This window comes from Uloborus diversus, chromosome 3 (genome assembly GCF_026930045.1).
Source record: "Uloborus diversus isolate 005 chromosome 3, Udiv.v.3.1, whole genome shotgun sequence".
NCBI classification, from domain to species: Eukaryota; Metazoa; Arthropoda; class Arachnida; order Araneae; family Uloboridae; genus Uloborus; species Uloborus diversus.
Genome location: NC_072733.1, coordinates 103,990,299 through 104,062,387, shown reverse-complemented (window position 1 = coordinate 104,062,387; position 72,089 = coordinate 103,990,299). Strand labels below are relative to the sequence as shown.

General features: G+C 33.1%; 2 long non-coding RNA genes across 2 annotated transcripts; one reads left to right on the top strand and one right to left on the bottom strand.

The window, feature by feature from the left end:
* Window positions 1-27,544: 27,544 nt before the first annotated feature.
* Window positions 27,545-32,159, bottom strand: LOC129219200 (uncharacterized). The gene is made up of 3 exons (XR_008580376.1): window positions 32,079-32,159; window positions 29,277-29,435; window positions 27,545-27,738 (listed from the first exon to the last, which is right to left on the bottom strand). It is a non-coding gene; the product is annotated as an uncharacterized LOC129219200 (long non-coding RNA).
* Window positions 32,160-45,006: 12,847 nt separating this feature from the next.
* On the top strand, window positions 45,007-51,804 carry LOC129218701 (uncharacterized). Its single transcript, XR_008580364.1, has 3 exons — window positions 45,007-46,103; window positions 49,278-49,502; window positions 51,640-51,804. It is a non-coding gene; the product is annotated as an uncharacterized LOC129218701 (long non-coding RNA).
* Window positions 51,805-72,089: the final 20,285 nt, after the last annotated feature.

Below are 72,089 nucleotides of genomic sequence, written 5' to 3'. Positions count from 1 at the left end.
TATCAGCCCCCTTTTGATCCAGATATGTTAGACGATGGTACGTTAAACAACTGAAACAATAATTTAATAAAATAATAGCAAACTTCGAAACTATGTATAAAGTAACAACGAATAGAAAATAATTGTGGTAATAAAAACAGTTAAATCGAACATTTGTGAACACAAAACTATTGTCCGTCGGTTTCAAATATCACTGACTGAAAAAGTGAGTCAGCACCCCGCAGTGTCAGCTCTCAACACCCCTTCAGTGAATAGAAAGAGAAACGCCCCCTTGGTCAGCGGCTGTCCCTCACGAAATTTGGAACAGGGGAAAGCACAGTCAGAATTTTACGTCGCTGCCGTTTTTAGAGTAGCTTTCAGGTGGCAGAATTTTACGCCGCAGCCGTTCTCGAAGCAGAATTTTCATGGCGAAATTTTCCGACACGGCCGCTCTTCGATACATCGCTGGGTGAAGGAATTTTACGTCACGGCCGCTTTAAGGGCTAGTTATTTCCTTTACATGCTACTCTTTCTTTATCACCTGAAGAATAAAGTGCATGCCCCGCTTCAGGTTAGTAAAAATTTATATTTTTATTGAGAAAATGATTTTTAAATAATTATGGCCATGATTGAAACATAATTAAGTTTTAACAAGTGTTGAATTACCTTTGAGATCAGGACCGCTATCATGGGTTTTTGAGATTGTAAAAGTCCTCCCAGCCACAGCTCTTGTTTGTCAGAAATTAGGTACATTTAAAGTTTTGCGGGTTGAAATATCAATACTTTTATGATAAAATGCTGAATCAAAGATTTTTTAAATGAAACTTTTTATGCGAGGGCTTTGAAGTTATGATCCAACCTTTTTGTGTGCCGAAAAGTGGTGGGGATAAGCAATGTCGGTTAGAAGGAAAGCAATGGCTTGCTTGCCTTCAGGTATTGGAGAAAAGTGAGACATTACAGTATTCTCGCTTCCCTTCTCATTTTGTATGGTTGCATGTACTGCGTTCAGGCAGCGCGGAGATCAATATGTACATTTGTAATTACTTACTTTAGTTGTCGCAAACAGATCATTTCTCTTCTTAAGAAGGAAGAAGATGATCATTATCAGTGGACACATGTATATAATTTTATGTAAAAATATGAATAAGAAACACAATCTGTTCAAAAGTGTTTGATGAATTGTTAAAATGTTTCACGTCTATCGTGTGTCATTATGACCTCTTTCTTGGAATAAAACTTTAGAAGAATTCTACTCTTCTAGATCAGCAGAAAAATAAAGTACATAAAGCTCTCACCCCACATCAAGTTCGTAAAAATTTCGATAAATTTGGAAAATTATTTTTAAATAATCCTATCTCGATTAATGTGGAGTTAAATTTTAACTAGTGTGGAATTGCATTTTAAAATAAAGGCTGTCATCGTGGGGTTTGAGATTATCTGTAAAGATCAGGGTTCGAAAATATCCGATATTTTGATATACAGTCGAGTCCCGACTTACGCGAGGGATGCGTTCCAAGACCCCTCGCGTAAGTCAAAATTTCGCGTTGTGGAAAAAGGTATGTGTAAAAACTTTTATAAACATAACCAATCATTTTAGACACGTGTAAACACAACCTTAAACAGTTAAAAACCTTTTCTTAACCATACCTTACTGTTTCTTACATAAAGAACTGAATTTTTATTTGTATTTAAAAAAAAGCCAGTTTATTCAACATAAAATACTGCTATGATGCACAAAAACAATGATCAATGGGAAAGAAAGACATAAAATAAACCAGTACTGTACGTACGGCATGTAGTAAGGAGAACAAATGCCCTATAGTTGTACTGTACAGTTGATTCAGTAATGATATTTGTAACTTGAAAAAAAGTGAAAATGATGATTTATGCTGCAGTTATTCTAATATATTTTTAAATACAGTCGCTTCATTGGTTCTTTTATAAAGTTTCCATCTATGGCATTACCCCTCTTCCTGGTTTCTTTAATTTACAATAAAAAACAGCTTCCATTTTCATAATTTTTGCATTTTGCTTGGATACTATTACTCGGTGAACTGTTATGGATTTCCTTTTCTTGACTTTTAATTGTACGTATGGAAGATTCCCTCATACCGTCATACCTAATTGTTTTGCTACCCTTCGAAGAATTTTTTTGGTTCAGCTTCAGCTTTTCAAGAAGCTTTACCTTTTCTTTAATTGTCAGAAACGTTCTCTTTTTCTTTCTATCTTCACCAACTTTAGGTAAAGTAGCGCTCCTAGGTGTCGTTATTTTTCGTTAACTTTCGCATTTAGAATGAAAAAAAATGATGGAAAATGAGAAGTAGTTATTTATATAAGCGATAAAAGACTAGTACAGTGTGGGTACTTCTACTCTCGGTGATTCTAAAGGGATGAAAGTCCGTTCACGAAAACAACTTAGTCACCGCGGTTCCTTTCCGAAAATTTTCATGTTGCGGGCGAGGAATTCGCGCTAGCTCAAAAATTCTTTACTGTTGAAAAAATCGCGTTATAGCAATTTCGCGTAAGTCGGATCGCTTTGTAGCGGGATTCGACTGTATATTGGATATTTTGATATTTATCCAATGTTTTCAACCGATGCAGAAAAAAGTGTTTAGTAACTGCTTCCTTAAATCAGAGTTATTTATTTTCTTATGTTATTATTATAATGCATCAACTTTAAAAGTAATTTTTCTTTCATTATTTATATTCATTTATTACATGTTCATGATTTTGCCTCACCCACTCAAAAAGTAATTCAATTGCATCCGAGTTCATTTCAACCACTCATAAAAATAAATATATAAATAAATCAATATTCAATTTATCAGAGCTTATCTTAATTTGTTGAAGTCTTTAGAAAATCAATACTTTTATCAGGAAATAGAACATTGAAATAAAGGGGAATTCAAATGCTCTAAAACAGTGGTGCCCAACATATGGCTTTCAAAACTGATTCATGTGACCAGCTGAAATATCAGGTATAGATAAATGAATTTACTAAAAAATGTGGCTTTATTTTAAAGAATTTAAATTCAAGCATCAGTATATTGCATTCTCTATATTTTTACTTCACTTAAATTTATATATTAAAAACAAACAAAAACAGTTTATAATTAATTTCTTTAGTATGCACTCACATTTTTTCAATCACAATCACAAGTAAGTGCTTTGATGAGGTAGTAGCATTCACGTAAAAGTTTAAGACAGGAGTTCAATTTTTTTTCCCGTAATCTTGACTAAAACCATTAAAAAAATTAATTCATAGTTTTCTGAAAAGTACTCAGGACTGCTGAAATAACACTTTCTGGAGTAAAATTTGTTCAATATAACTGTACCATGTGATTTCATTATAGGATTTGTAGGACCATAGGAGCTATTTGTTGGTCAAAAAATAAAATAAAAAATATTAATATTATTCAAATAATTGGAACCCGTACAACATGCCCCACTGTCCAACGTGCCCCACCTCCCCCTACAATTTTGTTGTGGATATTCCTAAGTGAGGTGCAGAAAAAACAAGCAAGTTTCCTCACGGTTCCTAAAAAATTTAGAATCACGAACGTTCATTACTTATTTTAGTCATCATAAACTGATGATTTCTCTTCTTAAGAGCAAAGATGATGCGCAGTAACAAATATGTACATAATTAAATGAAAAACAATCTATGCTAGTCAAAAGAGATTGATGAATTAGGTAAAATATTCCCCTGTAATATGTGTTTTACTTTTTCAAGTGTTTTTAAAACACATCCTGTTATTTGAAATTAAATTTTACAACACACTTAATGCAAAGTAGTTGAAATACAGCTCTATTTCAATTAAAGTGTGTTTATTTATTTTCCATTTATAATTTTATGAACTAGTTTTAAAAAACATTCCTGCCAATTGTGTTCAGCTGTATTGATGATTTAGCACATTTGAAGAGTTTTACTTCTGCTTTGAAATTTATTTGCCCTTAATGTTTTTAAGTTTCTTCTAGATATTCTGCAACTTGAAGAAAGCTCAACTACTAGCTGAATTATTGCCCTGATGCAGATGTTCTAGAAAACTCATGATAGTATTGTACTGTTCGCATAAAGAATTGTATAATAGAATGATCTCCAATATTTAGTTTACAAGGATGTCCAGAAATCATTTTCCAAGTTTTCTTAGCTTGACAGCTTTATCAAAACTAATGAAGTTGTTTAAAAAAATAATGAACTTCCATACATAATATGCCATTCATGTTTGTTATGTTTCTTATTATGCTGATGACTTCAGGAAATTTGTTGCTGAAATGGTCTTTGGACTTTCAACAATGACATACAAACCAACAAAAATTCTGTGTTTGAATGCTAAATAGTGTAATTAAATGAAATTTTGATCTTCTTCATACAAACAGTGCTGTATTTCCGATTTGTCACGCTTATTATCATATTTATTATCATTCATTTGTATAATAATATTGAAATGTAAAGAGGTAAAACAAACAATAATTTTGCAACAGAAATTGAGAATTAGCTGGAATTCTGTTTTGATTCTCTAAATTTAGAGTTTTGAATTTGTTTTGTAAAACAAATGCTTTAAGGTTTATGCTTGTTTGTCATGTAAAAATATTGTTTTCAATTTAGATTTTTAATAAATTTTTCAGTATTCAATGCAAGGCTAAAAAATTTAGGTATACATAAAATTATGAAAGATATATTTAGGTTTGTTTATTTCAGCATTAAATGAACAGTTCATTGATGCTTATTCTCTTTGTGTAGTTATCCAGAAATCCCCCCCTCTCAAGAAGAGATTTTTCTCCCCACTTAAATTACAGGACAGGATTTGAATGACTGCAAATAACTCCAATTTTGGAAGGGATACGTAGCAACTGTTATCTTAGTCCACTTCCGACTGTCAATGCACCTTCTCTGTTTCTGACTAAATTCTGGAAGCATTTTTCAGGATGTTGGAATATAGGTCATGTTCATCCATCCATGATACAGGGTAATGAATGGAATTGCAATCTATATGAAAAAATCTGAACAAAAAATTCAATTTATTTCAATCAAGGGTTTTTTTTTTTTTTTTCACAAACATTCACTTCACAAATAGTATAAAAGAAAATAAATTACAAGCATCAGTATATTTTGCCCTGTCTAATCGAAACTCCTTAATTGAGTAGATGGGAGAAAAGCCTATAACAAAATTTATTTTCTTTATGCTTATAAGTGACTGAAATTTTTGATTAAACTTGTGCTTTCATCCATAGTTATTAGTTTTAGGAAATGATAGTTTGGAGTAAAGAATTTTTAAAAATTTGATAATAATAACCACATTTTGAACATGTGAATATTTTAAAGTTACGTTGCATTTCAGAAAACACAAAGATTAATCTTTGCTTATTTTGTTTCTTAAGCAGTTATTGACAATAATAGTTTGCTCCAAAATCTATAAAAACTACAAATTCTGTTTTGGTACCCTGAATTTGATTTTAATTGCCTCATTGAGAAAAATGTCTTTGTTTTCTCTTTTTTTTGGTGTAAAAATGTTAGAAATTCTATGTTTGAAATAAAGTTTACAGATGTAACAACACCAAAAAATAAATTGAACATTAAAGACTTTTGTTGTAATCTTTATGTGGTAATGACCTGAACTGTTAGTATGGAATGAATGAGTTTTCTTCATGCTAAGTTGTATTTAAAATCTCTGTCAAAATTAAATGTAAACATTGCTTTTCTAAGAACATTGAAAATAAGTACAAGTCCTCTACTGGTGCTGGGAATGATTTTTTTCTTCGTTTCATTAAGAAAGTGTCTACTTTCTTTTCTTTATAATATTGTTTTGATTTGAAAATATTGTTCAAAATGTAAGTAATAGATGCATGATGTGATGCAGAGAAATAAATAAATAACAATAGATACATTTGTTTCTTATTCAATATCAGTTGCAAATAAGTAATGTTTCAAATTACACCCCCTCAACTTCTCAATTTATTTCTGAATATTTCTATCTACATCAAATTAAAGTAATAATTTTCAACTTTATTCAAATTAATATTTTAACCAAGAGTGCCTACTGAACCACTAAAATATTTAGAGGTTCTTGGTATTCTTTTTTTTTTGGGGGGGGGGAGGGGTTACCTCGTTTTGACCATCTACCTATTTCTAGTATTGAACTTTCAAATTTTCCTTTGCATATTTATCTTTCAAATTTTTAATTTAATGTTTAACTTAATCACATTTAAATCAGAAAGTTGTACAGGGTAAACTTAAACATGCAATTTTAATTAGCATTTTTTTAATAACAAACCATTTTAATTAGTGATATTGCTTTTTAGATGGTTACAAGAAATATTTTTAGATTTGAAACTCTTTACAACGTTTGCCTTTCCGAAACAAAAACAAGCAATTTCTAATGTGCATTATCTGTCGTTCATTTATTTATTTTCATTTTCTTACCTTTTTTTTTATCTCTTTATTTATTTTGAATCAATTAAATTCTAACACATGGAGGTGAGAATTCACATGCTGCGAACCAAAAAAAAGAAAAATTATTACAAAAAAAAAAACTGTTGGCAGATTTAAATGGATATATTTTTGCTGAAATTAAAAAATAATAAATTATTCCTTAGTTTTAACTGTAAAAGGCATCTGACAGCAAAGTTGCACTTTTTGAAGATTAGCCCATTAGTGACTGAAGTTTTTAATTAAACTAATGTTTTCTTTTTCGGATGAAAATGCTTAAAATTTTGTGTTTTAAATAAAGTTTATAGATACAATAACACCAAAAAGTAAATTGAACAACAGAGATCTATGTTTTTACAACAACAACAAGATTACAACAATAAGATCATGCTATTGATCTGAAAACTTAGCATGAAATAAATGAGTTTTCCTCATGCTAAATTGTTTTCAATTTTTAGTTTTTGCTTTGTCATAAAAATTCAAAATAAGTACAAGTCCTTTTTTGGTGCTCTAAATTGTTTTAATTTTGTTTCATTAAAAAAATGTCTACTATCTAACTACCTTGCATTCTAGTATTGTTTTGGTATAAAAATGTTGTTGAAATTTTTAAATAATAGATAGTGTACTTTCAAGAAATAAATATATAATAATGGAGACACCTGTTTCTTTTGCATATAACAATGTTGAAAAAATATAATGTGTCAAAATACACCCTCCCCCCCCCCCTCCTTAACTTCCCAATTTATTTCTGAATATTTCTATCTGCATCTAGTTTCAAATAAAAATGACCTCTGATTAATATAATTTCAGTTTTCAACTTTATATAAATTAATCTATTAACTAGGTGTGCCCACTAAACCATTAAAATATTCAGAGGTTCTTAATCTCTTTTTCTTTTTTTTTTTTTTTTTTTTTGAGCAATCACGATTGCTTATTGTTCTCATTTGACTGTTTTTGGCGTTACGCTGATTTTTCCCACCGCCACCCTCCGCACCATCACCGTGGACCGGCTGGCTCCTCACGATGCTGCTCCTATAGCAATAACCGTCTCCAGGTTGCATCCATGTCCTACACACGCGCATACATACGCAACTACACACCCATACGCACACACACACACAAACACATACACACACATACACACACGCATACATACAGACACCCACACATACACACACACACATACACAACTACCCACACATTCATGCATGCACACAGACACCCACACATACACACACACACACACATACACAACTACCCACACATTCATGCATGCACACAGACACAAACACATATGCCTACACACACATACACATACCCCCCCACACACATTCATACACACACATACACATAACCTGTACACACAAACACACACGCCTACATACACACACTCGTGATTGCGAAAAACATAATTTGAATTCAAGATGTCAAAATTCAAATTAAATTTTTTTTTTTTTTGGAGTGGGTTGGGGCGAGATAGGATCCCCGCAGTGTGGGGTGCCCCACGTCTTAAGAGGTCCAACGGCCTCTGAAAATAAAGAAAAAAAAATTGAAAAAACCTAGCACTAAGACTTATTTAACGTTACAAATATACACTGATGGCCTCTGGGGAGGGGCTATACAGATTTTGTTGCAGGGGGGCCTAAAATGTATAGATCCTGGCCTGGATAGGATACCTTGTTTTAAGCTTCTACATATTTCTAGTATTACTCTTTCAAACTTTCCTTTGCATATACATGGGTGCCACACCCCTAACAACACCCCCCCCCCCCGTAGGTGGGCATCCCAGGCATATATTTCCTTTCGGAATTTTTAAGCTAATGCTAAACTTTGTTCCATTTAAATCAGAAAATTGTATATTTTTCCTTTTATAGAAAAAAAATAAATAAGTAATGCTTTTGATATCAATATAAGAAATATTTCTATGTTCAAAAATCTTTATAAAGCTTAATTTAATGTAGCAAAAACAAGCAATTTTTTATGTTCGTTATTTGTTGCTTATTTATTTTCATTTTCTTAATCAGTCTTTATTCTTTCATTTATTTTGAATCAATTAAAATTATAATATAATTTTCGTTGTCTCGGAAGCTTTTCATTAATTTAAAATTGATCGTATTAAAGAGAATAAGGTTTAAGAAAAAAAAATCTGCTAACACACGGCCATTTTGTCTTTTTTTAATGTTTGAATCAAAATCGAGCGTTTCTCTTATTAAACAGCACGCATTTTCGAATACGCGTGCTTACATCCTTCAGGTATGCCTTGAGAACCCGTTTCAGCCACTCTTTCCGCTCCCGTTTGCGACTATTTTTTTAAATGAAACTCGAAAGCGAACAAGAAGCCAATCTTGCAGCTCGGAGGCAACCCTATCTTCCCCCTGCAACCGGTTACGCTTTCCGAGCGTAGCTGTTGTCGCAACTCTGAAAACTACGTTTTCATATAGGGACTCTAGTTTAACCTAGAGTCCCTGTTTAACCGGGATGGAGAATAGAGTACCGAGTTTTAATCGGAGTGGAGAATACCGGTATTAATTTCACGATTTACTGTTTTTTGCGTTGTGAAATATTTCCGTTTTCGTAGGGTTTCTTCTGAATCTTAATTTACATCTGTATTGTAGTTATGTTTGGAAAATTCTACTTGCTGTAAACATTCGCAATAAACTCACATTGAAAGAGACGCAGAACAGATTTTAACATGGTAGATAATACATGCTGCTTCAAAATGAGTTTCTTTGACTGTTGATTTTTTTTTTTTATATTCTTGAGAATAGTAACTGAAATACGATCTGAGTGCTTCTCTTATGTTGTTGATGTTTTAATTTATTGGTTTTCTCTGAACAATATGTTGAAGATTTTGGTTAGTTCATAAAGTTTTTTAACAATAAAAATGTCGTGAGAAAATCTGTAAAAAATACTACTATTTAATGATCTAAGAAATACATTTTATCTCAGGAAAGAATATAATCCTTTTCATTTAATTTGTATTTTCACCTTCATCTGTCTCAGTTTTTAGTTTTATAAAAAAAAATAAAAAGGGGAAAGGATGGGTGGGAAGATGTTGAGTCCTTGCTCCTATGCTCTGTGGGGCTCGTGAGAATTTGAGCGACCTGTGTCAGCCTTTGCACACTCCCCCCCCCCTCCCATTTCCTAGAAAAAACTGAAATGATACGTTTGGCTACCACCAACTACTCGCAATCAGTAGTCATTGGCCCCAGGAACTGTAAGCTGTTCCATTTCGATTGTTTTATGCTCCGAGCTTGTGTCACTCCTTAACTGTACTAAATCATTATAGTCTAATAGGTGTGGGTTCATTTGTATGCTAATGATAATAATATATTCAGAGCTGTAAAAAATTTTTTTTTTTTTTTTGGCCTTGTTAATTTTGCCTGAATGAACTGATAATTGATAACAATTTGCAGATTGCACAAAAATCTTAATTATATTAAAATGTTCCCTATCAAAGGAGTTTACAGCAAATATTGTATAATTGACTTTGAATTCATAGCACCTGTGATAGTTAAGTTAGAGGGGGGAGGGGAGCCAAAGTGAGTGCCCTTGGCTAGTGCATTCTTGCACCCTTTGAACTTGTTCATTTCCGTTTTTTTCCCTTACATTCATGGCATGTGAAGCAATCCGGAAAACTTGCAAAAGGGGTTGCTATTCATATTGTATTGTAATTAACTCTGAATTTGGAGCACTTCAGAAGTGATTGGTAGTCGGGGGAAAGGGGGGGTGCAGATGTCATCTCATTGAAGCTAAGAGTGCCAACAAACCGGTAACTAAATTTAATTGAGCAAATCACAAGGGTTCACAGCAGTGGTGTGCTTCAACTAAACAATCGAAGGCAATGCATGGGTATAAAGCAGAAAGTTACTGTCCTTAGGACTGGGCTAGGACAGAACTACATGTAATATACTGACATCCCAGTCATGATATATAGAGACTGCAGTTTCATCCTTGTTATGGGCTCATCAGTCTGAAATATTCAAGAACCGAGCTTGAGAGGCAGATACGAGACTCATTCAGCTTGAATGAGATGATTTCCATATGTTGCCTGTAGTTCTACCTTAGCCCTGGCTAAAAGGTGGTAAACTGCTTTATACCCATGCTTTGCTTTCAATTGACGAGTTGAACTGCACCATTGCTGGGGACTCTCGCTGGTGTGTTAATTTTAATTTAGCTACCAGTCTGTTGGCACTCTAAGCATCAATGAGATGACATCTGCCTCCAGCTTAGTTATTGACTGTTCCAGACTGATGAGTCCATAACAATGATGAAACTGTAGTCTCTGGATGTCATAACCAGGCTCTCGGTATATTGCATATCTACCTTAGCCCTAGATAACTTTCTGCTGAATTGTTCCATACATGTTTTTCTACAACAATGTAATTTTCTTTAAAAGTTGGGAGTCACTGTAGACCCCTTGTCAGCTAGGGCTTGCCAGCCCTCCATAAATATATCACTTGGATTCCAAGCTAGGCCCACTATAGTTGGGGCAAACCTAACCTGGGAATATTGTGAAGGCTACGCAAATCCTAATCACAGCATTACAGAGCTGCCGGTTAGGTTTACAACAGGCAGACATGGCCTCTTGTTGACCCCGTCGAAATTTAAACTTCCTATAAGCAGGCCTGTCATTTAGGAGGGTCAATTGCCTCACCCCTAGCTTTGAGAAATTAATGTTACATATAAGGGGTTGTAGTTCCTGCAATAAAATTTGCATTGAGTAAACACCCTCTCCCACCCCTCAAACCCTGGAAAAATTCGAAATGACAAGCCTGCTTATACGAAGTATTAGCAGTTCAGGAATACTAAGAAATTAAGAATTTCTGTACTTATTCATGTCTTAAGCAAACCAATGTGATTTTAGCCAATTGTAATAATAGGGAAGTTGCAACCTATTAAATGTTCATATTTTGGCTATTAGATATTGTTAATTGACCCTCAATACTAAAAAATTCACCATCGCCGAATTTTAAAACACCGTGGTTGATTTTTAATGATTTTTTAAGAATCCACGCGCAAAAGTGCGCTCTTCTGAAACGTCACGAGCCTACGTCACAGGGCGCGAATGGGCAGCCTTCCGCCGATGATCCCTTGTTTTCGCTACGGACATTTTGAGCGCGCTGATATTTTTATTTTTTAGAAATTCAATAATCCTTTTGAACACACTATAGAGGTCGGATTCGTTAAAGCACAATCTTAATAATCTTCCTCAAATAATATCAATGATGATATTCGAATATTTCCGAGAGGATGAGAGGTTTAATGTTCCAGAAACGCGAGGAGTTTAATGTGAGGAGATATGCCTTTTACGTTTCGTCTTCGAAGTCGAATGCACGTTCTTCGGTTTCTCCCATGACATGGGAACCGGTTCGTTAGCGTTTCTCTCCTATCTGAAGAGCACATGACGTCACTTCCTATGCCATTTGACGTCACAAGGGCTTGAACTTTAAAAATTAATTTAAAAAAAACTACTTATCGTATCGCAAAAATTTTTTCACCAATGATGTTCATACATGTTACTCTATCATATAAAAATAAAATTGAAAAATCGAAAACTTCCCCATTATTGTGAATAAGAAACAATTACCTTTTCACAGATTATAGGTAGTTCAAGTGTTTGGTAAATATTCACTTCAAATTACTTCAGAGTTACCAGAAGATTAGTTTTCAGTGGCTGATTTATGGGTTTAAGAGGCCTATTGAAATATATTTTTGGGGACCCCTTTGTCTGTAATTATCATCATAATTGGCTGCATAGCCCATTGCGAGCCTTGGCATATTTCAGGAGATCCCGCCAGGCTGTCCTCCTCTTTGTCGTTGACCTCCAGTTTTTGATTTTAATGAAATCAAAATCAGAGTTCACACAGTCGACCTATCTTGTTTTTGATCTACCTATTCAGAGCCGTGTCCAAGGGGAGGGTTTTAGGGGTTAAACCCCTCCCATTGGGGAAACAAATATATGTCAAATGAAGAAAGTGATTGACTTAAATTAACTTTAATTTTAAAGTCTCCGTTTAGCGCTTTTTTTTTCCCCTTTCTCTCTGAAGTTTTTCTGTAATTTAACTCAGTAATTCTGTATTTTTTTTTTCTCTTATTCAACTCAGTTGGACCTAAACGCTTACATTTCTTTCTTCTTTTTTAACTTGAAAAGTTTTACATTCCATTCAAATGTTATGTAATTTACTTGTTAAAGCTTTACCGACTGAAATAATATTTTCGAAACACTGTGGTGGTAGAACCGCTGAATGAGCTACCAATACAAAGCATTAATATTGCTTATTGTAAGGAGGTAATGATGAATTTGGCATATGCTGAGCTATGAAAATGTATTGGCGATTGTGTTTAGTAACGTAATTTCCATCTACAAAAAGCTCGTTCTTGTTTAGTTTACAAGTAAGAACGTATTAAAGCATTATTTCAGAACATAAAATCTGATGTACAGTAGACCTTCGTTTTACGCGGGCGTTGCGTTCCACGGAAATGCCGCGTTAATTGAGACCTAATACTAGTGTTAAAATAGGGGTTTGGTTCGCTAGATAACAAAATACTTCATTCTAGTGATGACTAATTATATAATAAGTTTAATGTATACTTATATCGACTTTTATACACAACATGCATAATTAATTTCGTGTCCTGTTTGTAAAGATGAGCTGGCTATGATTTTTTTTGGCAATCATCAAGAATTTTTCTCTGTAATTCTTTGCAGAGCATTAACGCATCCATGATCACTTGCGTCATTTCCAAGATAGAATTTTCTTTCACTAAACAATCAGAAAGATCGATTTACGCGGGGGGTTAGGTTCCACGGAAATGTCGCGTAAATCGAAACCGCGTAAATTGAGACCTAATAGTAGTGTTAAAAAAGGGGTTAGGTCCCGTGGATAAAAAAAACTTCATTCTAGTGATGACTAGTTGTATAATAAGTTTAATGTGAACTTATATAGATTTCTATGCACAACATGCATAAAGAAAACAAATAAATTTCGTGTCCTGTTTCTAAAGAGAAGCTGGCTATGATAGTCTTTTGGCAGCCATTAAGACTTTTCTCCCTTATTATTCTTTGCAGAGCATTAACATATCCATGATCACTTGCGTCATTTCCATGGTAGCATCTTGCTTCACTAACAAATCAAATAGATCTATTGTCTAGGAATGGCTCAAAAAATTCATTGTGAACGTTTTTGGTTATGTGTCACCGACGTCGGTATCCTGGTTGATTTTGACCTACTTTTTCACTCCTGAAAGCTCTTCTTCCAGTGAGTTCTGAACTGTGTGAGTTTAATAACTTTACTTCTGGAAAGAGCTCTGGAACCAATCGTATAAAATGTCTCCAATGGCCCAAGCTCGATTATTAGCACGCCAAAATGCAGTTGATTACGCGTAATCTGCAATGTTTAGGAGTTTGGATTTTGAAAGAGGAAAAAATTTTATCTGTTTGCATTGCCGCATCCGCGTAAAACCGAAACTCATCCGCGTAAAATAAAGTAAAGGTGTCAAATCTTAAACCGTGTATAACCGAAACCGCGTAAAATAAACCCGCGTAAAACGAGGGTCTACTGTACATTCTACATTATAAAAATAATTTGTGGAGAGTTTTTAATTCTTGTTGCAATAAACCGCATAGTAAACAGGTTTAATTCAAAAGAAACAAACAAGGTTTGGTTAAAGTGAACCTGTAAAATGAAGGAATACTTTGGTTACCTGCCAGAATTATCCTTCTAGGGGAAGGGGAGGGGGCAGCAATACTTACAGGTGTATAAACGCCATACTGGGATTGACAATTTGTCGTAAAACTAAAGGTTGTGAGGGGTTGAATTCCCCCCCCCCCCACACACACAGGTAAGATTAAAACCCCTCCCTTTATGAAAATCTGGACACGGGCCTGTACCTATTGGTCGCTGTTCAAATGGGACCGCACGAAAGACCGTCAACGCAGCTCTGTCATTTTCCATTCTTGAGAAATGACCAGCCCATCTCATTGTTTAGTTTGGTAAATTTCAAAATATTGATATTTCTAAAAAGTTTATTAAGTCTTTGTCTATCATAGAACTAAGTAAAAAAAATTTAAAAAAAAGACTGCAATTTTGAATCATCTTTATAGCCTTATGGTCCTGGGAGCCCCTTACAATTGCAACATGATCTGCCATTCCATCTTTAGAATTTTTTTTTTTTTACTTGTCTTGATGCTGTCCTAGATATTTTGGTCTAAACTCGGATTTTTTTAATGCAAAACCAAAATACATCATAGCTTCAGAACAACAGTAACATACCTAATCAGCTAATCACAGATATAATACTAAGATATCTTACTGTTGCTTTGAGGGGACAATATAGGTTTTTTTTAAAGAAACACAACCGAGATTTTATTAGTATTTAAAATGAATTGATATGATATTCCGTTATCATTCTTTATTTACAGCTTTAACTTTTTAATCACCAGTAGGATTGCAGGAAAGGTAGGAAAAATTCTTAATATTTTTTACTGTTCCACAACCTAACTAGTTTTTAACTCATAAGTAAAATGCATTTTAATATTTTTCGGAAAATATAAAAGGAATATCGTCTGCAATTTGAATTATGCGTAACTTCAACACACAGAAGAATCAAACTGAAGTATATTTACGAATTAAAATACATTGAATCATTACTGAATCAAAAGAAATGTCAAATATGTACTAAAAAATTCATATATTTTTTACATTATATTAGTCAACAATATAACAACTTTTTAGTAACGCTAACAAAATTCGTGGTTGTTTCACAAAATAAGATTGTATGTGACAAAACATAAGTTTCAAGGATTTTAAATATAATAAGAGTTAAAATATGAAAGCCATAACGTATGAAGATGAAGCCAAGCTTTCACGACTGCACAAGTAGCATTTGTAAACAAAATTTATAAGTCTCAATACAAAATTTAACTAGCGTAATATCCATACACGACTTGCAACATTTAAAAACTTGATGCATATTGTGTTCAAATAATTGTTTAATTAGACCAAGAATATCGTTCAGAGTTTTAAAAATACAGAACTTTATGACAATCGCGACTATTACAATGAACTTTGTTTTCAAACACAGGTTGCAAGCAGAGGCGCTTGAGCAGAGCATAAGCAGCATTGCGCTCCGCAAAGAGCAGCACTGCGAAATTCTCGCCAACCATTTTGGCAGCGGTTTCAAAATTCGCTTGCCGGCGCCCAAAGTTCCCGGCGCCTAAAATGCTCGGCGCCCAAAGTTCCCGGCGCCCAAAACGCTCGGCGCCCAAAGTTCCCGGCGCCCAAAGTGCTCGGCGCCCAAAGTTCCCGGCGCCCAAAGTGCTCGGCGCCCAATGTTCCCGGCGCCCAATAGTCGGCACCCAATCTTCCCATTTCGAGCGCTTTCTGTAGATCTGAATCATATTGAAAATGTTTGGGATGCTTTGGGGAGCAGTCTTGCAGGTCGACAACGCCCTCCAACAAGCAAGGACACCCTTAGCGTGACTGACAGAAGAATGGGATAAACTACCCCAACAGTTGCTGGATAATGTTGTGTAAAGATCTTTGTTTCCGGATACACCCAAACTGAAACATTTGACGTCATTGAAAACTGTTCATATGGCCAACAGGTCATCTATGACGTTTTCTGTTACTATGACGTCATTTAAAATTATCCAATCGCATTTAGGAGCTTTCTTATATTAGTTTAGAGGGAAACATTTTTAAATTGGGAACCCTGATTGGATCCGACTTGCGAGTTGCGAACAGCAAAATCCTGGCGATTTTTACAGGGAAATTTACGGCAACCTTGACATTTGGCGACGCAATGGTTTGGCGCGAGAACAAACGGTAGATACACGAGAACGTCCGTTAAATACAGCAAAATCCAGCCGCCCTATTTGAAAAAGGTTGCTAGATTCTTTTGTTTATCGCCCTATTTGGCGATAAGCAAAATAAAGCAATTCTTTTGATACAATCGTTACGGATCAAGTTAAGTTACTTCATTAATGGTGTACAGTTAAGAAAAAAAACATTTAACAAAAACAATTTTTTATTTTTAATGATTTAAATATATTAGTTTATAATTGAACTTAAGAACCATTCCTAAATTGTGTTTTATTCATCCAATTCGTTTTAATTAATTTAAAAATATTTTTAATGTCACATAAGAGGCAAATATGAAAAATTATTTTTAAAAATCGAATTGTACCACGTTTGAAAAGCAAGCACTAATAAGCCACAAACAAACAAACAGTTACACAGTTTAAATGCAGTTACTTGTTTTATTATAACTTCACCGTGAAATTTGGTTATATGTTAGTTGATTAATATACTTATGGTAGTGTCATATAGGGTCATAAACTTTTCATACAGGGACTCTAATAACTCATTGGAGCTATCTGTACAAAGTCCCTCCCCCCCCCAAAAAAAAAGAGACACCATAAATGAAAGAAAAAAGACTTCTTTAAATGCTCCTCAACCCCCCGAAAAAAAATCAGCGGCAAAGTTTGTTCCATGATCTGCAGGGGTGCCCTTTCCTTCAAGAGTGTGATACCCCTCCCCCCCAAGAACGAAACCAAAATACCTGTAAAGAAAATTTTAATGGCAGCGCAGTTCTGTCCCATGAACCCCCCCCCCCCCCCCAACACATACAACCATGCCCGTCATATGGGTGATCAGGGATTCAATTGCCCTTTCCCCCTGGATTTTTGAAATGTTTCTGAAATTGGGCATTTTTGTACTAATTTGGTGGTTTTTTTTTTTAATTAAATGCATTGCGCACAATCTGACTGATTCGAGCACTTATACTGTAAGTTTCTAGAATGGAGGGGGGGACATTATCCCCCTCCCTCCATTCCAGAAAATTTGAAATGGCGGGCCTTTGGGACAAAAGACACATTGCTACAAACTTACATACATGCTTACATAATAAAGTGCTCGAATCAGTCAGAGCATGCATAAATCAAGGGCGGATCCAACTTCTGCTTTTTTTAGAGGGGGTTATTCAGAAAAGGGGGGAGGGGTCGTGTCTTATATTGCTCTTCTTGAGCTCAAATGGGGGGGTACCTGTCCCCATCTGGAGCCGTTCCTTAATAAAATTTGCAATGGATAGCAAATTTGCGTATTCTATACTTTGTTTAATATAAATTTCTCATTTCAGTACGAAGATAAATTTTTTGTTTTAATCAGATCAGTTTTTTTTTTTTGGTGCATTTATTTCTTTGTTTTTTCGCAGCCCAATGCAAATGAAATGCTAGAAAAAATTTTCGTTAGTAAACTCCTAAAATCCCATAGTTAAATAAAAAAAGAAAAAAAATCGCAAAACAAAATTTTGAACAGGCATCTCGTTTACAGGACCAATCTGTGAGCTCAAGGCCAAATTGCAACTGTTATTCCCTCCCCCGCCCCCCCTCCTCGACTGCCTGCATACATAGACATTTGTATGTGTAAATTTGCGGAGTAACTAAGAAAATATTTCCATTTTAAATTAGTAATAAAAAAGAAAGCTTCGATTATTATGAAAGGGCGTTTATTAAATACCTTCAATAAAGCATTGACATTTTTTCTGGTGGCTGGGCAGCTTAATTTTAAATATAGTCAAATTTTGCCCAATATTTACTAACGAAAATAATTGCAGGTATATAAATTAGTATCAAAGTCTCAAAAATCATATTCATCATACCAACATAAAGGTAGTGTTTGTTGAAAAAATTTCATCATTCTCTTCAAATTTTCTAACTTTCTGGTTTTGTCTCCACTTATTTAACAGATGCTCTTAACATGTGAAATCTACATTTTTAAATTAAAATGTAGCTTTTTTTCTTTTTCATATATTCAAAACTAGGGAATAGAAACGCGGACCATCGTTTTCCGAAAAGTTTCACTTTTGGTTTCGATTCTATCCCATAGCGCAGGTGTTCCCAAACTTTTTCGATTCGCGGCAGCCTTAGAAGAAATATAATTTTTCGAGGCATCCCAGTCTTTATTGATCATATATGTGTACGAATGTTACCGTGGGCACTTCGTGGCATCTTTTCGCGGATTAATCGGTAAAAATCGGCTGAAAAAAATTGTTAAAGTGGCCGCTGACCGATATGCTAATACATTGTCGCATCTCTACTCCGCACCAGGAAAAAAATGACGTTGATATTCCATTTAAATTCTTCAGTCACTAGAAAAAAATAAATAAATAAAAACTTATATTTAAAATTTTTTCTCTCCATAAGGGAGAAAATAAATAAAATACACGACATATAAATCCCCAAAATAGGGGAGGAAATCAATAAAATATTTGTTAACTAATTAGTCTCTTTCATTTCTATTTAACTATATTATACTTTATCCTTTATTTTGCGGCCTCTTGACAGAATGTACTACACCGATCCCTTCCATTTTGGTGGAACTTAGAAATATCAATCATGAATTTTAATCTCTTTTTGATATTTTCAATTTGGCCCAGGTTCCATAGTTGTGGTACGCCCTTTGTTAGCACAGCCATAAAAATATATTACTTTTTTCAATTTTTCAGAAAATTTTAAGTGATAAACAAATGTTACCAACAGTTTTTAATTTTAATCTATACATTGTATTTATCAATAAAAGTATTAATTTGAAATTAAACCCTGCCAATGTTTGGAAAATAAACAAAATCTGGAAAACTAAGAAATTACAACAGAGAAAGCGAAAATGAGTGAGCTCTATTTACAATTCGTGTATTGATTTAAAAAAGGGAAAAGCATATCCTCTCTAATATATAAATAAGCATGTCCTTGATGAACATTGCCTGACTGAGACAATTTCTCCCACTCATCAATTAGTCAGAAACTAATGCTTAGTTTCTCTAATTAATATTTCATTATACCTTTTATTAGTGTTCACATAGTAGAGAAACATATCCTCTGTAATATATAAATATACAAACAATTGATGAACTGTATGTCTGAGACAATTTCTTCTACTCATATTTAATCAAACATAACTGAACTAATGCTTATCTGCTACATTAGCAACCAGACTTCACCTGATTAAAATGGTCCCTCCCCTTTCTGGCTTCTTGTTTATGGCAAAAATAAAGTTTATAAATTGATGTAACTTTATCACACTTGTAAGATATCACACAGAAGTAGCAAATTTGAGGGTTTGCAAAAATATAACTATTTAGTCGAAAAAACTAAATATACAGACACATAGACTTGGATATAAGAATTTTATTTATAGCTACAAAAAATATAGGCACCATTTCAAAATATGTAATCTTTACTTTGTGATTAATGAAACAGAAATTTGATACATGGTTATAAACAAAACTCTTTTAATAAAGTTGATTTAATCTTGCTAAGCAGGTGGTGCAGTTGTTGATGCCATTATTTTTTTCAAAAGCATCTTTACTTTTAACATGAAGCCTTAGGACAACCATATAGCAATACAAAAATCTTCGGTTTTCCCTTTGGCCCAGATCAGGGATTATGTGGGTTAATGACATCAGCTTTGATTACTAGACTACATGGAATGCAGCTGAGTCCCTGACCCTAGAGGCACCCTTGGGTAAGATATCAGGACATGAAAAAAATAGCAATGAGGTATCAAGGAAAAGGGATTACTTGTGATGATGACTCACTGAGCAAAGCATGGGATGTTCAAAGAAGCTCCCACACCTGGAGTAAAATTGCTTTATACATTTCTATAAAGGTTGTGTAAAGTGAGAGAGAGAGGTTTTTAAAGAAGTGATATGAGAAAAAAAAAAAAAAACCTTTATTTATAAAAAAAAAAAAAAAAAAAAAACACACACACACACATACAAAAAAAAGTTTAGTTGTGCCAGTCATTGGAAATTAAGGGGTTCAATGACACTAATTCCCCACACTTTTGGTTACACTTCATTATGTTTAGTGAAAATATATAATACATTCAAATCTCAGACTGGTTCAAACTTCAAGTTATGGGAAGTTACCACAGCCCCTCAAGGAATATTTGAGATATTGAGAGTTGATTGTATAACACAAATAAAAAAAATGTGTTCCGGAATTTATTCCAGACGATTGAAGACCTCAGTGATCGTTAGTGGTGACCAGGGCTTGTTAAATATATCCATGGTTAAAGTACAAGTTCCCATGCCAAACTGATATACTTTTGGGACTGCTGAATCAGGGGTTGCTTGGCTCCTGGCCTGAATCAAAAAACCAGAACTGTCTTCAAGGCCTCATCCAACTGGTTAATCTCCATGTTGTAGTAAGTATGGGTACCCTGGAATGTTGAGAGAGAGAGAATCTCATTCTTCAGTTGATTCAGTAGCTACTCTTCAGGCTCGGAAAAAACCGAAAAGCACAAGCAGAGTTAATGGCAGCAAATGAAGCCAATTCCCTCTACAATGTGCCATTCAGTCGGGAATTTCCAGCCTCTGCAACTGGACACCTGAAATAGTTCTTGGACTCTAGGAAGAAAAAACAATTTAATTTAAAAGCAACAATATTATACAATGCTAATGGACACAATACTGTTTTTCATCCTGTTCAGAAAAATAATATATTTTATTTCTCAACATGTTTGTAATTAAAATATTTCGTCAGTAGGTACAATGGTAAAATAGCTGTTATCAATAGCTTATTTGCTATTACTTTTTTTGTCATCTATTACACCAAGGTGTAACCATGTATTATATAAAAAATTTACTTAGCTATGATTGCTTCATAATAGAGATTATATCAAGAATAGAAGCAAGACACATTCATACGAAAGATTATTCAAGAATTAAATGCATTGCCTGTGTATTACAAGAAAATTCTCTAAATATAGTATGGCACAAAACCAATTCAAGTTGAGAATCAAGTTTTATAACAGTTTGGGAGTAACCCAAGTTTCCAATTACACAGATTAACAATAGAGAATAGCATCCATAAGAAAGTAACAATTTTAAAGATCAAACATACCCACACTTCCGTTGATTCAGTAATTACTCTTCAAGCTTGGAAAAAACCGAAAAGCATAAGCAGAGGAAACGGCAGCAAATGAAACCAATTCCCTCTTCTATGTGCCATTCAGTCAGGAATTTTCAGCCTCTGTAACTGGACACCAGAAACAGTTTTTAGACTCTGGGGAGGAAAAACTTAATTTAAAATTTGAATGCAACACTATAACAATGCTAATGGAATAGCATACAATAGTTCTAAATAGGTATCCATCCTATTCAGAAAATAATTAATATATTTTGCTTCTCAACATGTTATTAATTAAAATATTCTTCAACAGGTACAATAGTAAACTAGCTGTTATCAATAGCTTACTCTCTTTAACTCTTTTTTTGTTGTCTATTACACTAAGGTGTGACCATCTATTATAAAAAAAATACTTCAGCTATGATTGCTTCATAATATTACATCAATAATAGAAGTAAGACAAATTCATAAAAAGTATTATTCAAGAATTGAATGCAAGACCTGCTTATTACAGGAAAATTCTCAAATTATAGTATGATACAAAACCAATTCAAGTTGAGGATCAAGTTTCATAACAGCCTAGGAATAATTACACAGATAAACAATATTTTTGTTATTTCAACGAATATTTATTCAAAAACTGCCTAATGTCTTACAAAATGGTTTCGCTCGATCTTGCGTGTCATAAATGTGATTTGATGTCAATAACATGTTACAATGTATTTTATATTGAGCTATTGAGATGAAATGATTAATTTATGTATTTCTCTTTCTTCAAAGTGATCTCGTAATGGTTTGGCGCTCATGAAAATGAGAACAAAGAGGATTTTGCTTTGATTCATAAAAGAAACAAAACAATGGTACAATTTTATTCATATTTTAATTAAAGCATAAGTAAACTTAGATAACGGCTTGTAATTCATTGTAGATTTCATATTAAATCAACTAATTTCTAAAGAAATGCATCTTAATAGTATCTTACAAAACGGTTTCGCTCAATGATGAACGTCGTTATTTTGGATATGAAGTAAATAAGGATTTGATTTCAATAATTTCTTGCTATGGACTTAATACTTTGCTCGTTAGACGAAATGTGATTTCTCTGTTAACTAATAACTATTTCTGCAATAGTTATTATATTTACCTTTGAATTTATTTCTTCCTATATTGTGTGTATTTGTTTCATTTGAGTAAAATTACAAAGTTACAGACAGGAGCAAAATATGGTATTCTCTAAAAGAAAATTTATGCATTTTTCTTTTTCAAAATGCAGGTACTAATTGACCAAATTATGTTTTTAAACAGGAGTATATTCATCAGATGCGGATTCTTACCTTTTTGAATTATAAAACAGTTATCAAGCAATAATTTTTTTCCTTCTAGCTTCTGCTATTTAATAGAATTCTGTGTAACGGAAATCTCAAATTAAATAATTCAATCATGATCCTTTAAAAGATCTGTCAATCATGCTTTTATTGCTGAATTGCTTCATGACTTTCAGAAAAATAACATGCAGATTTGATTTTCTTGCCAGTTCCAGATATTGTCACATGCTTAAGGATAAATACTGAAGTATTTAAATCAAAGTATCATGTGGGGGTGCAGTAGCTGTGAGCAGCAACAAACGCTCCAGGTTAAAGTGCTTATATGTTGAGGATTTTTACTGCTTGATATTTGTTTTTATTCTTGAGATTTTTTCTCCATACGCAGAAAGATGTCCAATCTATTTTAATTTATTACAGTTCTACTTTTTGTAACTATTCTATATTGTTTATCTGTGTAATTATTCCTAGACTGTTATGAAACTTGATCCTCAACTTGAATTGGTTTTGTATCATACTATAATTTGAGAATTTTCCTGTAATAAGCAGGTCGTGCATTCACTTCTTGAATAATACTTTTTATGAATGTGTCTTACTTCTATTCGTGATGTAATATTATGAAGCAATCATAGCTGAAGTATTTTTTTTTTTTGTAATAGATGGTCACACCTTAGTGTAATAGACAACAAAAAAAAAGTTAAAGAGAATAAGCTATTGATAACAGCTAGTTTACTATTGTACCTGTTGAAGAATATTTTAATTAATAACATGTTGAGAAGCAAAATATATTAATTATTTTCTGAATAGGATGGATACCTATTTAGAACTATTGTATGCTATTCCATTAGCATTGTTATAGTGTTGCATTCAAATTTTAAATTAAGTTTTTCCTCCCCAGAGTCTAAAAACTGTTTCTGGTGTCCAGTTACAGAGGCTGAAAATTCCTGACTGAATGGCACATAGAAGAGGGAATTGGTTTCATTTGCTGCCGTTTCCTCTGCTTATGCTTTTCGTTTTTTTCCGAGCTTGAAGAGTAATTACTGAATCAACGGAAGTGTGAGTATGTTTGATCTTTAAAATTGTTACTTTCTTATGGATGCTATTCTCTATTGTTAATCTGTGTAATTGGAAACTTGGGTTACTCGTTATAAAACTTGATTCTCAACTTGAATTGGTTTTGTGCCATACTATATTTAGAGAATTTTCTTGTAATACACAGGCAATGCATTTAATTCTTGAATAATCTTTCGTATGAATGTGTCTTGCTTCTATTCTTGATATAATCTCTATTATGAAGCAAACATAGCTAAGTAAATTTTTTGTATAATATACATGGTTACACCTTGGTGTAATAGATGACAAAAAACGTAATAGCAAATAAGCTATTGATAACAGCTATTTTACTATTGTACCTATTGACGAAATATTTTAATTACAAACATGTTGAGAAATAAAATATATTATTTTTCTGAACAGGATGAAAAACAGTATTGTGTCCATTAGCATTGTATAACATTGTCGCTTTTAAATTAAGTTGTTTTTTCTTCCCAGAGTCCAAGAACTATTTCAGGTGTCCAGTTGCAGGGACTGGAAATTCCCGACTGAATGGCACATTGTAGAGGGAATTGGCTTCATTTGCTGCCATTAACTCTGCTTGTGCTTTTCGGTTTTTTCCGAGCCTGAAGAGTAGCTGCTGAATCAACTGAAGAATGGGATTCCCTCTCTCTCAACACTCCAGGGTCCCCATACTTACTACAAAATGGAGATTAACCAGTTGGATGAGTCCTTGAAGACAGTTCTGGTTTTTTGATTCAGACCAGGAGCCAAGCAACCCCTGATCCAGCAGTCCCAAAAGTATCAATTTGGCATAACCTCCCGGAATCGAATATTTTCCCTTAAATGCAATGTTAACAATCACCACTTAGTCGAATAATGATTTTCAAATAATATTCATCAGTTTTCGCAAAGATTTTTGCCAATATATTTGAAGGAAGGTTACGACCCCCCCCCCCCCTTCCTCCTCTGAATCCACACTCGTCGTTTGCATTTTCTGTGGTCTCCTTTGAGAGAAAGGTTACCATATTTGGTTATCTATCAAATTCTTTTGCTATCTGGTTTTGAGCTTTAATTTTACCACAATTGTCATTAGTGTGTGTTAAAATATATATTTGATCCTGCAGTTATAATTATTTCCCTCGTGTTACCTTTACCAGTTTGTGTCACAGACCCGCTCCGTATTTGTCAAGAAGTATGCGCGCAAAAATGTTTTAATCACATTTTTCCTCCCAGACCGTTTCTTAATCTCGGCCTAGCAGTATACCCTAGCTCCTATATGGGGGATATAACTAGCTAGATGCATGGTATATGAATTTGGTTAGCAAATAGGGATGTACCAAATATTTGTTGGTATTCGGTTTACTGAACTACTTGACTCGCAAAACAAACCATATATTAGGTTTACCTGAATAACTTAGCAACTGTAAATAATTGGACAATTTGTTAATAAACCCATATTTATGTATACAATGAATTAATGTTATAGTATACAGATTGTTACTTACTAATATTGTCACATTCAAACTAATTTTATTGTTAACACTTAGATATAACATTTAAATTTCGTTCTTTTCAGTGTTCTTTCTTCTTCTAAGTTTATATGACGTATGACATTAACATAAACTGAGGCAAAGGATAGAAAGTGCCAATTCAAATAAGTATTCTTCTGAACAAGAGAGTGTACTATTCTAGCCATTAGTGTTAATATTTTTTCTGTTTATCACTGTTGGTTTTAAAAAATTTTTTGAATATTTTTACTCAAAATAGCTCAATTTCCTAACAATTTTATTATTATTTTTTTAGTTTCCTGCTGGATTCTCAGATGGAAGAACATTTCCAAATTGACAAATATCCTTATTTTTACAGCTTTATTGCATGCATCTAATGTAAAATTTCCTCAAAAGTTAAAACTATCTCTTAAAAGTTCTTGCTTAATATATTCTTATTTTCAAGACCAAACTCCACAGAATGGAGTAACAACCCTCTTTTTTAAACCTTTCATACTCAAAAAGGATTTTTGTGCAGCATTTTTTCCTTCTAGGTCATCACAACTGGAGTGTCTGGAGTCAGATTCATTGGTCTAGCAATAAGTTTTTTATTTGGACTGATATTCGCTTACAGCTTAAGGTGTTAGTATTGATTATGTACATATTATAAATGTATGTGAAAAATAAAAAGTTTTTTGTAAAAAAAAAATGATTATTTTTTTACACAAAATGTCTAACATTCAAAAGAGTAATTCTTATTTAAAATATGTAAGTATAGTACAGTCGAACCTCCATATATCGAACTTCCACATCTATATATCGAAATCCCAGCAAAGTTCTATGTTCATTACATAGAAAAATTGTTTCTATACATTGAAAAAATCTCTATATATCGAAAAAAATTTCGAGCCATTCTTAGATTTTGATTCAACTTCAGGCTGTTTGTCTCATGAAAAATGAAAATTAGGAGAGAAAATTGTTTACCAAACTCAAGGAATCTGGGGTTGAGGGCTGTGTAAATAGGTCATTGTTCCGTTCCGGAGTTCTTGAATTCCCACAAGTTTATTTCAATTCTATGTTGTAACCAGTAACACTAAAATCAGTTTCAAGTTATTCCTATTTTCTGTTGATTTGTCTCTTTAGCTTTAGTAAAAATCATTCAAGTTAAGTAGATTGATTTTTTACTTTTCTCTCGATTACAATGTCGAAACAAAACAACCCAAATGTTGCGAATCTAGTTAATTGCCGAAGAATGAAGATGTATGATGGCACAAAAGTATAATTTTTGTTAATTTTTTAATCATCAACTTTCATTTAATCCGATGCTCGAATAAATTAGAAAATTGGGTTTCATAACATGAAAATTAGCTTTAATTTTAGTGTTTTAGGAGATTTGTACGATAAAATAAGATTGTTTCTATATATTGAAATTTCTGTACATCAATTTTTCTTCCGGCAATTTGCCACTTCGATATATGGAGGTCCAACTGTATATATTTGTCTTACTTTTTATGCCTTTCTTTTTCAACGGGTATTTAATTAAGAAATGTCAGAGAAGTAACAAATATTCATTTCCTGGAGAGGCATTTATCCTCAAAGTGAATTATTTAAACATAAAATTTTTCCGAAACTCTCTTTTGAAGAACAAAAGTAAATGGGATGGGCTTTTTAAAAAAAACTCTTCACTACTGTTTTTTAATTAATTTTATTGTGTTGATTCAATATTTTTTCCCTATCATGAATGTTTACACAATTATGAGTAATCTAATGATGCAAAGTTGTTTTGGTTTATGCTGTCCCTGCAATGTAGCAGATGTAGATACATTGTTTATCCAATGTTGTTTAAGAGTACTTTCCTGACTAGTTTTCGCTAGCTTCCAATATTGTTAAGATTTCAATATAGGCTTCTCGTACAGGAGGGGAAACTGCTCCCTCAATTCAAAATGTAAAGATGCCTTGCACACTCACTTCTTAGAGCTAAATATTAATGATGGATTGAAAAGTGATTTTTACAGGGTGGATTAATATATATTTCATAAAAACAAAATTTACAAATAAATCTATTTTTCTCATATTTCATGAGAATAGAACCGTTAATTGGAAATGGGTAGTTTATAATTGCCATTCAATGAAATTTTTCATGATATATTTCATATTTATAGAGGTTCTTTTAACCAGTAATGTTGAAAACTAATAATATAGCCCAATTTTACAGTACAAGTTCAGCTTTGGAGACACCGAAGCCCTCTCACTTCTTTTAAACCCCACTTTTGTGGTGTACCAGCTGCCTATGATTTTCAGGAATCCCTTAAAAGATATCAAAGGTTCATATAAATTTGCATTGCGGTAAGCCGCTGCATTTATTTACATTTATTACAGTTTTTTTGTCTACATTCTGTTTTCGGCCGGATGTCATCAATAAGCTCATTTCTTTTGCATTGAAGAAAAGGGCTCCTCATAACCATGAAATGCTGTATCTGATGTATCAAATGTAGCTGAGGCTTGTTTCTGTAGTCAGGTGTGACAAATCAAACCATTTAACAATGCCATCTGAAAAAGGAACTAATATATATATATATATATATATTCATATTTTATACTAACAACCAAAAATTTATACACAAAAGATATTATGATAATAAGAATTGTAGAAATATGGGAAACAAAGAAGACATAAGGATTTATTTTCAGTTAATAAATCTACTACAACCATATCAAGTAATTTAAAGAAAAAATCATGATATGGAACTGAGATTTTGGAAATTTAAACCATGGTGATGCAGTTGTTGTGAATGATACAGATAAAAATTTGCTGTTTTTCTAAATGTAACAGATAATGAATACTACTGATTCCAATGATCACTCATTCCAAGGATATTTTAAGAATTTGGAATCTGTACCTAACATTTTTTTCTTAATTTGAAAAGTTGTACCAATCTTCCAAAAAAGAGAAAAAGGTAACAGTAGGGATATTTAAACTATTTCGCTATTTTCATTCAAGAAAAATCTACAAGAAAAAAAAAAAAAACTATCTAATGTATAAATATATCATACAGTGGATTTTAAAGTGTAAATAAAAAACGTCTTGTAAAGTACATACAGACGACTCTCAAACCCACTGACCTGAAATCCGCAATTGAAGCAGTGAGAAGCAAAGGGATGTAAGTGCCAAAGTTAAAAATTTGGAGCTAACTAGAGGACAAAAGGTAGGTAAACCTCTCCTGTGTTTTGGGGCAAGAGATATTACTAGTAGCAGGGGGGTGGAGAAAGGACACCTGTTGGTTCAAGCCTGAAGGGGGGCCTAAGATTTTTCAAAGGGGTAAAATATGTAAAGAGATGTAGTTGTAAACAATTTGGAGGGGGCTTGTAAAAGTCATTTGTGATGGGCCCCAAACCGGTTAATAAAGGCCTAAGACTGCAACTTCTAACGCTTTTTACTCCAAACTTGAAAGTGTCCATTTACATCCCTTTGCTTCTCACTGTTTTAATTATCTAAAATTTGCACAATATTTCAGATCAAAACAATGAAATTTACACAATAAAATATAGAGTTGGAATCGGAAATATAAATAATATTTAAAATTAATGATAAAAAAAGTTAAATGTTTAAAAAGTTAAATAGCTTTGTGTTTTAAGATTAAATTCCAACACATTGTTTGAATAATAAGTCTATAATAAATATTTTATCCTAGGATTTGTACTGACTGATAGACTTCACTACTTCAAGTTTTCTTTCTGGTGGTTTTTAAAATGTAAGGTATTAAACTCTTACAATTTCATTTAATACATAAAGCAGTTACTTTCAATTAAGTGTCATTGATTGAAAAGGGAAAAAATCAATATGTGAGGAAATAAAATAAGTATACAAGTTCTAGAGCACTGAATAATAAAAAATAAATAGACGTAGCATTATAGGTTTAATTTTGTTTGACCTAGGCTAACTTTTTTCCTTAAAAATAGCTCAGAAAATGACAGAAGTAAAATTAATGATCAGTATGAACTGTAAATAATCGAAAATAAATTTAAAATGCTGCAAGAGAGAAAAATTTAAATTTATTGTTCCAAAAGCTTTTCTAAAGTTTCATTACCTATACACTGTACAACTTTTCTTTCATGCTTGCATGAACATTCCCCAAAATATCTAAACCATCAGCATCATAAAAGAAGGACATATGATTTCGAAATTCTGGAGAGTTTACTTCTTTCTCTCACCAGCACTTTTCTTGAGATTTGAAAAAAGCCAAGTCCTGAAATTAAAATTGAAAAAAATTCATAACTTTTCCACAAATTCAACATTACAACACAACATTTAACAAACATTAAATAACAATTTAAATCTGTATTATGATATTTTGTGACATATTAAAAACTTGTAAACGGTACGAAAACAAGGTACATTTTGAAATGTCTGGCTAGTGCCACCACTCACAAAATTAATTGCACACAATTTTTTAAGTTTTAATAACTACTTAATTTTTGACAGTTGCTTTGTTAAATGTTGAATACAGAATACAAAATCATAAATATTTTACATATAATCAGATATGAAATAAAAATCCAAAAGTATTCAATATATGATAATGGCAGTGCTAGAAATCCTTAGAAAAAGTAACTAGTCCGTTAACAGAATGACTGGCCGACTAAACACCAAATGTAATTCAACTAGAAATGTGTTCCTACATCACATTGTAACCTTTTACTTAAATTTTAATTTTTTGTAAAATCTTCAAAATTTAGTTATAATGGGCTTTAATTAAAAATTCATCTGAAAAAAATTTACCTCAATTTAATCAAACAAAATTACTGCAAATTTAAAAATAAAATTTTAAAGCTGTAAATAATATGATATTTTTGAATTAGGGATGATCATCAACTACTTTTGTTAGAGCAAGCCTAACCCGACAGCATCACAATGCTGTGGTTAGGATCTGCGTTGATTTCATAATACTGCCTTGTTAGTTTTGCTCCGAAGTTAGTCTCAGGGACTTAACTGTATTTCATGGTGGTCGGACCAGGGACCAGGACCCCAGATTAAGACATCAGCGGGCCCTAGGCTGTCGGGGCTCCTCTGTAGTCTATCCTTACAATTTTAACCATTAGCCAAAATAGTTATGGGCATTTTGGGATCCTAGGCCACAGTGTAGTTTGCTAATTCGATAATCAGGGCTTGGATTCGACAGTTTTCACTGGTCTTGGACTAGCGGACTTCCAGTGATTTCTATCACTGCTCATAGGGGAAAAAAATTATTAGCATACTTGCCAACTTTTGGAAACTGGTATCAGCAAAACTTTTATGTGAACGTCTTCCATCCAATTTAAAGTTTTCTTAAATTAAATTAAGAGGAGTTAATCTAGAACAGTGGTTTTCAACCTCTCTGAATTCATGTACTGCTCTTGCGTATCATTAACTACGCATAGCTCACTTTTTCTTCATTGAAATTTATTAAGCATCTCAATTTAAAATTTTACATGCTATGAGCTTGAACAAGTCACACATGATTTTTGAGCCCTGGCTTTAACTTTTTTCAAGATTAGAATTAATATCTAAAAATACTATAAATCACAGCAGAAAATTAGATGGTGAATGTAATAACACAGGGCAGGCAGATATCGGCTGTACAAATGCAAACACTTGTCTTCCTCTCAAAAAACAAAAGCAGTACATGAAATGAATGAAATGCAGTTCATTTTGTTGACTCTGGCTGATCTATTACCAATGCAAATGGTTTTTAATGTAAGGAAAATCTGCAGTGGTTAGTGAACAGTGAAAATTGATGCGTAACAACACAGAACATAGGTGTTTCAGTGAACATAGACAATAGCTTGCATTTGTTTTTTCAACTTATAGTGAACCATTAGAATAAAATTAAAGAATAATAAATTCCAGGAAGAATTTAATATCAGTAGAATAAACGGTACCAGCATAGAATATAACATAGAAGAATTTAGGTACCATGAATGTAAACAAACATTTATCTTGAAATACACTGCCAGCTCAGTCATTTCCAGCCGAGGACTGCAGTTTCGTGCTTATTTCACGTATTTCTGCCTTAGCCCTGGCTATAGGGTGGTAACTTACTGAAAACATTTATCTTATTTAAAAAAAAACAAACATAAAATTAGGGAACCACGATTTACTTAATCTCATGTGAATAGCTTTTAATTCATGAAAAATGTGTAACGAATGTATTTAGCGAGAAAAATAATAGTAGCAACAGAACGTGAAACATGGTGGTTCATTCAGGGGTTATAAACAAAATTTTATGATATACGCATTGCATATGATGCTTCAACACACAATGAAATGCCATAAAAAGCTTCATAACTAAGTTGAAATATGCAGAATTCTTAAAAAATGAGGCAGAATTAACACCAACATTACACCTTAACGAATGTAAACAAACATTTATGTCATTCTAAAAAAACCGAAAAAAAAAGAAAACCCATAAATTTCGAGAAATACGGATTTTTTGGCGACTTTTATTCATCTAATATGGAAATAGTTTCATCAATTCAAGTAGTTTTTGATGGAAGGAAAATGTGCGACAATAACAGAACAACACATGCGGAATGGTGGCTCAATGGTTTACTACGCGAACGTAAACAAAACTTTATCTAATTCTCAAATAAAACCTGTACCTAAAATGAACATAAGACTGATTGTATTTGATACTTCAACTTACCTGGTATTGAAATAAGTGCTTTTTGAACCGAAGAAATCGATAAAACCTTTCCTAATTCCACATATATTAGACCTCACTTAGCTCCTCGTAGAATGGGTTCAGCTAAGTAGATCAGTCAGCAAACGCAAACAAAACTTTATTTAATTCTCAAAAAAAAAAAACAGAACCGAAAATGACATAAAACTTGCATTTAATACTTCAACTTACCTGGAATCCAAATAAGTGCTTTTCAATGCCAAGAAATTTGAATGATATATTCTAATTTGGCAAAAAATAGACCTCACTCAGCTTCTCCGTAGGAATAACATAGTAATGAAATCAAAGAGGATGACGTCACTGTACTTCTGGTACAAACAAGAGAAAAAAGAAGGCGGAGCTAAAATGACGTCACTTCCTTCGATCCTTCAGCCGAGGTGGACGATACATCACCATCGGCTGAAGGATCGAAGGAAGTGACGTAACGAGCTTTCCACCAGAGAAGTATCCGGAAGTATCCCTTTGGAAGGCTTACACCCCGCCCCCGCTTGTGGAGGAAATGAAGGCCAGCAACCCCCCCCCCCCTAGAGGAAACGCCCCTACCCCACCCGAGCGGACACTCTTAACCATGGAGTCCTACGGAATTTTGCTCGACTTTAAATGCGGGCAGAACGTTTATTTTAATCTTTTCGAAAGTTACAAACGCAATAAGTGATTAAAAATTCTTCATTTTCTGAGCTACCAGGATTGATTTTTTTCTGTGGCCAACGAATTCTTTTTAGTACTTTACAAAACGTAGCTCAATCTTGAAGATATTTTTGTCGCCAAGTTTTGTTTCTTCGTTTGCCGCGTCGCGAAGAGCGAAATTAAGTTTCGTTTTTCTTTTTTTGTTGAAAATAGACTATGAAAAACAATTTTCTGTAACCTGTTACAACATAACGTATCGATTAAATATTTTTTAATGACATAACGGATATACTTTTTTTTAATGACATAGGTATAACATTCTTTTCATATACGAATATCATGAAAGTTGATTTTTTTAATAAAATTAGTATTATCACGCATTTCGATTTATATATATTTTGATGTATTTTTGTCACGCATTTTGCAAGTGATTTTCTAATTATTTTAATTATATTTCTTACATTAATTATTGGGATAAATAATTAGTTTAGTTATTAAAATTAATTTATGATTTTAAACTAATAAAAAATAATTAATAATAAAACAATAAAAATATATTTTTAATAATATCAATTAATTTTTTTTTTTTTTTTGATTTTAAGAATTATTTGAAGCAGAATGTAAAGGGATTGATTTCATTTCTTAAAAGCAATATGATCTTCAGTTTAAGATTTAAAAAAAACCTATAATTTTCGTAAAAAACATATTAAAAAATTAAAATTCAAATCAAATTTTAAAAAATTTGAATTAAATATACAATTTAAATCTGCGCACATTTGTATATTTTATTTTTAGCTTACTTTCCCACTAAAAGTCAGAGAAAGAAGAAAATATCATAAAAGGCTTTCTGCAACTTAACAAATACATTGCGAAAAAAAAAAAAGTCAAAAATAAATAAAATAGATAAATTAATATCGAAAAACTAAAAATTTCAAAGTAGGATTGAGATGGGGGAAAATGTCTGTCTGTTCTGTCCCCCTATTACTTTTGAGTGAACGGTCAAATTTGAATAATTTTTTTTTTTTTTTTTGATCGAAAGAGGACACTTCATTCCCACATTTTATTTTTTATTTGAACAATTTTTCGTTCAGTTTTGAACAGTTCAAAAAAAAAACTTCAAGGCAAATATAAATTTTGAACTTAGAGGCGAATTAGCTTCAACAAAACTTTGTAAGAAAGAGCTTTTGATGAGAAATAGATAATGTGTTTTGATTTGAACAATTTTCCGTTCTATTTTCAAACAGCTGTAAAACAAATTTTTTTTGAAAAAATAAAAACCTAAAAAAAAAAAGTTTGTGAGTGTTTCAGGGAGAATTAACTTTACATAATTTTGGGAATTATCTTTGCATATATTTTCTTGTCATACGTGAAATGCTTCATGTTCTATTGTTAATATGATAACTACTTAAAACACATACATGAGTTATGAATTTTGATTTAAATCCACCTCAAGATGAAATCACCCAATTAAAAGTCCAAACTATAAAAGTGGTTACCACTTACCTTTACCGGAAAAAAAAACGTAAATCAATTATCCATTAAACAGCATTCATTATCTTTTTTTTTTTAATACATGGGTATGAAATAAAATTTAGTTTAAACTATTTATTAACAAAAGCTTCAAACAATTCAACGTGTTTCTTCCGAAAACTTAGCAGGAAAAAATATCTACAAACCAAAATGATTCTCATACTCACAGATCAGTAGCGGATTATGGAAGAGTAAGGGGGGGGGGCAGAGCCCCCCCCCCAAAAAAAAGGATAAATTAATTCATTAATTATTTTTAATTGACTTCTGTATAGCATAATTTTTTTTTTTTTTTGGCTTAAAAAAACCACCAAACATACACAGCATATTTTGAATAAAAGCATTTTTACTCGCTTCGAATTCAAGGGAACGTAATACCACGATTCGTCTATTAATTCTTCTTTGATGGAATCGATAATTTTTTAAAAAAATATGTAGACGTTCTTAAAACAGTTGTTTCTATCAAGAAGCTATTTTCAAAATAATAGATTTCTTTTTCAGCTCATAAAAATGCAAAATGAAAGAACTCACATGGTAGTTTCTTTGTAAAACAATTATATTAATAGAAACAGCAGGTAGTTTCAAAATGTCACCTCAACTGCATCATGGCTTTAAAAACAAATCTGTAACTGCTTTGAAATTCGCAAAGAAATAGTTTTTGCCGACCCGGATCTGAAAATTTTGGGCCCTCCTGCAAAAAAATCAGCAATGCCCATAATAGCCTACGGGATTGCTCACCTCCCCCCCTTAATAATGAAAAGAGTGATTGTTGTATATTTTTAACTGCTTTAATATTTCTACCTCCTAGATAGTTATGTGGGCTTTTTAAACCCGATTTTATGAATTATGTCAGCAAAGAAACAAGTCTCCCATAAATTAACATTGTTCCCCTCTCCCGAAATTCAAAAATTCTTGTAATTTCAATGTCGGCTCCTATTAGTTAAGATTCGCTTTTGTTCTTGATGCGTAGTATGCGTTTAATTTTCCTGAATTTTTACTAAAACATTAAAAAAATATTTAAATCCTTTAAAATTTGTGTGAAGATTTCTTTTATTTTTTGATTTTTTCTTGGTTTCTTGGGCCGTCGGCCTTTTAGTGTTGTGGGGCCTGCGGTATGACCGTATCCAGAATTTTTTTTCGGGAGGGGCTCGTTATCGCTCTTTTCGAACATTGCCCTAGCACACACACACACACACACACACATTTTTTAATGCTCCCCGCTGTTTTTATTTTAATTTCTTATTATCTTTAATTCACCTGGTAACAGGAGAGTGGCCCTTTAAATGGGATGTAGAACATGCATAATTTCAGGGTTTCCTTGGGTTTCTCAACCGGGAAAATTTTCGAAAAAGAGATATAAAAATCTGTATTTTGAGGCCTTATATGGTGGTAATTGAGACTACAAATATGAAGAAAAATAGGCAAACAAAACCTTTTAAAAGTTATTCACACAACAATAATTGAGTTCACAAAAACGCGAGAATCGTCTTTTTGCATTTTTTAGGCAGGAAGGAGCTGAATTAGACGCATCCTGGTAATCAGACACTTATTGCCTAATCGGAAACTAGGGGCTCGACCCTTGAGGAGTCCCGAAATTGGCGTACTGTAAGTTTTATAAGAGTTTTTGGGGGAGGAGGGGAAGTCTACCAAACTGACCGAGCACCTGCCTTGGTCCTGGACGGCTCTGAATTGAATTGGAAAAGAGAGCAGGAAGCCCTAATAAGTGTCGAAATTTTAAGTATGCTTTGCAGCTAATGAGAACTAATTGCTTATTCTGCATTTCTTCAAATTTTCACTCGTTTAACAGTTACCCAGTTAAGACTTTAAAAAATCCTTTCTTCCGTTTTACGTTGCAAAACGATTCGGGGGAGTGGTCCGCCCCCCCCCCCCTCTGTGGATACGTCCCTAGTCTGCGGGTACGTAGATCCAGGTCAGAGTTTCTGAATTCTTCAATAAAACTTATGTGTTACGATGTTATGATTTTCCTAATTACATGACATTTTACAGCTAAAATATAAATTAATTTATAAAAACTCAAATGAGGTATGGGTTTATTTAATAGGCTTGCCCTCGTGTTATAATCAGTATGACAATGTTCCTAATTAAAACCGTTCATTTTATAATATCTCAGTGATGTTATATTGGGATTAGTATTTAATTCGTTTCAGGGGTGCCCATTCCCCCCCCCCAAGTTCAATGGCACAAATCCCCCCCCCTATTTTTCTCAATCCTCTTTCCATTTTTTTAAATTTTTCATTTGTTTTTGCTCTCTTTTTTATTGTATTTATTTTTTTAATTTATTTAATTTATTTAATTTTAATTGCTATTTTGATTATTTTATCAGAAAAGTTCTGTGCTACGCCAATGACATACATACACACATACACACTAAATAAATAAATGAAATAAATTATAAACAGAATGAAATGAAATAAACAATTTAAATTAAAAATTAATCAATAAATTTAAATTAAAAAAAATAATAATTAAAAACTAATCAAATTCAAAAAAATAAATAAAAACATTAAAACAATCCCCCCCCAAAAAAAAGAAACTTTTGATTACGCAACTTGCGCCATTATCCCCTCCTGTGGGCACCCCTGATTCGCTTGAAATTTTAAAGATGTTTTACGTCCACATTCAAAGCATATTAGTGTATAATATTTATGTACCTAAAAGTAGACGAAAAGGCCCTAAAGTGATCCTAAAAGAAACATTTAAAAATAAAGTCATGAAAACTTTGTTATGAAACATTGTATGCGGGGGGGGGGGGGGGCGGTGCGCTATTTAATTTCCAGACCCCTCCAAAAGTTTTTTCTGTATCCGCCCCTGTCACAGATGAACCGTTTTCTCTGAGGTTTTAATATTTTGATGCTTGTATAAGAGCAATTATATGCACTACAAGTTGGCATTGATTGTTATAAAAAAAAAAACTATACGCATCCGATTTAAAATCCAACACTGGAAACACATTGAACAATGCAACAATGAACAACAAAAGAGCCCTCGCCAAAAGGCATCTTCGCCAAATATCTGCCAAACTAGCGATAAAGTAGCCACGCTAGGAGCTGAAACCACACCCGAAACCCTCTCCATGAAGGCGGCGAACGGCTTCCCCCGGCTAAGGGGAAGTGAGCTATATCCCTACGCGAGCGGGAAGTTGGGCTGTCTCAATGAATGTATTAAAAATGGATGATAATGTTCAATGTTGGGAGAAATTGTTTCTCAAATGCGAATCTCCTTATTTTGGATATGTTTCATCTTATGACACTGCTAAAAAACTAATTCACACATTTGAGATCGCTACAAACACCAAATATGTTTTTCAATTTAAGAGGTCGACCGTGAAAGATGATACAGGTATGTACAAGTTTATTGTTTATATTAAACGTAAACATTTGTAAAATTCGAATTATAAATATGAAAGTATTATCTAGATAAATATAACTTTCCTTTGGACAGATTAAAAATAGATCTTTTAATTTGAATTTGAATATTTCTTATATACGAAGTAATTAGACATATACAATTTTGTTGGATGTTATAAGAAAACTATTGGAAAAGTGCGAGCCGTAAACTACTGCCCTTTCGTGCTTTAATAGTTTGCTTGTAGTACACTCTCATCAGCTGCTCAGTTGCTAAAGCAATTGTAAATGCACGCTACAATCTACATAGTTTTTTAATACTGCTCTTAAATTGATGAGTGCTGTAAGTTTTTTTTAACTATAAAGTTGAATTTTAGAACTAAACATGTTAGTTTTCAATGCACGAAGAAAATATTTTGATGCGTGAAATAATTGTTTATTTAATGATCAAATTTTACAAACATAAACTTCCTTTTTGTGAAATAGATAGCATTGATGCATCAGGCCATTACATCAGGTATGAAGATGGGAAACTCCAGATGAACCTGCCTAAACTGATTGAATATGATGGTGTTCCTTTCATTTGCAAGAATTCTGAGCTATTTCAGTGTCATCGGAGTGGAGTTTACAATCCAAAAGTATCCAGTAGTGAAGCTGTAAGCATACATTTCTATTTCTAAATTTTTGTGTTTGAAAGATACAGTCGACGCTCATTATAACGACCACACATTATAGAGACCATCCCATTATAACGACCAGTGGTAAAAGTCCCAACTTTGTTCCTATGAACTCTACGTTAATTTGCCTTCGTTATGACGACCGTTCTGTATCGTCTAATCCAATACAACGAACGAATTCAGCGGATGCTATTTCTGGTGTTCTTTCCAATAAAGCAAATTTGTAGCTTGAATTAACTTTGTTTTTTGTTTACGGACATCTGCCTGAAGTTTTCAATGTCAAATCCAACTTTGAGAGGGGGTTGGGGTGGGGGGAGGGAATTACCATTCATCACAGCTAGCACAGAAAAAATAATGGGAGGAAAAATCGAGAAATTTCCAGCTTCTTAAGAAGAGGGAGTTGACAGATGTGTTGCTAGTTTGGTGTTTGAATCTAATGGTTTTTAAGACTTGGGGGTTCTCGAGGGATTTTTAAATGTTTCTTTGAAAAGCAAGAAAAACACAATTTATCACCTATATTTGAAACGGAAAATAATGTTTTGCAAAAATCACGTCTGCAAAAATGGCAAACATCTGTTTCTGGTTTTATCTTTAGAAAATGTAGTGGTAGCAGTAGTAGTAGCAGATTTGTAAGCGTGTAACATTTTCCTCCCTATATTTTCTACTTGAAAATTTGTTTAATATTCTGTCATAGTATTTCGCACACGATTTTTCTAAAAATTCCTATGATAAAAATAATTTGGGCATTTAACTGGAATGTTTGAAAAAGTACCATTTTTTTTTTTTTTTTTTTGGAACAACGGGGCGTGCATGATGATTGGGTATATATTTTTAAATTATACCTCTTATAACGACCACTCGTTACAAAGACCTTTTTCTCTGGAACGGAGATGATCGCTATATCGAGCGTCGACTATATATATTTTCAGTAAAATCCCTCCTGACGTACACTCCTTTTATGCAGACAATTTTAATTCCCGTATTCAAAGGCAAATAACATTATTAAAAGCCTGTCCTGCAGACACCCCCTCATTTGCAGAAAAAAAAAGTTGTCCCGTTAGTATCCGCATTAGAGGAGTTTTACTGTTTCATGTATATTTTTCATTTTAATAATAATTTTTTCTTCATTAAAAGAAGGAGGGGGTGTATAATTAGAAATGGAACAAAGCTTCCGCCAATACAAATTTGTTGCCTATCTTCTTTTTAGGATTATTATTGTATAAAATATTGTGTCTTTAAAGTTATGCTCTATTGTGTACCTTATAATAAAGCATAGCTGGGATTTATATTTATTTTAAAAGTTGGGCGTATTGAATCAAACAGCTCAGTAACTAATAACATATTCTATTTGATGTGGAAATTAATCAAAAAATAAATAGGCTATAGTAAATTTTATTTAGTAAGAAAGTATGTAAATAACTTTAGTTGTTTCAAAATGAAGCTTTTATTCTATAAGTTTTTTTTTTCTTTTTTTTTTATGCATCAATCTGTTGACAAAATGTTACGAATTTTATAGTCATTAATTATAGTTATTAACAATCACCCATGAATGTAAACATGCAAAGAATTATCAAAAATTAATTAAAAGCTGATTTTATATTTATTAATTATAAACCAAAATATGATATAGGTGCCCATTGCTTATGCATTCTATTTAAAGTTATAAAAAGTGTTTCAGATTAGTTGTCGTCGCATGATAAAATGTCTTCTATGTTAACTATCATCCTCTTATGTACAATTGGATCATTTATAACACAATTTTAAAATGTGATACTATGTTCACACATCAGATTTTTCAGTACAAACTCTATTTTGTCCTCATGCTAAATAAATATCCTAATTAGTAAAATAAGATAAAACATTATACAGTACAATTTCAAATGTTCAAGGTTCTACTTAGTTCAAATGCTTCATTTACATTTTAAGTGAAATTTTGTAAAAAAATGTCATTAAAATCTGAAAATTGAAATTTTCTGTAAAACCAACTGCATACAGTAAATAATAAGAATTTATTGAGAAGTTGGTTTCAACAGTACTCCTTAAGTACACAAAACATCGACTGCAATACATAGAATATGAGATGCCTTGAAGATACTAATTTGATATGTAAAATTGACCTTGATTTGCCATGAAGAACGTATTAATATCAATTTTGGAATATCTGATTATAATCAAAAAAGGAGACGTACAACTTTGAGCTGCATCTACAAAATTTAAACCTTCCTACAACTAACAGTTTTTGTTGTAATTCAAGCTATATCTGTACTCACGCACGCACATTAATACATTCGTAAAGGCAAGACTTGTCGATTTACCCAGGCCTCGGGTAAATATGCAAAAATTATTTACCTACCCACTGGGCATTTAGTTAATCCTCTTCACTAGATATGGTTACAATCAAACACTTCAAAATCAGATGTTTGTCATGATTTACAATATGTATACGACCATTTCGTTGAGAATGGCTACCAAAGAATTGAGTCCCAGTCGCCAAAAGAGTCTCAATCATGTGCCTCTTTTTTGTTGAAATACCTAATATTGTACAATGAAAACAAGCTTCTAATCCTTATATGAGTCCTCCTCTTGAGTCTCTAGACAGCATTACCTTGATCTTGTACAAATAGCTTTTTTCCCGCTGTTCATTTCAGATCAAATATTTTTAATTAAAGTAACAAAATCAATGATTCCTGGCATTGCATGTATTTATATTTTTAAATATAGTCGGGGACCACATTTAACATTTGACTCTGCGCCAAATGCGATAAAATCGTAACTTCGGCAGAAAAAATTCTCATTTGGCAAATTTATTGACAAACAAGAAATTCTCCAAAATTACCACAGAAATAAAATCTTCCTCATCCTCAAAAGATAATCAAAATTGAGTTATTACTTCGTTCTCTGATAAAAGACTTCTACAGAAAAAACGCACTAAAATCAGTTGAAGTTATTCTTTGGCCGAGACTTTTGAAATTCAACTAATACTTTTAAAATTTGGCTAATTTACTGGCTAACCATTTGAATAATGCAGCCCCCAATAGCTAATTTTAGGATCGTGATTTTTTATTTATTTATATTTTGGTAAAAGATCCGTTTTTGTGTTTATGGCCTTTTACAATTCCAAACTCCGTAAAAAAAAAAAAAATTGCATCAGGTGACAGAAATTTTCGGAGTAATAAATAAACCAAAGCGTGTATCAATTCGCACATTTGCATTCAGTTAGTTTTAATTGTCTGCATTTGTATTATACAGTAAAACCTGTTTACAACGATACAGTTGGGACCTAAAAAAAATATCGTAATAGATAGGTTATCGTTATAGACAGTTTGATTATTCATGCCGACATTTTGCTGGGACCAAAAAAAAATATTGTTATAGACAGATTATCGTTATACACAGGTTTCACTGTATTTAAACATTTGTAAAATATTTTATTTTCTTGTATGTTTACACCTTTAAATTAAAAAGATATATCCAGTAAAACTTTGTTGTTTTTGTAGCGTATCATAATTTTTTAATTTATTGTTAATATTACTAATTACAAATATAATATTTATTTTGTGCTGCATGAATAGGTTTTTTAAAAATGGCTACCCAACGTGCAAAAGTGGCTAGCATTTTTTTCGCCTTTGGTTGACAGTGACTACCCTTCAGAATTCCTGGTCTAGAGCTGTAATATCAGCAAAACCTACTAATAAGAGTACCATTTCATTGTAAATGAAAGTCTGTCTTAAATTGCAAATAAATGCGTTCCAATAGAAAAACAGAAAAAATTTCATGTAAACATGGTATTGGTGAAGTAAACCATTAAGTTTTATTTCTTTTTAACTTTCAGGTTGATCATGAATACTTAAAGAGTAGCTGCAGGAACATTCCTCAGACAAGCAAGAAGAAAGACTGCAAAGCACGAATTCTTGTGAGAGAGATAATTAGGTTTCCAGGATATAAAATTGAGAGAAACACAGAAGCTTTTAGAAAGGCTCACGCACTCTTAGGGCCGATTTAAAATTAAACCCACAAAACGTTGAATCTGAAACACGCTACTATATGTATCTTCCACAGTTGTCGGAACATAATCATGGAAATACTGATTCTGAGAACTATGTTTTGCTTATGGATAAGCGTTTAAAGGAGAAAATTCATCAACTAGTAGGTGAGGGTATCGATTCCACATATGAAGTAAAACGATACCTTACTCAATTTGTGAACTCTAACAAAAGCATTTGGTTTCCAGATGGAGTATATCCATCTAATTCAAACAAAAGATTCTTCCCTTCAAATGATGCAATACGCAGTCAGGTTAATGTTGCAATAAAAAGACATCAATATTCAAAGATAGATCAAGAAAACTTACAATTAATGTTTCAAAACTGGAACTCTCAAGACAGGCATTTATTCCAGCCTTACATAAAAGAAACTTCCCAACAATTCCTTTTTGTGTTTCAGTCTGCATCTCAAACACATCTTATGCAGCGGTATGGGAATGAGGCATGTCTATTAGATGCCACGTACAAAGCATCAAACCATGCCTTACCATTTTTTTTTGTTGCAGTTAAAACAAATGTTGATTATCAACTTGTTGCTCTTTTCGTCACCATGAGTGAGTGAAACATCAGAAGCAATCAAAGCAGCATTGCAAACGCTAAAGAATTGGAATCCTCAGTGGGAACCCAAATATTTTATGACCGACTACTCTGAGGCGGAAATGAATGCAATATGTAATGTATTTCCTAATACAGATTCATTTCTTTGTGATTTCCACAAAGAAGAAAGTTGGGAAAGATGGTTGAGGGCAAAAGACAATGGAGTTACTGCTTATAAAGCTTCAATTTTAAGTATGTTAAGGGCAATCTCTCATTCGGAATCTGAAGCAGAGTTTCTTTCACACGTCGAAACTTTCAAAAATAGTGAAGAATGGAAAGACAGCATTAAACTACAAAATTATTACCTCAATACATGGGAACCAGTAGTTGAAAAATGGGTTTGGTGCTTTAGAAGTGCAGACTTCTTAATTAATATAAAAACAAATAATGGATTGGAAAGTATGAATAGTGATTTAAAAAATGGCTATTTATCTAGACACAAAAATAAATCAATAAGTAATGTCATTAAAGTTATATGCTCAAGTTTTTTTTTTTTTTTGATAAATTTCAAAGGTACTTAGATAAAAATATTAAAAGCCACAATTCTGTTAAATGTTATTCAAATAAAATTCCAAAGTTTCTCCAAAATCGTCCTCACAACTTCATTGTACACTGTCTACAAAGGATGGAAAGAAGTGAAGCTATTACCAATGTTTGTCCCGGGGAGGAAAAGGACCATCTTGCAAAAAGTGAAACGACAGATCAATTTTACAAGATATCATTTCCAAGGAATGGTGACGGTGTACCAGCATGCGAATGTTTTGACTGGAAGAAGTATAGGTGGCCGTGCAAACACATGTTTGCTGTTTTAAAAGCAATAGGCAAAACATGGGAGGAAGTTGCTCCTTCCTATTTTAATTCATATTTTCCTATAGTTTCATAGAAGTCATCTTAGTCATCTAATGTAATATTTTCATTTTCAAATTTTATGACTTCTATAAGCAATTTGTAAATCACATCTTTATGAAAAATAAATAAATATGCAAAAATACTACATTAAAATTTCAAAATGAAAAGCTGTAATTTAATAGTAAAATACACTAAAACATTGATTTACTTTGTAAATCTTACTTGGTCGACCTACTAAATTTGAAAAAAAAAAAAAGTGAGCTGTTGACATTTGTTTCCTTTCAGTCTTCCTCAAACTGTTCGATTTCAAGAATAATTGTATGTCTTTCTTAGTTTCAATGTCCTTTTTATGCTCAGTGATGTCTTTTTACAGGCAAATGTTTTTTCCTACAAATAATTATTTCTTCCAGATAATATTACTTTTCAAATGACAACCTAAGAATTTCTCTTAACCTTCAAATTTTATGAACTCTGTTAATTAATCTGTAAATTACCTCTATATAAAAATTAAATAGCAAAATATACAAAACTGCTACGTTACATTTATTTATTTAAAAAAAGTGTTTAATTTAACAATAAAATATGCCAAATCTCAACCTGTTTATTTTTCTTTCCCAGCTGCGATCAACTCAGTTGAGACAGAATTCTCCCCCCCCCCCCACTTTGCCCTTGTGGCGAAGCTAATAGTTCTTGATCAAAGTATTTTAAAAGACTGTCATAGAGGAAGGTTATGTAGGAGTGATGAAGGAGTTTGAAGGGGCCCTTCAAAACAATTTCCTAAATGAAGAAGTTTTGAAGGAGCGTATAAACCATGGTCTACCGGTAGCTGTTCACGCAAGTTAAGAAGAGATTTTTATGTAGATCTTCTCGATTACCTTTCAAATTAAATTATTGTAGTAAAAATGCCATCAAATAGGCAAATTTTAAGCGTTTTTTTATTTTTTACAATGACAAAAAAAGCAAGAAGTACAGCATTATTGCTTCAAGAATTTCTGTTTCCTGGCAAAAACTCACCAATTCCTACTAGAAGGATGGACACTGAATTGATAAGTTAGCCTAACTCTATAATGCATGAAATAATTACAGATTTTTTTTTTTCAATAATTTCAGGTTAAAAAAAGGAGGAGAAAAGATCTTTTTGAGGGGAGAGATTTGAAAATACGGATTATTTCTTTGACAGTGCATGTGCATATGCTTTGAAAGACATCAAAAATGAAAAGAATAGGAAATTCTGAATTCTTCAGTGCAAAAAAGGACGCCCGGGCTCCAAAAGGGAGTTGTTCAAACGAAAAGAACTTATGAAGAAATGGAATAACAATGTCTCATCAAAAGCTTATGATTTAGCTTCTAGTTTCAAACATCTCAAACAACGATGGTTTTGACAACAGTGACAGAGAACCAGGACAAAATTTGACAAATAAGATATATATCTGGTAACTATGGAAGTACTTGATGATATATTCTCAACCATGCTCGAATTTCTTGAACAACAACTTTCTATTCAGAAACAACAGCGTGATGATCATCAAGATTTTTTAGAATTAGCCATAACAATCTTAACGGGATTCTAAGGAATGGGATATCATTTCGTAAGCCAGGAACTATAAAGTCATGCTAGGTGGATGTCAAAGACTCTTTACGTATTCAAGATTTAACTACTTTAGGGTCAATTTCAGTTATCTAAAAGGGAGAGGAATTCTTTAAGAACATCATGTATTTTTCTTGGACTCGAGTCTACATTCGAACCTGCTTTCTCTCCCCAAAAGCCGTAAAAGCTCTCTATCCAGATTTTCTATTCATGGGTCACATGATCAATTATCAGGATATTGATACAGAAATCAGAAAGTTACTCTCAAAAAAATTTTAAGCCATGGCTTAAATTTGGTTCACGAAACTATGACTCTTTCCTTATTAGATGATATTATTCCAACTAGGGTTAAGAGAATTATGACGCAAATTATGCTAGAAGCTGATAAATATTTTGAAATACCTGTTACAAAATATTTCTTTACCCGACAATCAGCTCTGATTTCTTTAACAAAGGCTTCAACTTGGAAGGATGATTTTAGATATTATATTATTAATGGAAAAACTTGACAAAACAATTTTTGTGAATGATGCTGCAGAAAGAGGTGTAAAATTGATTCAGAAACACAATAATATTTTCACAGAAGATGAAAGAGAGGAAAAAAAATTGCTTCACACATCATTGCTGAAGACCATAAAAATTGCACTTCTGATACTAAATCCTGACTTAAGAAAGAATAATGTTCAACATTGGTTTATTCTACTATGTTTTGATTCTATAAAAATTATTAGTCCTAATAAAATGTATTTATTCTCTAGAAATTGTTGTGATGTTAAAGAAAAATGCAGTTTAATTTTTTTTTTTTTTACTATATTTCTAGGACTGACTGAACTACAAGGCATTTGAGGTACCCCTAGAAATTGTCCAATTGAAGGGAAATTTTGCACAGGCTGTTCTTTTGTCCATTGGAACAAAATAAGAGAGTGGGTATCAATGCAATTTTAACTTCTGAAAAATGTCCTATAGCTAAGGGCCACTCAAGTGCATATATTTAATGATCAATGTCTTGTTCGTTAATGTATGAGTGAAAAAAGAATTTTCATTAAAACTTCATATAAAACTTATGTGCAAAAACTATTTTAAAAAATCAGAATTTTCTTTGCACACTTTACTTTACACATTTAGTAACATTCTTTTGAGTTTTAATGGAACTGAAATTAGTTATCTTGGTACTGTTGTGAATTTCCTTTCATAACTCTACTAACTGTTACATAAGAAAGTTTTTATGTAAAGCGTTATTTGCAAATTTTTTTTAAGTGAAATATTTCGTAAGTGAACATTTTGAAGAAAAATATTATCAAATACTCATTAATTAAAACTAATTAATATTTATATTTATGCATCACGAATATTGCAGTAAATACGAATTGATTAGATTACACTTTAGTTTTAGCATACTTTTGGGCAGTTTAAGACACTTTTGGACAGTTTTAAGCAGTTTTGGACAGTAAAAACCACTTGTCCTGTCCTAAACCAGTTTTGGACAGTCCAAAACCCAACCCTGATTGCAACACATACATACAGTCGGATCCCTCAACAACGCCATCCGACTTTCGCGAAATGACTGTAAGGCGAGTTTTTTCCTAAGTAATGAATTTTTTTATTGCTGACGCAAATTGCTTGCCTGCAACATGAAATTTTTTGGAAAGGAGCTGCGTAGGCTTCGTTGACACTAAATATTGGTTTTGTGAATGGACTTTCATCCCTTTAACATCACTGAAATCAGAAGTTCACACACTGTATTAGTCTAAACCTAAGCAATGCTTTGCTTTAGTTTATACAAATAACCAGGGCCGGATTTAGACTTAGCAGGGCCCTAAGCTGTTTCAGGTATGGGGCCACCTGTTGTAGTTTGGAAAATGTTTCTCTCAGTGGTGTAAGATGCAATTTTTTCATTTTTTTCTCTTTTACTATGTTTGTCTCTTTCATCTGCTACATACAGCAATACTTTTGCTTTTTTGATTGCTTTTTCCCTGGTGTCCTTTTGGGATTGGCCTTAAGAGGGGGAATGATTTCAAGAGCTGGAGACCCAGGACTCCCCTTTAAGTTGAGTATAGAATATCCCCAATTGTAGGGGGTGCGGGTGTTTCTCCCCTGGAGGAAAGCTTGAAAAATAGATATTAAGTTCTGCATTTTGAAGCCTTATAAGATGTAGTTGGAACTACAAAAATATCAGGACAGAAATAGGCAAACAAAACTTTTTTAAAGTTATATACTTTAATTAAGATAATACGCAAATTAAGATAATGTACAGTAGAAATTGTTTTTGATTTGACGAATCAATGACAGAAGTTGACAGAGAAAAAGAGTGTGGGAAGAGAAAAGACAATGCATTGGCTTTCGATACAATTAGTTTTTAATTATCATTCCAACCCACCAACAAATACAACGAGTTAAATATAAAATGATCAATTGTAAAAAATGCTTTAAAACATATGGTGTACAGATTTAGAAAATAGGTAACAAGACAGTAACATACTGCCTATTTGAACAATTCCTAATGTATGCACTTGATAAGAAATAAAATTGGAGCCCAACTTTGCTTCAGATTTTCAAAGACTTACTAATTATTTTCAAGAACTCCAAAGCAATTAAAATTCTTTAACTCACTTCATTTGTACTTTTCTGTCTGATATTTTAGCACTTGATCCTAAATTTTTAAACTCCTGTTCTAACTTTGTAAGAAACAGCTATTTTAAATGTAAAAGAAAAAAAAACTATAGATTTCTCATTACAACAACTTCTCTTCAGTTGCAAGTGGGACAGAAAACAAAGAGGAATAGAAGTAGAGTGTAATTTTATTTTTGGGCTAAACAGATTGACAATACGCAGAAGTAAAATAAAAGCAAGCAACACCAAAAGAATTTCCAAAATTCTGCATTCGGAGTTATATAAATAGCAAGATATGAAACATGTGAGTCACAAAAATATTTAATATGTTTCAGAAACATAAGAACCATGGTTTTTACATTTTTTGTGCAGGATAAAGCAAGGAGCTGAATTTGACATATATTGGCATTCCTTCTCCATACTCCCTCCCATTTGTTGTTTGTAGCTACACTTTTAAGAGTTTTCAAGTACTAGAAAATAAAATTTATTTTTCAAGTACTTTATTTTTGGAACGAATCATACAAATTTCCGGAAGTTGGGGGCCCCTAGCAAAGCGGGGGCCCTAAGCTATAGCTTGCTTAGCTTGTAAGTAAATCCAGTCCTGCAAATAACCGCTCTGATTCTTAATGGTTTTTTTTTCATTCTTCATATGAACGTTGATAAGATAGAATGGCTCCCAAACACGCTTTTTCATCTAAAGTTGGCGAAAATGGAAAGAAAATTAGAAAGCTTCTAACCATTAAAGAAAATGTCAAGATTCTCAATATGCTTGAACAATTAATAAGTGGATTGAAAGTAGTACAGCAATCAGGTATGAGTGTATCTTTGATACGTGCAATTAAAATTCAAGAAAAGGAAATCCATAAAAATTCAAAACTTAGTTTTGATACTGAAACTCGCAGAGTAATGTCTGAGCAAAATACAAACATCATAAGAATAGAAACTGCTCTTTCATTGTGACTTAAAGAGACCAGAAAGAGGGGTGTTCCCACACTTTCACAAACCATCATCTTCATCCTTTTAAAAATTATAATTACGTTTATGATATCTACTGTTCAGTGCTAATATAATGTAGTATGGTTTGTACGGTACTTAATGTAAGTACCGTACTGTTTTAATTCATGTCTCTCATTGTTCATTGATTTTGTGCTTTGTAGTAGTAATTTATGTTAAATTGTAACGCTTTAATGCTTAATTATTTAACGCTTTTTTAACGCTAAAATGCGGAAAAAAATCATTTCTTTATAACAGATACGGTAATATATATAGTTAAGAAATGTTTTTAGACAATTTAAGGGGCGTTAACACTTGTCTGAAGTAATTAGGTATTCTTACAAAAAATTTCTAAACGTGCGTTGTTCCACAACGCGAAATTTCGACTTGTGCGAGGGGTCTTGGAACGCATCCCTCGCATAAATTGGGATCCGACTGTATTTTTATTATAACTTGATGCCTTTTTAAAAAGAATTTATTTTCCTTTTAATTAGTTTATAGTTCTGCAAGAGATTTTGAATCTTTTGGCCAAGCTTAAAAAGACAGTAAAAAGCTGAAAAGAGAAGCGAAGTTGCTACAGGAAAAGTTGGAGATGAATGTGATGTCCATGAAAGCTCTCAAGTTGCAGCTGCAATTGGCGATATTAATGCTGCAGAACATGAATTTGTTTTGTGTCTGTCAAGCATTAATGGTTTGATGCAGTTAAAAGTGATGCATTCGTAAGTATAGCAAAATTCCTGAAATTGGTACCTTTTAATTTTGTAACTTACCTTTTCTAAAAGTTGTGTACTAGTAAGTAGCTAAAAATTCCCCAAACTTTTTACTGACGAGAGTTTATTCTAGGAATGCACCAATTTGTTGGTAATTAGTCGTACTGCCGATTTTAATGGGCAGAAAAATTATTTTTTGAATAAAATTATATATTAAGTATGCCTAGAACAAGAAACTATGGGTGAATTTATTATACATAAGTAAGTATTTTTTTTTTTTTTATTGTTTAAGAACCAAAGTAGGTGGTTATATGCAGCCTGACTCAGTTCCCCTCGCTTCCTCTCAAACTTTTGAGGGAATACTCCTATTTGAGCAAAAAAAAAAAAAATGTTTTTCAGGTATTGTACTCTCTTTTTATACACATAACTACAACATTTTACAATTTGCTTTAAAAATTACCACCCTTTAATTGAGCAAAAATGATATTATTGTGTAATATGTTTTTGTTTTTAATGCAGGTATTTTTTTTTTCAACTCAGAGAGCAGTAAAAGCCATTATGATTATAATTAATCAGCTAATGGTTAATTGGCCAATTTGCTTATCAGTGCATCCCTAGTTTATACACTGTAATGAACTATTTGATGGCCAAAATAGCAATAAAACTTGCTTGAGCATGTTTTCAAAGTCACAAGGAATCTCTTTTTCAATAGAAACACATGTGAGCTTATGAATGAAGAGAAATTCCACAAAAATAGATTATGCATATTTACGAAAGTCACTGAACTGAAAGTTCTAGTAAAACATATCTTCATTTGTGACCCACCATGTTATCCTAATTGAAAATTAATAATATATGCCTATTTACTGATTGAGAAAATTAGGATCATTCAAAAAAAGATTTAGAACTTTTTTTGAAAAATGTGAAAGCCCATACAAATTTTTGAAAAAAAAAAAGTATGTATTATGAAGTAGATTTATTGCATACCAAAATATATATAATGAATTGTTGACAAAATGTATAATATACTCTTACTCACCAATAAAAGGTTTCTAAAAAACTTTTACTTTTGTTGGAGTCATATTTTTTATTTATAAGTTTTAAAAGGGGCTCTCATTGGCCTTAAAAGAACTTCAGTTGCAAAAGTTTTCAAAATCTATTCAGGCAGTCAGGGCCGGATTTGGAAATGTGGAGGCCCTGGGGCAATGAAGGAGTGGAAGCCTCTAATCAGGGTTCCAAAAGATCATCATATTTTTGAAAATATTAGATACTTTGATATATATATCCGAATATTTTGATATATATATGTATATATCCGATATTTTCAACCCTTGAAAGTTAGGATATTTTGTAAAAATTTTATTGTGGGGGCCCCTTTGTTGTGGAGGTCCTGGGGAAGTAGCCCCGCCTGCCCTCCCTTAAATCTGGCCTTGCAGGCAGCATCCTTTACCTAGGAAAATAATCCATCTACTAGACCTTCACTCACATAACTGGTTCCTTCATTTAACCAGTTACTATTTTCCTTGTTTGGCAACTGTTTTGCAGACTTTTTTATTTAAAATTCTACTTAAACCACTATTTTTAGACCATAACTTAGTGGCAGCCCTGTTCTGTTTATAACGGCAGCATCAAAAACTTGGCAATCTGATCTTTATCAATGGAACAATGATATGATGAAAAAGGATGGCTTATAAAAATTGTTTTTGGTTGAGACATTTTTTTTTTTAAATTCTGGTTCATATTTGATCTACCATCGTAAAAATCGTATTGAAGAAGGGCTTGATTTGGAAAACGTTCAGTTAGGCCTTAATCATCGATGAAACAATTTTATGATCTTAAATCATCTCTTGAGAATTTCCCAGCCAGGGATTTTACCTGGGTGGGAAGGCCGAAGGACCTATGTTTTGGTCATGTTTTTGACTACTATATTAGAATTGGTAATATATGTTATAACGAAGGGCTCTGGGGACTCGAAACTCTCTTTGCTGCCCCACTACTTAAGTCATATTAATAAATTTTGTTATACATAATTTGTATCTTTTGTTATGTGTAATATATAATTCTTATTATGCATTTATTTAGCCTATTTCACTGTGTAAATTAATGTGTAAATATATCTTAAGTGACTAATTTTTTTTTTCTTTAGCTAGTGTAAAAATTAAGTACTTACAAGCAGAGACTAATGCCATTAGCCATTAAGTCAGTAAAGTGCTAGATGGTGTTGCTGATTGGAACTTGCATCTTTCTAGAAAAATCGAAAAAGGATACTAGACTTGCAAATCCGAACAAGAAGAAAATGTATAAATGTAAAAAAAATAATGCATAAAACTTTTTTATTCATAATAAATTTGTAAATATATAAATTGCTCCAAAATATTCATTTCGAAGAAAAAAAAAGAAAACAAAGAATTTCAAACTTCCTAAAATAATAGTATCTGCTTACCGTTGGAAGCTCCCTATTAGCCATTAGAAAAGTTTTTATGACCTTGTAGCACATGAATGCTATATGTTTACTATTTTTTGTTTTAATGGCTTTACTTTTATCATTCAGAGAAAACATTCTTACAGAATTAAACTATGAATGAGTAGAATAGGATGTTCGCATCTGATACTTAATCTTAATACAGTCAGGGCCTGATTTAAGCGTAAGCATGAGAAGCACAGGCTTTGGGGCCCCCAAAAATTATTTTAAAAAATTTTCATAATAAATGTTTAAATTTGTATTGCACTACAAAATTTTTCTAAATACTTTTATTCAAGTGTAAGTTTAAAAATTAACTTGTCATTGCTGGCTCTGTTTTAACAAGGTTTATGAGTTCAGTGGAAACCTAACTCTCTCTCGTGGAGTGATAAAACTATCTGGAGTGATGTTTAGCGTAGAATGAGACCACTCAGATGTAACTCCGTGTTGGTATGGAACTCGCTATTACTGCTTAAGGCATTTATTTTGTTTCTGTTGATTTACAATAGTTCAAAATGTTTGAAGCTTTTGTAATTTTTTTTTTTTAATGTAAGTTTCAAATTACAAATATAGAGCTGTTGATATTTATGGCGGGCTGATAAACTGATTAGCTGGGCCCAGAGCCTGTTCTGAGTTGTCACTTTTGTATCCGTAATGTAAAAACAATTTCTCACTACTATCTAGTGTTTCATTTAGTTAGTTTACATCAGCAATACTTAACATGCGACTAACAAAATACATACAGCTGACTGAGCATTCCTGAATCGCCAGGTCAAATCAGCCAAAATCTTGATGGGAGCTGATAAAAATATTTTTGTGCAGGTATACCCTACAAAAAAGATTTTTTTCTCTTCTGAAGACCAGTTTGGGGGAAGGAAAAGACTTAATTTAAGATATTCAGTGACATAATCAAAACATAGATATGTACCCTGAAATTTTTTGAAATTGCAGTTGCAAAAACGCAGTTTTAGACTATCTTTAGGTAATGTTTGAGGGAAGAGAGATTGGGCCAATCCCTGGAATTTTTTGAAATTGAAATCTTCAAAACGCAATTGTGATGATATCTTTAGTAGGGGGGGGGGGGCAGGCAATCTTTACCCATTGCCGCTCTAAAAACGTAATTTTGGTTGACTTTCAATGATGTTAGGGGGGGAAGAATTTTGTAAAGGCTCCCCTCCTGAAAATTTTCAAAGTTTAAACCCTGAAAACTAAATTTAAAACAATCGTTAATGATGTTAGGGAGAGAGGGGGGGAGACGAAGAGACATTTCGCCGAAAATTTTTTGAATTTAGCTTTTAAAAAGGCAAGTTTTAAAGGATCTTCGGTTCTGTTTGTGGGAGGAGAGGTTTGGGGGCCACTTTTCAGTAATTTTCTGTAGCGCTCTCCCGGAAATATTTCCAGAATTGAAGCCCTAAAAACGAAAGTTTAAACGATCTTCGATAATATTGGGGGGGGGGGGGAGTTCAGAGACAACTCGAATTTAAGTCCGAAAAACTAAATTTTTGGCTTTTTTCTTTTACAGCATGTGAAACTTTGAAAATTTCGGGGGAGGGGATCTTCCCCCTACCCCGGGCTGCGGCCTTGCTAGAAAAATATTCCCAATATTTTAAGGTATATAAAATTTATCCTTCGAGGTGAATGACACCTAAAATGTATCTTAAGAGCGTACGAAAAATACATACTCAAAACTTGCTCCAATATTTTAAATTTATCGAGTCCAACAAAAGCAGTAGCATTACTGCAAGAAGGGGTGTGCTTCTTGAATGGGTTTAAAAGTTAATTAAAGGTATACAAATTTCATTTCAGAAATTATTTTCAGATATTTTTAGTTGTATTAAGCCAGTTTTTTCTTTTTTGCAATACTACTTAAGACTGCAAGGTGGAGGGTGAACGACCTTGGAAACCAATACAAACGAAGCCAATGCTCCATAGCAGTATTACCCAATAATATATGCAGGGATAATGTCACCTGGATCCATCGGCCAGTACTAGCTAAGTTGCGAAAAAACTTGCCGCCATGTATTGCACAATTTTGTTACCCAACATTGTGAAAAAATTTACCGTTTGATGCCGGCCGACACAACTTAGCCAGATAATGACCAATTTTGTTCTACAAAATTGGCCAGCCCTGACTCCCAGTATATACCAGTGTTGCAAAAAGCTTGCCGGCAGACATTGGCTAATTTTGTTCTGCCAGTATCAGCCAATACTGGCGTTGTGTATTACCCAATATTGTAAAAAGTAAACCGTTTGATGTTAGCTATCCTAACTTTATGTGATATTGGCCAATCTCCAAACATCTTGTTTATGACATTTTTTTTTTTTTGGAGCAATCACGATTGCTTATTATTCTCATTTGACTGTCTTTGGTGTCCGTGCCTTTTTCAGCTCCCACCGTCACCTGCAGGTGCGAATCCGTTATCCGGTAGCCGATCCTGGTCGGTGGCGTCCTACACACATGCACGCTCATACACTACGCGCTTACACACATACACACAGTGCTTTTACACACATACACACACGCCAACGTGCATACACACAGGTCTACGCACACACAAAAACCTACACATACACAACTAATACACACGTATCAGTTCAAGAGCAGAGGTAGACTTGGAGTGACAGGAGCCGTGACTAGAAACAAGTGAGTAGAGTAGTAACCAATGGGTAGGGTCTTGTCAGAACTTGTGATTGCAAAAAACATAATTTGAATTCAAAATTTCAGAATTCAAATTATTATTATTATTTTTTTTTCTTCATTATTGCACATTCTTTGTTGTAAAGATGGAACACAACCCAGCGCCGGAGCGGCAACTTATGAAGGAGAAAAATTTTAAGTGTACTGCACACCTTGACGAGACTTAGGAGAGCATAAACCTGCGTTTAAAAGCATTTAATTTCGAAAAATTTCTGGGATACAGCCTCCTGATTTCCTAGCCCCTCCCTTATGTCAAAAAAAGAGCTAAACCCTAGTAGCACATGACGTACGACAATATCGTAAAAATTACCAATGCTATATCGCTGCCTCATCGGGTCACGGTATAAAACGATGTCTAATCTGACAGAGCGTGCGCTATAGTGACAACATCGTTACGCGTCATTGTGCAGTCATCGTTTTTCCAGTAGCGTAACTTCAAGTTTTCGGCCGCCCCACAAAATCTAATTTTAGGCCCCCTACTAAAAAAATCATATTTTTGTGATTTGTAGTACAATTTTTTGATTTTGTCGGCCCCACTTTAAAAAAAAAAAAAAAAAAAACACATCACACACACACACATATATCGTTGCGTCAGAGCAACACTCAGACAACTAATCCTAGGAATAACACTATAAGATATCCTACTGTTGCTCTGAGGCGACGATATATAGAGAGGGGGGGGGGATTCAGATTTTAGTTTAGAAAGGGATCATTAGCTACAGAAATCCGGAGAATTCGTCACAATGAGGAGAAAAAGAATTACCATTATGAATTTAATTGTAAATATAATATTTGTACGGAAATAGGGGTTCGGGAGGAGTTTATAAAGTTCTTCTGAAATTCTAGTTTAATAAATGGAATTTCAGACTATATGTGGAAGAAGGAAGGTTCGGGGCCCTTCATCGTAAACTTTTCGAAATCGAAGTTTTAAATAAGCGATTTCAATCCATTTTTTGTAATGTAATGGAAAGGGGTCAGTGACTCTCTTCCACAAATATTTTGGTAGGGGAATTTCGGAAAACGCAATTTTAAAAAACCTTCTTTAATGTTAAAACAGAGTTTTCGGGGGCTATCCCAGGAAATTTTTCGAAATTTTACTTCTAAAAATGCAACAGAGGCTGTCTTTGATGACGTTTGGTGAAAGGATAAAGTTCAGAACTCTCCCTCATAGTTTTTCGAACTTCCAAAATAGTGATTTTAAATGTTCGTCAGCGATGTTAGGAGGATGGAAGGTTCGCAGGTCTTTTTTTTTTTTTCGAAAGTTTTTACACACGCGATTGGGAATCACGTTTGGGGGAAGGAGTCGGGGGACTCTTCCGAAAATATCTCGATCTTAAAGTTCTAAAGACGTAATTTAAGACAATATTCGTTAATGTTAATGAAAAGGAGGAAGGGATGTTTGGTTGCTCTCCCCCTGAATTGTTTTGAAATGAAACTTCTTAAAACGCAGTTGCAGGTTACCTTTGATGACTTTACAACAAAGGATTAAATTGGGGACTCTGCCCAGAATTTTCGAAATTTGAAGTTCCAAAATCGCAATTTTAAGCAAATTTAGGTGACATTAAAGGGCAAGTTTTGGGGACGTTTTTGCAGTTTTAAAAATGCGATTGCAATCCATCTTAAATTGCCTTTTTGGAACTTCGATATCGAAAAATTAAGGGACAAAGTCTCAAATCCCCTCACCCTTCCCCTAACTTCATCGAAACTGGTCCACAAATCGTTTTAAGGATGTTATGTAAGGGGAAGCTGTTCAAAGATGAGACTTATTTATGACAAAGATAAAAATTATTTTGATATTTAGGTTTCCGAAACGCAATATTAGATGATCTTCGGTAATTTAAAAAGGAACGAGGGTTCGGAGGCTTCCCCGGACATTTTTACTTTCTTCTATATCTAATATATAGAAGAAAGTATTGGATTCGTGCAAATTTTCGAATTTCGAATTTTGACGGATTCGAACGTTTTGAGGTGTGCTGAGTCCATTTCGACTATTTTTGGAAAATGTCTGTCTGTGTGTGTGTGTGTGTGTGTGTGTGTGTGTCACGTCTGTGTGTGACCAGTTTTTTGTGGCCGCTCTACAGCAAAAACTACCGCATGAAATCGAGCGAAACTTGGTACACATATGTGCCCCTATGTGAACTTGTGCCCATTGGTTTTTGGCGCGAATTCCTCCAAGGGGGGTGGAGCAATGGGACGTTTTTGAGTTACGCGTGATTGCTATTCCTCAGGAAGTAACTGGCGGAATCAAACAAAATTTGGTCCATATGTTGCCATTAACAGGAACAGGTGCTGATTCAATTTTGGTGTCAATAACTCAAACGGGGGTTGAGCTATAGAACGTTTTTTGTCGTCAATTGTGACTGCTGTATCTCAAGAAATAATGAACGGAATGAAAGAAAAATTTATCGGCAAGTAGCCCTTAGTAGGTATAAGAGCTGATTTTGTTTTGGTGTCAACAGCTAAAAAGGGGGGTAGCGCAATCGCCCGTTCTTTTTTTCCATTTTGAGTGCCCTATCTCAAGAAGTAATGCTACGTTCTGGTTGAAATTTGGAATATATGTGAATCCATATGTAAACAGGCTTTGGTTCAATTTTGGCGCCAATCGCGCCAAGAGGTGCTGATTTATTTTTATTATCATTATTTTTTAGCGAATAAAAATAGTTTTATTAATGCAACAATAAGAAAGATAAATCGTAATAGATTGTCGTCTGCGTATTTCTCGTGATTTTAATTGTATGGAAATGATCGGAAATATTATCTCAATGATTTAAAATTTTTAACTGTTGCCATCTTATGTTTGATAACAAATAAAATATTTGTAATTAATTCAAGCAAGGCTTTTAAAATAACTTTCAATTTTCGCTCTTTGCTTTGCTTTTGCAATAATTCAGACATTGGGATGGTAGTCAAGTTTTTGCATGTGTAATTTTGTTTTTGTTGGGAATATTGCTTCCTCGTCAAGCATGGGGAGGGATCAGAAAAAAAAAAGAAAAATATAGAAGAAAGTTTCGTAATGGCCACAACATACTAGTTTAAAATTGAACTCCTGAAACGCAATTGTAGGCCACCTCTAATGCCCTGACAAGAAAGGATGGGGTTTCGGGGCTCTTCCGGCATTTTTTTGAAAATTAAAATTTTAAAATCCCAAATTTGAGAAAGGATGAGGTTCGGAACTTTACTCCAGAATTTTTCGAAATCGAAATTCCAAAAAAGCAATTTGAAGCGATATTTGGACATTATAGGCAGAAAGAGGTTTTTCAGACTCTTTCTTAGAATGTTTCCGAAATTGAAGTTTAAAAAAACAATAAGTTGTTTTTGGTGAAGTAAAAGAAAATTATTTAGTTTTAGGGTCCCTTCTTTCCCACCTTCTTGGCTAAGGCGTCGAAATTAGGGGGGGGGGGCATAAGGTCTCTTACACAGTTCTTTTTAAATCAAAACAGTTGTAAAAAAAAAGTTTCATATACAGTAGACTCTCGTCTTACGCAGGGGTTACGTTCCACGGAAATGCCGCGTAAATCGAAACTGCGTAAATTGAGACCTAATACTAGTGTTAAAATAGGGGCTTGGTTCCGTAGATAACAAAATACTTCATTCTAGTGATGACTAATTGTATAATAAGTTTGATGTGTACTTATATCGACTTTTATATACAACATGCATAAAGAAGACAAATTAATTTCATGTCCTGTTTAAAAAGAGGAGCTGGCTATTATAGTCTTTTGGCATTCATATTAAGAATTTTTCTCTGTATTTCTTAGCAAAGCATTAACGCATCCATGATCACTTGCGTCATTTCCATGATAGAATCTTCCTTCACTAACATCACAAAGATCATTTCTATTGTCTAGGAATGGCTCAAAATTTTCAATGTGAACGTTTTTGTTTGTACGTCACCGACGTCGGTATCCTCGTTGGTTTTGGTCTTCTTTGTCACTCTTAAAAATTCTTCTTCCAGTGAGTTCTGAACTGTGTGAGTTTAATAACTTTACTTCTGGAAAGCGCTGGTACCCAATCGCATGAAATGTCACCAGTGGCCCAAGCTCGATTTTTAACACGCCAAAATGCAGTTGATTACGCGTAATCTGCAATCTTTAGGAGTTTGGATTTTGAAAGAGGGGAAAATTTTATCTATTTGCATTGCCGCATCCGCGTAAAACCGAAACTCATCCTCGTAAAATAAAATAAAGGTGTCAAATCTTAAACCGCTTATAATCGAAACCGCGTGAAATCAACTCGCTTAAAACAAGGGTCTACTGTAATTTGAACACACGCAACTTGTGCCGACTTGCGCCTGAAAGTGTAAATCAGCTCTATGTACTATGTCGAATAAAATTTATTTTGGAAGTTCGAAATTTCATGTTAATTAAACGTTGCCGCAGAGGAGGCGATTGGGACTTAAAAGTGGGGGAGGGGGCAAAAAGGAAAAAAACTAAAAGCCATAGGATTTATAGCGGCTGCGAAAAATGAGAAAAAAAAAGTACAAAAATTTGCCATAGGGCTGGTTTTGAGAGCAGACACTTGGACGATCTCTAAATGCTGCGGTTCTCAGAGTATACCTATTGTTCACAAGACCAAAGAGAGCCTAAATTTTTGTTTTTATGGTTTTAATTTCGAAACTAGGAAGAGAACCCCTTTTTCCCACGCCCTTTCACAAATGTCTTGATATGTAGCAAAAAAATTGCATTTTAAGTCTTTTATTTGGAAAAATGTCAACGGAAACTATTTTATCCAGCCCTTATTACTTAACTTGCTTAAAAGCAACTTAAATGAATTTTTTTCGGACTTCAATTACAAATGAGTTTTAATAGGACACCCTCCCTTCCTAGTTTATATCGTGATGATAGCTTTAAAAGGAGGTTTTTTGGAGGAGCTCAGGAATCTTCCATCCTTTCTAAAATATGTATAAATATAGTTAAAAATCGAATCTTTAGAGCCTCAAAGGCAAAATATTTCCAGGAAGGAAGGATTTTAAGCACCTTCACACTTCCTTTAATGTAAGCAAACATTACCTAAAGGTGCATTTTTAGGCTGGACAGCTTAAGAGCTAGAAGAACACCCCTCCTCTTCTAACTTCTCAATGTAAATGACAGAATATTTTGGTTTCTAAGCTTTATTTTCAAAAAGTATTTTGGGGCCAGCGCCCGAAACCTGACCTTTCTCCGTACATCATCAAAAATAAACAAAATGCATTTTTAGTTTCCTAATTTTCAAACATTTCTCGGAAATTTACATTTTGAAGCATTTTCGAGGGAGATTGCTTAATTCACCCTCTCACTTAATGTCTTGATATCACGAAAATTGAGTTTTTAAAATTTCATTTTAATAAAATTTCTGGGGAGTTATCAGGACCCAATTTTCCAATTGGCAGAGTAGGCAGCTGCCTTGGGCGGCAAACTTTTCAGGGAGGGGCGGCAAATTTGCTATTATAATACATTTTTTGAATTAAATTGTTATTCTTGAAAGTAAAATATTAGCATTCTTTCATTTTCCACAGAGACAATTTTTTCTTGTAATCTAATTATAATTACTTTCGCACATCTTATGAAAGTCAAATGTTTTTCAATCATGGTACAGTTGGCTCTCTGTTTAACGACTTTCAAGGGACCACAAAAAATCGTCCTTAAATAGAATGCTTTTAACACTATAGTGGACCATCTGGGACCGTGTAACGCCGTCGTTAAATAGAGAAAGTCGTTAAATGGAGCGTCGTTAAATAGAGAGCCAACTGTATTTGACAAATCGTCCGCAAAATTTGCCGAATAAAAAATTTTGTGGGAGATCACTGTGATCATTGGGGCGCCTCAGAATGTGAAACGCCATCATTTCTTCATAAGTTTGAATCTGGGGAACACTTTTTTACGTTTTTTTGAGTCAAGGATATTTTGCTTCTTTTAGGGGGAGGGGGCGGCAGATTTCAAATTTGCCTAGGGGTGGCATGGAGCTAAATTCGGCCCTGGGGAGTTTGTTCAAAAATTTCGGATGGCCCCTCCCAAAACAATCGGCTAGATCCGCCACTGATGAGCACCCTTGTACTCCCATATAATATAGGGAGAGTGAGATCCCTTCTCTTAAACCTATTAATACTTTGTGCAAAAAATTCCTATGGAAGTACGCACTTCAGGTTAAACTATAATTGAAAGTTTAATGAGCCTAAAAAATAATTAAAACTAATCTGGAAACGCTTCTGTGAAAAATGTTGCTTGAACTCCCTAAAATATTTTTTTTCTTTTTGGAAATTTGTTTTGCCTTAAGTTCTGTGACGCAGAAAAGTGTCTCGCGAAGCCCAAAAATGTGTAAAACTAACCACTGTGATGAAATGTGACAGGATTGCCATTTGCCACTCACTTTTGGGTAAAAAATTCTTTGAGTTTACACTGTGTGCGTAGCAGCATCACAACTGAGCAAACACTAATACAGTATACATTATAATTTCGATTTAACGATATCAGACTTATGGATTCTCTCTATTAAATGATACATTTCACTGATTCGGATTTAACTTTATTGAATATATATGCTGTGCTCGATTTATCGATAACTTTCTCCAGTCCCTTGGCAATCGTTAAATCGGTATATATGTATAAGAAAATTAATGTCCTAAAAGTTTCATAAAGGAGGAGAAAATATAAATTAATAAATTAAAGGGGAAATGAAGAAGAATTCTTTAAAACTGAAATAATAGCATGGTGACTGAATATTTATATTTAACTTTTTATTTAAAAAAAAAAGCCATCTTTAAACCATTCATTACTTGAACCTTTAGAGAAAAACACTAAAAGTTAGCAGAACAGTATATATTGAAGATGAAACTCATGCTCTCTAAATTAAATTAGCATAAAATTCAAGATGCGTGTCAAATAAAATATTCAAGACCATTTGATTTTACCACAGATATTTTAGTATTTACCCAAGCAAAAACTATATGTTGAAGTTAAATTCATTTTAATTTTAGTCTTTCATTCATTTTTCAAATTTTAATTTTATTTAATTACTAGTAGCTTATACATTTAACAATTTTTGCAGCTTCCATTTCTGAAATTCCCTGCAATTTCCAGGTTTTTAAGAAAATTTGCAAAATTCCCTACTGTTTTCTGGGGGGGAATTTTGAACTCCTTGTATTTTCTGGTTTTCCTGTGGCATGGCAACATTGTGTGACATGATTAGTGTAAATAAGTGTAAAAGCTATATGGATATTTTAGTTTTACGGGGGTGACCCACTTTCCCAACATAAGATAGTAAACGTAATTCTTCATTCTGTTTTTAATATAACATAGTTGACTCTCTTTTGTCCTAAATGATAAATAGCTGAAAAGAACTACTAATGAAAACAATTAATTATTTTTCCATTATATTGATTAAATTTTTTGGAAAACCAGAACTGCTCAGTGTTCTAAATATTTACTGGTGAGTTAGAAAAAAGAAAGCATAGTAGTGACAGAAATGTAGATAATGTGTGTTTGTAGAAAAGGCAGTCTCTGACAACCTTGAAGTGAGAATCTTTACTTATCCTTATCAAAAACTAAAATGGAAAGAAACTGACATCCGGAGTTTCCGGTCAAAAGTAATTGAGTTTCTACCTTATTCCCAAAATATAGCAGCCAACTAATTATTTGTTCATTTATCTTGATGTTATATGAAGTAATCCCAGCTTTTTGATGAAATTCTAGATAATTAAACTTGATCACTATCTTTTTGCACTGAGCAATTCTTTTCTTAACTTCTCTGAAAAAGAAAAATTGTGACAAGATAAAATAAGTCAGTTAGAATGAGTCGAAAAGCACAAGCGGAGGAAAAGGCAGTTAATGAAACCCTATTTCTCTATGTGCCATTCAGTTTGGAACTTTGTAGAAAGTGGGTACAAAAATATAAGCTTCTCGGGAACGCAAAGTGAAGAAAACATACATTATGAAATCAAATTTATTAATATATGAATACATTTTAACAGAATAAAACACAATAATGGCTTTTCAACTTGTTCAATCAGAAAAAATGTGTTTTAGTAGTAAGTAATTGAAACAAAACTACCTTTTTTCCTGCACTTGTTAGTAAACAAGTTCCTACACTAATTCATTCTTTAAGCTTCCAGTTAGTTCTAATTTGGTTATAGTACTTTTACTGCTGTTGTATTTTTTGCTTGCTAAAGCAATTACCTTTGGTAGCTTTTTGCCATCTGCACTTAGCATCATTATTGCATTTTTTACAATCTGTTTATCTACCTTAGATAGTTTAAACATTCTAATTGGGGCTATTTTCTTCAATATTAGTGAAATTAATATTGCTTGGAGAGAATTACAACATAAAAAGATTAGTTCACTAAATGATTGAAAACTTTTTTCAATATAAAACAAATAGATAAGTGTGAAGCATATAGCTATATAATGTGTGTGTGTGTTTGCTGCTGTATATTTAAAATATATTTCTGGAATTTCTAAAAATTTTTTTATGTCAATCTTTTTTTATCCAAAATTAACTTCAAGAAATTGATGCCAGTTATAGTAGCTTCAAGTTAAAAGGGTTTTTGATAATCGAAATTCTACCCTACTTCCGTACAGCTCACTAATCTAAACAACGCTAACTTTGCTCACCAACGTATAAAGCATCGATTGTAATTAAAAGTAATACATAGGATAGACATAACTTAAAACACAGAGTACAGTATTATATTAATAGGAGTGACTTAACAGCATGCAGTAAAATGAAATATAAATTATTATAGCAATAAATAAGATGATTTAGGACAATGAAGACTGCTGTTTTTTGATCCAGACCAGGAGCCAAACACGCCCAGGGGTATTGCAGCAATACACGAATGAAAGGCACAAAGGGAAAATATGTCGATGAGGATGCACTGAAAAACACAAGCAGAGGAAATGGTAGCTAAAATGAAACCAAGTCTCTCCACTATATTTCATTCAGTTTTGAGCGGACACAAAATTTCAGGAACCTGGAGGGTAAAAAAAGCATTCATTTATAAGTTAAAATATATAATAAATACAAATCAATAACAAATAGTTGATCTTAATTTATTCAACCAGAATTTTTTATAGTTTTTGCAATAAAATAGTATTTTATCTGCTAATATCAGAAAACAAACCCTTTTTAAAATTTAATATTGATTCGAAAGATCTGTAGTTTGAAAAATACACAAAGAGAAATTATAATAGAAACAATATAAACACTACAAAGGTGTTTTGCAATTCAGTAAATAATAGAATTATTGTTCAGTAACACTTTGGATTCCTGAACAAAAAACATATTTAACCTATAAATAAAAGCAACATAAACTAGCATAGAAGCATATAATTTTGAAGCAATACATTACATTTTATAATCAAGGGTCCACTGTACATGGTTTAGGGCCCTGAAGACTACTGTTCCCTGATCCAGACGGAGAGCCAAGCACCTCTTTTTGCAGCAATTGAAGAATTGATGGAGCACCAACATAAAATATTTTGATGGGGATGCACTGAAAAACACAAGCAAAGGAAATGGTAGCTAAAATGAAACCAAGTCTCTCCACTATGTGTCATTCAGATTTGAGCGGCCAAATTTTCAGGGAACCTGGAGGATAAAAAAAAAAGCATTCATTTTTAAATTAAAATATATAATAAATACAGTAAAACCCCTCCTAACGGACAATTTTTAATTCCCCCGTTGGAATGCAAATAACATTATTAAACTGCTGTCCTGCTAACAAAATTTTTTTCCCATTAGTGTCTTCTTTAGAGGGATTTTACTGTACAAATCAACAACAAATAGTTGTTCTTCATTTGTTCAACCAGAATTTGTTTGTAGTTTTTGCAATAAAATAGTATTTTATCTGTTAATATCAGAAACAAACCTTTTCTAAAATTTAATATTGATTCGAAAGATCTGTAGTTTGAAAAATACTCAAAGAGAAATTAGAATTGAAACAATAAACACAACAAAGGTGTTTTGCAATTCAGTAAATAATATAATTATTCAGTAAAACTTGGGATTCATGAACAAAAAACATACTTTACCTATAAATAAAAGCAACATAAACTAGCATAAAAGCATATAGTTTTGAAGCAATACATTACATTTTATAATCAAGGGTCCACTGTACATGGTTTAGGGCCCTGAAGACTACTGTTCCTTGATCCAGACCAAGAGCCAAGCACCCTTTTTACAGCAATAGAAGAATTTATGGGGCACCAACAGAAAATATTTTGACGAGGATGCACTGAAGAACACAAGCAAAGGAAATGGTAGCTAAAATGAAACCAAGTCTCTCCACTATGTGTCATTCAGATTTGAGTGGCCACAAATTTTCAGGGAACCTGGAGGGTAAAAAAAAAAAAGCATTCATTTTTAAGCTAAAATATATAATACATACAGTAAAACTCCTCCTAACGGACAATTTTTAATTCCCCCGTTGCAATGCAAATAACATTATTAAACTCCTGTACTGCTAACAAAAAATTTTTCCCATTAGTGTCTTCATTAGAGGGATTTTACTGTACAAATCAACAACAAATAGTTGTTCTTCATTTGTTCAACCAGAATTTGTTTGTAGTTTTTGCAATAAAATAGAATTTTATCTGCTAATTTCAGAAAACAAACCCTTTCTAAAATTTAATATTGATTCGAAAGATCTGTAGTTTGAAAAATACACAAATAGAAATTAGAATAGAAACAATATAAACACTACAAAGGTGTTTTGCAATTCAGTAAATAATATAATTATTGTTCAGTAACACTTTTGGATTCCTGAACAAAAAACATACTTGACCTATAAATAAAAGCAACATAAACTAGCATAGAAGCATATAATTTTGAAGCAATACATTACATTTTATAATCAAGAGTCCACTGTACATGGTTTAGGGCCCTGAAGACTACTGTTCCTTGATCCAGACCAAGAGCCAAGCACCTCTTTTTGCAGCAATCGAAGAATTGATGGGGCACCAACACTAAATATTTTGATGAGGATGCACTGAAAAACACAAGCAGAGGAAATGGTAGCTAAAATGAAACCAAGTCTCTCCACTATATTTCATTCAGTTTTGAGCGGACACAAAATTTCAGGAACCTGGAGGGTAAAAAAAGCATTCATTTATAAGTTAAAATATATAATAAATACAAATCAATAACAAATAGTTGATCTTAATTTATTCAACCAGAATTTTTTATAGTTTTTGCAATAAAATAGTATTTTATCTGCTAATATCAGAAAACAAACCCTTTTTAAAATTTAATATTGATTCAAAAGATCTGTAGTTTGAAAAATACACAAAGAGAAATTAGAATAGAAACAATATAAACACTACAAAGGTGTTTTGCAATTCAGTAAATAATAGAATTATTGTTCAGTAACACTTTGGATTCCTGAACAAAAAACATACTTAACCTATAAATAAAAGCAACATAAACTAGCATAGAAGCATATAATTTTGAAGCAATACATTACATTTTATAATCAAGGGTCCACTGTACATGGTTTATGGCCCTGAAGACTACTGTTCCCTGATCCAGACGGAGAGCCAAGCACCTCTTTTTGCAGCAATCGAAGAATTGATGGAGCACCAACATAAAATATTTTGATGGGGATGCACTGAAAAACACAAGCAAAGGAAATGGTAGCTAAAATGAAACCAAGTCTCTCCACTATGTGTCATTCAGATTTGAGCGGCCAAATTTTCAGGGAACCTGGAGGATAAAAAAAAAGCATTCATTTTTAAATTAAAATATATAATAAATACAGTAAAACCCCTCCTAACGGACAATTTTTAATTCCTCCGTTGGAATGCAAATAACATTATTAAACTGCTGTCCTGCTAACAAAATTTTTTTCCCATTAGTGTCTTCTTTAGAGGGATTTTACTGTACAAATCAACAACAAATAGTTGTTCTTCATTTGTTCAACCAGAATTTGTTTGTAGTTTTTGCAATAAAATAGTATTTTATCTGTTAATATCAGAAACAAACCCTTTCTAAAATTTAATATTGATTCGAAAGATCTGTAGTTTGAAAAATACTCAAAGAGAAATTAGAATTGGAACAATAAACACAACAAAGGTGTTTTGCAATTCAGTAAATAATATAATTATTCAGTAAAACTTGGGATTCATGAACAAAAAACATACTTTACCTATAAATAAAAGCAACATAAACTAGCATAAAAGCATATAGTTTTGAAGCAATACATTACATTTTATAATCAAGGGTCCACTGTACATGGTTTAGGGCCCTGAAGACTACTGTTCCTTGATCCAGACCAAGAGCCAAGCACCCTTTTTACAGCAATAGAAGAATTTATGGGGCACCAACAGAAAATATTTTGACGAGGATGCACTGAAGAACACAAGCAAAGGAAATGGTAGCTAAAATGAAACCAAGTCTCTCCACTATGTGTCATTCAGATTTGAGTGGCCACAAATTTTCAGGGAACCTGGAGGGTAAAAAAAAAAAGCATTCATTTTTAAGCTAAAATATATAATAAATACAGTAAAACTCCTCCTAACGGACAATTTTTAATTCCCCCGTTGCAATGCAAATAACATTATTAAACTCCTGTACTGCTAACAAAAAATTTTTCCCATTAGTGTCTTCATTAGAGGGATTTTACTGTACAAATCAACAAAAAATAGTTGTTCTTCATTTGTTCAACCAGAATTTGTTTGTAGTTTTTGCAATAAAATAGAATTTTATCTGCTAATTTCAGAAAACAAACCCTTTCTAAAATTTAATATTGATTCGAAAGATCTGTAGTTTGAAAAATACACAAATAGAAATTAGAATAGAAACAATATAAACACTACAAAGGTGTTTTGCAATTCAGTAAATAATATAATTATTGTTCAGTAACACTTTGGATTCCTGAACAAAAAACATACTTAACCTATAAATAAAAGCAACATAAACTAGCATAGAAGCATATAATTTTGAAGCAATACATTACATTTTATAATCAAGAGTCCACTGTACATGGTTTAGGGCCCTGGAGACTACTGTTCCTTGATCCAGACCAAGAGCCAAGCACCTCTTTTTGCAGCAATCGAAGAATTGATGGGGCACCAACACTAAATATTTTGATGAGGATGCACTGAAAAACACAAGCAAAGGAAATGGTAGCTAAAATGAAACCAAGTCTCTCCACTATGTGTCATTCAGATTTGAGTGGCCACAAATTTTCAGGGAACCTGGAGGGTAAAAAAAAAAGCATTAATTTTAAAGTTAAAATATATAATACATACAATAAAACCCCTCTTATGCGGGCAAAAAAAAATTTCCATTAGTGTTTGCATATTGATTCGAAAGATCTGTAGTTTGAAAAATACACAAAGAGAAATTAGAATAGAAACAATATCAACACAACAAAGGTGTTTTGCAATTCAGTAAGTAATATAATTATTGTTCAGTAAAACTTTAGATTCCTGAACAAAAAACATACTTCACCTTTAAATAAAAGCAACATAAACTAGAATAGAAACATATAATTTTGAAGCAATACATTGCATTTTATAATCAAGGGTCCACAGTACATATTTTAGGGTATTTTGCGACCTGGCACATGTACATGTTGCTGTGCTCGAGTGTGTCTGCTTCGTAGTCGGGCTAGTGCCTTTGATCTTCCCTGCTGATTGCCATAAGTAAGCATCACCAGGGTGGGTTGCTTTGTACCCTTCATGTGTAGGAGCCCGTCTCTAAGCGGAGCTGATATTTTGCTTCACTCGGGTTGCAATTTCCGAAGAAGAAAGGCACCCTTTACGAGTTTCCATAACCTTCATTTCCATAAACATTTACATGTGTCTGTAATCACTGAAAAGTAATTTTAGGACGTCTGTAAAAGTAATGTCTGTCTACCTGTTACTATCAGAAAACAAATACCCCTCCCCCTCCTTCCTAAAATTTATCTTCTTCACTTCCGGTTGTTTTATTTATTTCACTTTTCCAGTTGCTTTACTCTCTGTATTACATTATTCTTTTGCTAAAGCAATTTTCTGAGAATTGATTTTCATAACATACAGCACTAGCCAAATGTATATAAAAAGATCACATTCAAGATTAGTTACAAAATGACATCACTATTCACAGAATGCAGCAAATTTCTCATTAAAGAAGGTTGAATAATACACAAAATACAGCAAGAGAAGCAAATTGAAAAGAAAATGAACAAAGGTATTTTTCAATAAAATAAATACTTATATTCAGGAAGACTTGCTTTTTATAATCAATGACATTTTAGTAAATTAAGGTAGCACAAGTAAAGGATTATGCATTAAAACAAGGATAAAATAATTACTAATGTACACACAATTGTTCATACTACATAATTCACATTTCAAAACTATTTCCCCCAGAAACATTCCAATTTAAAAAAATTTGTTTAATTAAGCTACAATGTTTATAAAGTATCACACACGCCTAGGTTACAGGATTTTAAATTTCTCCTCATTAAAACATATAATTAAACAATAATATTGAGACAATTCACATGGATTGGCTGCCATTAAAATGCAGATACTACTAAGTATTTCACTTTTTCTACACATATTAATTTCTTTTGAGATGTTTAATGCGAGAAATTAAAATGACTTACTTCGAATCACTTTAAATTTTGATTCTTTCTTGAATTGCAATTCTGACTTCAGTCGTTACATCGGGATGACGGGAACCTGGAAATAAAGAATATTTTAACAATACAAATTTCAGAAATTGATTTCTCACCCAAATCAAGTCAGCAAAGAAAGTGTTGAAGCTTTTTATTCTGAAATCAAAAAAGGCATAGTTAAAGATAAGTAATTAATGCGTTAAAACAAAAGAACATACCTGACCATTACCCACGTTGCACGTTGGACGCTGGACGATCCCATTCTTGCGCGGCAAATAGGGGGTATAGGAATAAGATGACATCACCGGCCGGCAGCATAAGAAATGTTTACATTTTTCGAGTCCGGGCAGCCGGCAGCGGAGTCACTTCGTCAGCCGAAGGTGATGTATCGTCCACCTTTTTCATATTTGCCTCTTATGTGACATTAAAAATATTTTTAAATTAATTAAAACGAATTGGATGAATAAAACACAATTTAAGAATGGTTCTTAAGTTCAATTATAAACTAATATATTTAAATTATTAAAAATAAAAAATTGTTTTTGTTAAATGTTTTGTTTTTCTTAACTGTACAGTCGTAGCCTACGAGAATCTGTGCTGTTGCTTGAAAAGCCTGTTATTTTCCCTTCGAAAGCGAGGGACAGGGGCAGGGAATTTCGCCCCTAGATGGCGCCTATAACGAGGCCAACAAAGCTCTCTGACAGGCAAACACAATGTGTTTTGGACTGTCAAACTTATTAGATATCTTGCTATAATATGCATACTTTTTCAAATTTTCAACTTTCAAGCATCTAAGGCAACCCAGGATACTCTCCCTTAGCACCTGGAAATGAAAAATATTGTCCTTTGAGTCACAATAGCGCGAGGAAAACAGCATCGAAAATGAGATAAATTCCGGTCAGAGAATTAAAGTAATAATTTCAAACACAAAGAATGTCCTTGTTTTTCGTAAATTTTCGTTAAAAACTTCTTTTACTCTTCTCGGTGCATTTACCAGATAACATTTTGTTTTTGCCAAATGTATTTTTTACTTTTAATACTTTTTTTTTTGTTTCATTAGATGCTAAAACCTAACTTTCTAAAAGCAGTTTTCTTTAAACATATGAAATCCAGGGGTGTCCCCCCCCCAAGCTTACTAAAAAAAATCACCCCCTCCCGTAAAAAATTTTTCTCGACCCTTTTTCCTTTCGTTTTTTTGCTCTTTTTTTTAAAATAAATTTGTTTAAAAAAAATATTTTATGATTATTTATTTTTAATAATTATTATTATTTTATTAGAAAAGTTCTGTGCTACGCAAATGACATACACAGACACACAAACTAACTAAATAAAAAGAGTATAAACAGTTTTCAAAAACAAAATTTTAATCAAAAATAAATAAATTAAAACAAAAAAACTTTTAAAACTTTTGATTCCCCCCGGCCCCATTTAGATGGCATTTTCTTACAATTGTGAGATTCAACAAAATGAGATCAAAAACCTTCCCCCCCCAGAAATTGTTGATGGTACAGGCTACGTTATGATCCCCCCCCCCTCCTGTGGTCACTACTGACGAATATAGCAATCCGAAGAAGCATAATTGTAAGACTGATAAAAAATATGTATGACCATTTAGAGAATTGATTTCAATGTGAAAGGAAACAGGTGGGGGGGGAGGGGAGTAGGGTCCTGGTGCAGACAGTGCTGAAATTTTTAGGAGGTAGTTTAAGAATTTTATTTGACCTCATGGGACATGATTTAATGATTAACTGTCTTAACCCGGATTCACCCCGCCCCGCTTTGAGTTTCGTTGTCTGCTTTGTTTCACACTGAAATGAATTCTCTCAAGGTCATGCATCTTTTTATCAGAGCCAGTAATTGAAGAAGGTTTTCGATCTTGTTTCATGCAGTCCCTCTTGGGGGGTGGGTGGAGGGAGCTCCGTGCAATGGAAAGGGTGTGTCATCGTTCTTGGGTAGATGGGCAACGTATCGCTCCTTCGAACGCTAAGGAGCGCCCTCCAATGACAATCCTCCAAATGAAATTTAAAAAAACTCTAAAATTCCCCCCTGTTAATTTAAGTAAAAATGACTACCCTTTTACCCCCGTTTGCACCCAAGCGAGAAATATCCCCCCCCCCTTAGGAGGAAGACACACACCTTCAAATGCAAAAAGCACGCCCCGTTAACGAGACTCCCCTCCCCCCAGGGTCGGACTGGGTTCTCAAAAAGGCGCATACCCCAATTTTTCTGAAGGCGCATGCCAGGGGGGGGGGATCGCGGAAAGGATATAGACGATCATTTTAGAGGAGCGATCAGTGGCGGATCCAGACGATCCTGTTGAGAGGGGCGATTGCTTAATTCATTAAGGGGGGAGGGGGCGGGTGGACTAATGAAAATATTTTTTAAAAAGTTAAAAATTTGTAGCATGTTTTTTTCCCCGAATAATGTGTAATGTGCTTCGTTCAAAGAGTTTGAATGAAAGTTATAAGTGTTTCGAGTATCACACACAAGAATAAAAAACTGAAAAAAGAGTTTCTACTAATATTTTGTATCTATTATTTAAATTAAACCCTTTAACTTTTGATTCGTTTGAAAACTCATGAAGTTTTTTCAGTTGTTATTCAGGTCCTCAATTGTTTTTTTTCCTTATAAAAGAAAGGTTGCAGCAACAAAATGGCATCTCTTTTTACCAGTTTACGTACCGAACATAATGAAATACTAAAATTGCATTTGTAACTAAAATTTGAAGATAGTTTTGGATTTGTTTGTTGAATGAGTTTTGTTTAATATTCGCGCAAAGGAAAGAGTGTTTGCAGGCTTTCTCCCGAAAATTTTTGTTCGGAACGCATTTTTAGACTATTTGGAGGTTAACAAGTAAAA